Genomic DNA, 72,089 nt, shown 5'->3' with positions numbered 1-72,089 from the left:
AGTGTTTTCTCCACAGTGTTCCCTGTTCTTCATCCTGCTGTATCAGACTAGCAGTGTTTTCTCCACAGTGTTCACTGTCTTTCATCCTGCTGTAGCAAACTAGCAGTGAAGCATGTGTTCATCATCATCAACTCTCCTTCACACCTTTATAGGCCTGACAGGTAACATACAAGTGACCTCTCTTCCACTGTAAAGATTTCATTGCATAATCTGGGAGCTCACATAAACAGGGTTGTGTTGGAATGATACCATAGTAAAACCGGTAGGATGACCTTTGAGAGAAAATGAACGTCTTTTTTATCAGAGCCGAGATTGGGTCCCAAATGGAAACCTATTTCTTATATTGTGCACTTTTTTTGACCAGAGCATGATCAATAGTAGTGCACTACATAGGGAATAAGGTGCCTTTTTGGGATGCATTACATTTCTCTGAGTTGAGCCTGGTAGTGGTGGTGGCGACAGGTGTGCGGGGAGCAGAGAGGATAGCTTTGTAATTTAGAGTAACAACAGTTGATGCTTTGCTTCTGAGCCCCTAACTACCTCTATCATTTTCTCTTTACTCTCTGGGCCTGACCCCATATTTCTCATTGTAGTGCTCCTGACGGTGGATTTCACACTCCAACAAAGCTATAACCTCTAACTCTAACTTGTCGATCTTTTTGGCCTTCCTGTGACATCGGGTGGTGTAGGTGTCCTGGAGGGCAGGTAGTTTGCCCCCTGTGATGCGTTGTGCAGACCTCACTACCCTCTGTCGAGCCTTACGGTTGTGGGCGGAGCAGTTGCCATCCTAGGCGGTGATACAGACCGACAGGATGCTCTCGATTGTGCATCTATAAATGTTTGAGTGTTTTTGGTGACAAGCCAAATTTCTTCAGCCTCCTGAGGTTGAAGAGGCGCTGTTGCGTAAATCATTCACTGTAGTGCTTTTGTGGACTTTACTGTATTATACTGTTGTATTTACTGTAGTGTTTTATGGACTTTACTGTAGTATTCTGAAGTATTTATTGTAGTGTTTTGTGGGCTTTACTTAAGTATACTGTAGTATTTACTGTAGTGTTTTTGTGGACTTTACTGTAGTATACTGTAGTATTTACAGTAGTGTTTTTATGGACTTTACTTTTAAACTTCTTATGGTATAGGGAACGCGTGCGTCCCACTTGGCCAAAAACCAGGGAAAATGCAGCACGGAAAATTCAAATAAATTGATATAAAAATCAAACTTTCATTAAATCACACATGTAAGATATTCAATTAAAGCTACACTCTTTGTGAATCCAGCCAACAAGGCTTTTCGGCGAAAGCACAAGATGCTATTATCTGATGATAGCACAGCAGTTAGCAAAGAGGGTAGCAGTAAACAAAGAGGGTAGCACATTTCAACCATATTTCAACCCTGCAGGCGCTACACAAAACACAGAAATAAAATATAAAACATGCCTTACTTTTGACAAGATTCTTTTGTTGGCACTCCAATATGTCCCATAAACATCACAATTGGTCCTTCTGTTCGATTAATTCCGTCCATATATATCCAAAATGTCAATTTATTTGGCATGTTTGATCCAGAAAAAAACAGCTTCCAAAATGCGCAACGTCACTACAAAATATTTCAAAAGTTGCCTATAAACTTTGCCAAAATATTTCAAACTACTTTTGTAATACAACTTCAGGTATTTTTAAACGTTAATAATCGATCAAATTGAAGAAGGGTCTATCTGTTTTCAATAGAGGACGAGAGGAAACTAACGCTACTTTTCAAGTCTTGGCCAACTCTCAACAGCGTTACCCTTTTCCAGGATGGCCCTACTTCTTCATTGCACAAATGAATAACCTCAACCAAATTCCAAAGACTTGTGACATCCAGTGGAAGGGGTAGGAACTGAAAACAAGTTCTTAAGCAATATCGTTTGCCAATGAGAACTCAGTGAACAGAAAGAGACCTAAAAAAAAGAAAAATCTGAACGGTTAGTCCTCGGTGTTTTGCCTGCTACATAAGTTCTGTTATACTCACAGACATGATTCAAACAGTTTTAGAAACTTCAGAGTGTTTTCTATCCAATAATATGCATATATTATATTCTTGGCATGAGTAGCAGGAAGTTGAAATTGGGCACGCTATTTATCGAAAAGTGAAAATGCTGCCCCCTATACCTTAAGAAGTTTTAAGCGTTAGACTAGAAACCGAAAGGAGAGCTGACAAGGTCAAATCTGTCATTCTGCCACTGAACAAGGCAGTTAACCCACTAGGCCGTTATTGAAACTAAGAATTTGTTCTTAACTGACTTCCCTAGTTAAATAAAGGTAAAAAATAAATAATGAACTTGCAGTACAGTGAGTTTATTAAGCTCTGAGCTCCAACAGTGCATGTTAAAAAGAGTGAACATAATAATAACTATGGTATACTACAAAGTTCTATGGTAAGCACTACACGATCAAGTGATGCTACAGTGTATAATATACTACAGTTGACTAAATATTTACATAGTAAACTGTAGTCTTTTTTCATGTGGGTTCATTCATTCATTCCCTCCCCCCACCCCTCCTTCTATCCCTCCAATCAGTCTGTGTGTCAAGGTGTGGGGCCCCTGGGTTTCCAGGTGTCTCTGGAGGAGCAGGCCTTCCTGCTGCTGACAGACCCAGAGAGACAGACCATGGGCTACTACCTGCGGGAGTACCAGGAGGGACACATCGGCCTGGAGCCCCTGACCATGGCCCTGTTTGAGCTCTTCAATACTCGTGCCAAGGTAACGCACCCTATTCTATATATAGTGTACTATTGGGCTCTGGTAGAAAGTAGTGCATTATATAGGGAATAGGGTGCCATTCAGGATACACCTGGGTGCCTGGTTCATCTTATGGTCAATCTTTTACTCTCTTGATGATGGTACCTCCACAACTGTTGAGAACATTTGAATTTCATGTACACACAGTCACTCATCCAACATGCCCATACATGTTCTCTATGAGGTTCCTGGTCTCAGTTGTTAATCCATTCTTCCTTCTGGCCTCCCTCTAGTTTTCTTTGTCAAAGGAGACCTGATCAAAACATGGTGCTCAAAACATTGTCTTATAAATTCCCATGGGAGTGTGCCGATTCCCCTTCTCACCTTTTATTTGGCAACTCAAAATGGCCACCAATCCACTCAATATGGCCAACATATCATTATGGGATCATTTAATTGAATGAGGATGCCCATTCTACTCATTCTAATCCTATGCTCCTGTCCTCCCTCCAGTTGTCCCTGCTATCTGAGGTGCGTAGTCAGGTAGCTCCCCAGGAACTGGAGCTGTATGATGGCCTGGTGCTGCACCGCGAGAGGGAGGCTCTGAAGGCCTGGCACGGAGGAATAGGATCCCTACACCCTGTGCACCCATACAGCCGCTGTCTACACGCTGAGCCCTCAGCCAGCCACATCCACTCCAACCCAGCCACTCTCTGCTCTGCCAAGGTAGGAGGAACCGTGTAGGATGGATGGACTTACAGGTGTGTTCCTATTGGATGGTTCTGGACTATTCAAAGTGTGTGTGTGTTCATTCGTGTGTGTATGGGTGCATGCTTGCGTGCCTATTGAAGTCTATGGTGCCTGTGGCTGTATACTGTATGTGGGTGTTTCTTCCTGGCATCTTCTCTCATCTTTCATCCATTGGAAGTTGCACTCTGACTGTTGCCACTGTCAAATGAAACGGAGCAGTGACTTCAGATGAGATTGCTGAGCAGCAGTGTTCTATAGCGTCAATATTCCACTGATGTGGCCCGGACCAGCTGAATGGGACCTCACTCTGCCAAGTCACTCTACAAAACGCTATGACACACTGTAACCATCCAACTGAGTCTGAGACCCAGCCACGCTTTAATAGAAACTGATAAAACAGTGTTTGTATCCACAATGGCACCCTATTCCCTATTTACTGCACTTAATACAGAATAGGGTGCCATTTTCTCCAACAAAGCAGAGATTATTCAGTGGTGAACCAGCAGGATTTTAAACCATTGTGAGAAGAGATTATCTTTAAGATGACTGAGCTGAACCCAAGGATGTTTTTTGTGCTCAGCAGTTGTTCATGTTAGCGTGCGTGAACGTGGGTGTGTGCATGTGTTTGACAGTTTCCCCATGGTCCAAGGTGACAGTGTTACTGTCTGTTTGATATGGCTGGCTGGTTGCCATGGCTGGCTGGTTGCCATGCCTGGCTGGTTCTGCTGAGCTTGTCCACTCTGTGCTTGTATAATTGATCATGTTGACATCATCATTACTATAGCTGTAAAATCCCACCCTTAGTTAACAAGTCATTGAAGTTCATTCATATTGTATCAACTAAATTAACTTCCTGTGTTAATTGTTGATTGAGGTCTTTAGTCACAGTTCATGGTTAATGTTTCAGCACATGATTGTCTCACAACATTGTACTGGGAGGCAGGTCAGTGAGTCTATGGCTGGGCCTGTTTATTTTGGATGATACGGTCAAATCAAATTTTATTGGTCACATACAAATATTTAGCAGATGTTATTGCGGGTGTAGCAACATGCTTATTTTCTTAGCTCCAACAGTGCAGTAGTATCTAACAATTCAGTAGTATCTAACAATTCAGTAATATCTAACAATTCAGGTGGAATACCAGGTGAAGTCATACTATTGTAACACACCAACCTTGTGTCTCTGTCTCTCTTTCAGAAGGAGTGCTCACATGGTGACATTGTACAGCAAGATCCAGGGGCAACCACTAATGTCATACCTGACGTTACATTGGTGAGTCTGTATGTGAGTTTGAGTTTGTTTCAGACTGATTGAAATCATAGTCAGGTTTATGATGTGCAGGATTATAACTAAATGCTAATGTTTTTGAACAATGCATTTTAAAGGTTAGGCGTGAAACTCTCTCCATGAAAAAACAACATTTGGTGACCTTCATCAGACAGACTTGAGTTTGTACAGAGTTTGTTTGTAAAACAATTCTGTACAATGTCCCTTTTTGTTTCTAGAATGAAGTGCAGTCGACAGCTGAGTCTCCTCCGTTCTTCAAGCCGCCTCCTCCCCCCGGACCCGGACAGACCCAGCCCAGACATCCGAGGGACAGGGAGAGGGAGCAGTCCAAGCGCTTCTTATCCAGACACTCCCAATCTGGCCTGGTCTTTACTGCCCCCACCAGGCTGCACCAGGAATGTCACCACAAACACCTTAAAGCCTTCCAAAGCTTCTCCAACCACCAAACGTCCAACTCCCCTAGCTCTGACCTCCATCACACCTGTCCCAACCCTGGCCATCATAATAGCTCCAACCCTGGCCATCATAATAGCTCCAACCCTGGCCATCATAACAGCTCCAACCCTGGCCATCATAACAGCTCCAACCCTGGCCATCATAACAGCTCCAACCCTGGCCATCATACTACCCCCAACCCTGGCCATCATACCACCCCCAACACTGGCCATCATACCACCCCCAACACTGGCACTGGCCATAGCGTCTATCCAAGCTCTGGCAATGACACATCCATGAACTCTCTTCACCACACCTGCCAAAGCTCCCTCCACATCTCCACAACTACCTCCTCCGACCACCACACCCCCCAAACACACCACGGATGCTCCAGCTCCGGCCACCATTCCTGCCCTGGCTCCCCTCATCCCAAGCACTCTGGTCCTCAGAACAAGGACAAATTCATCAAGCTTCCCATCTTCAGATCCTGCTCCCATGAGAAGCCTGTTACCTCCCCTGGTCCCTCCCCTGGTCCCTCCCCATGTCTCTCTCCCTGTCTCTCTCCCTGTCCCTCCCCTGGTCCCTCCCCATGTCTGTCCCCCTTTCTCTCTCCCTGTCCTTCACCCTGTCCCTCTCTCTCTATGCTGGGACCTCCCCCATGTAGTCCAGACAGGCCCTGCTCCCCCTGCTCTCCCTCCCTCAGCCAGGGAGGTTTGTGTGTCATGGCCGACACACACAGACTGACTGCTGAGGCCAAGCCCGAGCCCCAGCAGAGAGGTAAAGATTAATGTGTGTGTGTATCTGTGTACCTGTGCCTGTGTTTGTCTTTGTGCTTGCCTGTGAGTATGGCTTAACATGCATGTATATATATATATATATAATCAAATCTACTTTCCTTTATGTATCCAGGCACCACATTGTCCCAGCTGTCAGACAGTGGTCAGACTCTGAGTGAGGACAGTGGGGTGGACATTGCTGAGGCACGAGGGCTCAGTAAAGACAGCAATCCTTGGCCAACTAAGAACCAGGCCAGCCAGGCCACACAAGGGCCCCATGGGGCCCAGGGGTCTGCAGTACTGGCATCCAAACAGGTGAGGCCCACCAAGGGCCCATATCACAACAGAAACAACATGGATGAGTCTCAAATGGAATCCTATTCCCTTTATACTGTAGTCCACTACTTATAGGGCCCTGGTCAAAAGTAGTGCACTATACAGGGAATAGGGTACAATTTGGGACGCATACCATGACATTCATAAATCTCAGAGTTTTAGGACACTCTGTTTTGCCTTTTAACAAATTCATGGTTTGCCCCACTTGGTAACACTGAAAAAAATACTAAAGGCATATTTTATTACAGAAGTCAATGCCGTCGATTAGGCTTGGTGTTTAGCTTGCTTCTATGTATTTTAGTCCTCATTCTATGCTATTATTCCAACTCTTCTATTCCATGTCCTTATTCTATGTCTTTTTTCTATGTCTTTATTCTATGTCCTTATTCTGTCCTTATCCTGTCCTTATTCTATGTCTTTATTCCAACTCTTCTATTCTATGTCCTTATTCTATGTCCTTATTCTATGTCTTTATTCGAATGTCCTTATTCTGTCTTTATTCTATGTTCTTATTCTGTCTTTATTCTATGTTTTTAGTCCATGTCCTTATTCTATGTCCTTATTCTATATCTTTATGATATTTCCTTATTCTATGTCCTTATTCTATATCTTTATGATATGTCCATATTCTATGTTCTAATTCTGTCTTTATTATATGTCCTTATTCTATGTTTTTAGGCCATGTCCTTATTCTGTGTCCTTCTTCTGTGTCCTTATTCTATGTCCTTATTCTATGTTTTTAGTCCATGTCCTTATTCTGTGTCCTTATTCTGTGTCCTTATTCTGTGTCCTTACTCTATGTCCTTACTCTATGTCCTTATTCTATGTCCTTATTCTATGTCCTTATTCTATGTCCTTATTCTATGTCCTTATTCTATGTCTTTATTCTATGTCTTTATTCTATGTCTTTATTCTGTGTCCTTATTCTGTGTCCTTTTTCTAGTTCTGTTTTCTGGGTCCTTATTCTAGGTCACTATTCCATGTCCTTATTCCTATTCTTTATTCAAGGTCCTTATTCTATGTCCTTATTCCATGATGTCTTCTTGTGTGCCCTGCAGCAGCCCAGCTCTCCAGTGCCCATACTTACTCTGGTACGTGTGGTAAAGAATGCCAACACTCTGGGCATTGCTATAGAGGGAGGTGCAAACACACGGCAGCCACTGCCACGCATCGTCACCGTACAGGTGAGAGAGAGGCTGATTCCCAAATGGTACCCTATTCCCTATGTAGTACACTGCTTTTGACAAGGAGGTTCATTTAAAAGAAGTGCACTTGTATAGGGAATATCCAGATGATTCTGCATCAGTTTATCATACTGTAATATTTAGGATAACTTTGAACATGAATGTAGTATGAAGACTACACAAGGCTTTTTTACTGTGAAGTCTGTAAATAGTAAGAACCACAGCCTCCTATGTGGATGTAGAACCCCCATGTTGTGCCTAAAGGTCTGTGCGTATTGATACGTATTGTAGTGTTAATGAGTGCAATATGGATTACAGCAAGCATCAAACATGACAGAGAAGCCTCCCGAGTAGTGCAGTGGTCTAAGGCACTGCATCGCAGTGCTAGCTGTGACACTAGAGATTCTGGGTTTGAGTCCAGGCTCTGTCGCAGCGAGCTGCGACCTGGAGACCCATGGGGCGGTGCACGATTGGCCCAGCAGGTTAGGGGAGGGTTTGGCTGGCAGGAATGTCCTTATCCCATTGCACACTAGTGACTCCTCTGGCGGGCTGGGTGCAGTGCACGCTGACGCGGTTGCTAGGTGTACGGTGTTTCTTCTGACACATTGGTGCGGCTGGCTTCCGGGTTAAGTGTGCGCAAGAAGCAATGCGGCTTGGTTGGGTTGTGTTTTGGAGGACGCACGGCTCTCGACCTTCGCCTCTCCCAAGTCCATATGGGAGTTGAAGTGATGAGACAAGACTGTAACTACTAATTGGATACCACAAAATTGGGGGAAAAAAACAGAGACATTACCATTTTCTCTTTCATCTTAAATGTGAGCTTCCCAGAACATCTGTTTATGTGCGTGATAACAACCTATATTTGCATTGATAATAATTTCAAAGCAGGTCAAGGAATCTCTCCTGGGGATGTTTAACTTTGTTGAAGAAAGTTTTCTACCACCTGGTTAGTGTTAGGGGTCTTGGGTAATCTATTCAGGTCTACAGGATGTTGTGGACAGGCGTGGACAGACTGAAGTTGACCTAAATTCCAACATTATTCATCTTTTGTTTTCATTTAACAATAATGTATCTACAAGTACAGCATGCGTTTTCATATTATACACTGAGGTTGCTTCCCAAAGGACACAATATCGCATAGAAAGTCCACAACTTCTGAGCTGAGGCCTCTGGTCAAAAGACATGCACTACAGTACATAGTGTGTTTCTGCAGTCTTTCATGTGCGGAACATCCTCGTACCTAATTCAGACTCACAAGATATGGAGAGTCTGATTGAGGGGTTTGTATGACAGCCGTGCAGAGATTTCCATAAGAATGACTCCTCACGAGCAGCCCCCATAAATCTCTATAGTCCAATAGAGTCCTGATGGTTCCCCAGGCATTTACAGGCCCAACAGCTGACATGGCAAAGCTACTACTGCCTCATTACATCAATTATGTTTCACCACCATTAGTATGATTAAATAACAGTCCATTTATGTGTCCCAAATGGCATCTTATTCCCTGTATACAGTCCCTATGGGCCATGGGCAAAAGAAGTGCACTGTAGAGGGAATACGATGCCATTTGAGATGGAGACTTTTGGTTGGCCCTGAATCATCATACAAGCAATTGTATGTGACATTGTTGAAAAGGTTATGTCAGGATAGGACAGCCAGAGAATAGAAATGAGATTTGACTGTTTGACTGCCTGAATGATATGGGGCATTTTTACATTTGGTAAGTTGGTGCCATTAGAATATTATCAAGAGAACTTTAAGGAGAAGAAGTTGTCACGCAATGGTTTGCCATAACACGCAATGGGTTGCCATAACACGCAATGGGTTGCCATAACACGCAATGGGTTGCCATAACACGCAATGGTTTGCCATAACACACAATGGGTTGCCATAACACGCAATGGGTTGTCATAACACGCAATGGTTTGCCATAATGCACAATGGGTTGCCATAACACGCAATGGGTTTCCATAACACAGAATGGGATGCCATAACATGCACACCCAAGTCTATGCAGCAGCAGCTAGAGTGCCATCTTGTTAGATGGTTGGAATGCCTTCCCCCTCTGTCGTAATGAGGGTAGACAGCGTAATGCTTCAACTTAAGTGGGAACTACTTCTGCAGTCCAAAAGTATTGTTTAGCCTCTTTATTGCACTCACATCCCAGACTTGATTTTAATCTTCCTGGCACTAATTCTGCTGATAGCGGATAACTATTTCGAAGAAGGGTCTACTTGTAATAACTGTGATATGTGGTTGTGTTTTTCACTAAACTTAGTTGAATGTGCTGTAGGAAGCAGTAAAGTAGAATGCAGTAAAGGAACAGTGAGAGCACTAAGGGGTACAGGCTCTGGCGCTAAGTGCCCAGGGCTGAGCCTGCCTGCCCTGCTGCCTGGTTATCAGCCCCTTCCTGCCATGGCCTCCTCTGTTCTCAGCTAGACTTATATCTCTGTCCTGCTGTCTCTGTCCTGATGTCTCTGTCCTGATGTCTCTGTCCTCATGTCTCTGTCCTCATGTCTCTGTCCTGATGTCTCCGTTCTGATGTCACTGTCCTTGTTTTTCCTGACAGTCCACAAGGCACAAAGCTCTACATCATTCCTCCCTTCACTCTCTACCTCTACCTTTACCTCTACCTTTACCTTTTACGTCTATCTCTATCTCTACCTCTACCTTTACCTTTTACCTTTTACGTCTATCTCTACCTCTACCTCTACCTTTACCTCTACCTCTACCTTTTACCTCTATCTCTACCTCTACCCCAACCTTTACCTTTTACCTCTATCTCTACCTCTACCCCTACCTTTACCTTTTACCTCTACCTCTACTTTTACCTCTACCTTACCTCTACCCCTACCTTTACCTTTTACCTCGATCTCTACCTCTACCTCTACCTCTACCTTTACCTTTTACCTCGATCTCTACCTCTACCCCTACCTTTACCTTTTACCTCGATCTCTACCTCTACCTCTACCTTTACCTTTTACCTCGATCTCTACCTCTACCTCTACCTTTACCTCTACCTTTACCTTTTACCTCGATCTCTACCTTTACCTCTGCCTTTACCTTTTACCTCAATCTTTCTTTACCTTTACCTCTACCTTTACCTTTTACCTCTATCTCTACCTCTACCACTACCTTATCTTTATCTTTACCACTACCTCTACCACTACCTTTTACCTCGACCTCTACCACTACCTTTTACATCTACCTCTACCACTAACACTACCTTTACCACTACCTTTTACAGTACATCTACCTCTACCACTAACACTACCTCTACCTCTACCTTTTTCTCTACCTCTACCACTAACACTACCTCTACCTTTACCTCTACCTCTACCACTACCTTTTACAGTACATCTACCTCTACCACTAACACTACCTCTACCTCTACCTTTACCTCTACCTCTACCTCTAACCTTCCTTGAATCCAAAACAATGCTCTCGTATCTACATTCGTATCTTTTGTTTATACTCTCTTCTCTCTAGCATGAACACATCCTGTCTACACATCCTATCTACACATCCTGTCTACAGAAAGGGATTATTTATTTGATGTTTAATTCTCTCTCTCTCTCTCTGTTCTCTCTCTCTCTCTCTCTCTCTCTCTCTCTGTTCTCTCTCTCTCTCGCTCTCGCTCTCGCTCTCTCTCTCTCAGAAGGGGGGCTCGGCACACAGTTGTGGGCAGCTGAAGGTGGGACAGGTGATTCTGGAGGTGAACGGGGTCTCCCTGAGGGGTAGAGAGCACCGGGACGCTGCTCGCATCATCGCTGAGGCCTTCAAGACCAAAGAGAAGGACCACATTGACTTCCTGGTTACCGAGTTTAACACAGCCCTACTGCAAGGCCTTTAGCGGGGTCGTATTTAGGCTCCACACAGAAGAAAAGAGACTGAAGGGACCACCTGAACAAGAAGGGACCTCCTGAACTAATGCTTGTTCCCATTTTCCTGCAGGGGCTTCAGCAGGACTTTGCACTTTAGAGAGCTGGAACGGATGGAGGAAGGAGGAGAAAGAGAGAACGGAAGGAGGGAGAAGTTTGATGGAGTGTTGCACCTGGGGACAAAATAAAGACAATCCGTTATTCTCCTGTAAGCCCCTTCTCCCTTCCCACATTGTTGTCCCTATATACCAACTTACCAGGCTGGCCATGTAGTGTTAAAAAGCTAAGACATCCTGCCTTAAGAAGAACCCACCGATAGAACACACAGTTGAAGTCGGAAGTTTACATACACTTAGGTTTGTGTCATTAAAACTGATTTTTCAACCACTCCACACATTTCTTGTTAACAAACTATAGTTTTGACAAGTCGGTTAGGACATCTACTTTGTGCATGACACAAGTCATTTTTCCAATAATTGTTTACAGACAGATTATTTCACTTAAGCACTGTATCACAATTCCAGTGGGTCGAAGGTTTACATAAAACTAAGTTGACTGTGCCTATAAACAGCTTGGAAAAGTCCAAAAAATGATATCATGTCTTTAGGAGCTTCTGATAGGCTAAGTGACATAATTTGAGCCATTTGGAGGTGTACCTGTGGATGTATTTCAAGGCCTACCTTCAATCTCAGTACCTCTTTGCTTGACATGTGAAAATCAAAAGAAATCAGCCAAGACCTCTGAAAAACAATTGTAGACCTCCACAAGTCTGTTTCATCCTTGGGAGTAATTTCCAAATGCCTGAAGGTACCACATTCATCTGTACAAACAATTGTACGCAAGTATAAACCCCATGGGATCACGCAGCCGTCATACCGCTCAGGGTGGAGACGCGTTATGTCTCCTAGAGATGAACTTACTTTGGTGCGAAAAGTGCAAATCAATCCCAGAACAACAGCAAAGGACCTTGTAAAGATGATGGAGGAAACAGGTACAAAAGCATCTATATCCACAGTAAAACGAGTCCTATATCGACATAACCGGAAAGGCTGCTCAGCAAGGAAGAAGCCACTTCTCCAAAATAAAAAAGCCAGTTTGCAACTGCACTAAGATCATACTTTTTGGAGAAATGTCCTCTGGTCTGATGAAACAAAAATAGAACTGTTTGGCCATAATGACCATTGTTATGTTCAGAGGAAAAAGGGGGAGGCTTGCAAGCTGAAGAATACCATCACAACTGTGAAGCACGGGGCTGGCAGCATCATATTTTGGGGGTGCCTTGCTGCAGGAAGGACCGGTGCACTTCACAAAATAGATGGCATCATGAGGTTTAAGGACAACAAAGTCAAGGTATTGGAGTATCCATCACAAAGCCCTGACCTCAATCCTATAGAAAATGTGTGGCCAGAACTGAAAAAGCGTGTGCGAGCAAGGATCCTATCAACCTGACTCAGTTACACCAGCTCTGTCAGGAGGAATGGGCCAAAATTCACCCAATTAATTGTGGGAAGCTTGTGGAAGGCTACCCAAAACGTTTGACCCAAGTGAAACAATTTAAAGGCAATGCTACCAGATACTAATTGAGTGTATGTAAACTTCTGACCCACTTGGAATGTGATGAAAGAAATAAAAGCTGAAATAAATAATTCTCTCTAACATTTCACATTCTTAAAATAAAGTGGTGATCCTAACTGACCTAAGACAGGGAATTACTACTAAGTTTAAATGTTAGGAATTGTGAAAAACTGAGTTTAAATGTTTTTGGCTAAGGTGTATGTAAACGTCCTACTTCAACTGTAATAGCATTAAAAATAACCATAGAAGAACCCACTAAAAAAGCGTAATAGAAACTAAGGATCCACCAATAGAACATAAATGCATTGAGAAGAACCCACCAATAGAATCTAAAATAGTCCAAGAACAACCCACCAATAGAACCTAAAAGCATTGAGAAGAACCCACCAATAGAATAAAAAATAACCCACCAATAGAACCTAAAAGCATTGAGAAGAACCCACCAATAGAATAAAAAAGAACCCACCAATAGAACCTAAAAGCATTGAGAAGAACCCACCAATAGAATCAAAAATAGTCCAAGAACAACCCACCAATAGAACATACTCGAATTGAGTAAAACCCACCGATATAATCTAATACAGTGCATTTGGAAAGTATTCAGACCCCTTGACCTTTTCCATATTTTGTTACGTTACAGACTTATTCTAAATAAAAAATGTTCCTCATCAATCTACACACAATACCCCATAATGACAAAGCAAAAACACGTTTTTAGAAATTGTGGCAAATGTATTAAAATCAAAAATCCCTTATTTACATAAGTATTTACTATGAAACTCGAAATTGAGCTCAGGTGCATCCTGATTCCAATTATTATCCTTGATATTTCAACAACTTGATTCTAGACCACCTGTGGTAAATTCAATTGATTGGACATGATTTGGAAAGGCAAACATCTGTCTATATAAGGTCCCACAGTTGACAGTGCATGTCAGAGCAAAAACCAAGCCATGAGGTTGAAATAATTGTTTGGAGAGTTCCGAGACAGGATTGTGTTGAGGCACAGATCTGGGGAAGGGTACAAATAAATGTCTGCAGCATTGACGGTCCCCAAGAACACAGTGGCCTCCATCATTCTTCAATGGAACAAGTTTGGAACCACCAAGGCTCTTCCTAGTGCTGACCGCCAGGCCAAACTGAGCAATCAGGGAGAAGGGCATTGGTCAGGGAGGTGACCAAGAACCCGATGATCACTCTGACAGAGCTTCAGAACCTTCCAGAAGGACAACCATCAGCACTCCACCAATCAGGCATTTATAGTAGAGAGGCTAGACAGAAGCCACTCTTCAGTAAAAGGCACATTGGAGTTTGCCAAAAGGCACCTAAAGACTCTCAGACCATGAGAAACAAGATTCTCTGGTCTTATGAAACCAAGATTGATTTTTTTGGCCTCAATCAATCAAATGTATTTATAAAGCCCTTCTTACATCAGCTGATGTCACAAAGTGCTGTACAGAAACCCAGCCTAAAACCCCAAACAGCAAGCAATGCAGGTGGCTAGGAAAAACTCCCTAGAAAGGCCAGAACCTAGGAAGAAACATAGAGAGGAACCAGGCTATGAGGTGTGGCCAGTCCTCTTCTGGCAGTGCCGGATGGAGATTATAACAGAACATGGCCAAGATGTTCAAATTTTCAAAGATGACCAGCAGGGTCAAATAATAATAATAATCACAGTGGTTTTCAGCACCTCAGGAGTAAATGTCAGTTGGCTTTTCATAGCCGATCATTCAGAGTATCTCTACCGCTCCTGCTGTCTCTAGAGAGTTGAAAACAGCAGGTCTGGGACAGGTAGCACGTCCGGTGAACAGGTCAGGGTTCCATAGCCGCAGGCAGAACAGTTGAAACTGGAGCAGCAGCACAACCAGGTGGACTGAGGACAGCAAGGAGTCATCAGGCCAGGTAGTACTGAGGCATGGTCCTAGGGCTCAGGTCCTCCAAGAGAGAGAGAGAAAGAAAGAAAGAAAGAATTCAAGAGAGCATACTTAAATTCACACAGGACACCGGATAAGACAGATATAACACACTGGCCCTAGCTCCCGAGACATAAACTACTGCAGCATCAATACTGGAGGCTGAGACAGGAGGGGTCAGGAGACACTGTTTGGCCTGAATTCGAAGCGTCACGTCTGGAGGAAACCTGGTAGCATCCCTATGGTGATGCATGGGGTTGGCATCATCATGCTGTGGGGATGTTTTTCAGTGGCAGGGACTGGGAGACTAGTCAGGATTGGGGGAAAGATGAACAGAGCAACGTACAGAGAGATCAATGATGGAAACCTGCTCAGGACCTCAGACTGGGGCGAAGGTTCACCTTCCAATAGGACAACGACCTTAAGCACATAGCCAAGACAATGCAGGAGTGGCTTCGGGACAAGTCTCTGAATGTCCTTGAGTGGCCCAGCCAGAGCCCAGACTTGAACCCGATCAAACATCTCTGGAGAGACCTGATAATAACTGTGCAGTGATGCTCCCCATCCAATCTGACAGAGCTTGAGAGGATCTGAAGATAAAAATGGTAGAAACTCCCCAAATACAGGCAGTGGTGGATAAAGTACCCAACTGTCATACTTGAGGAAAAGTAAAGATACCTTAATAGAAAATGACTCAAGTAAAATTCACCCAGTAAATTCCTACTTGAGTAAAAGTATAAAAGTATTTGGTTTAAAATACACTTAAGTATCAAAATTAAAAGTATAAATCATTTCAAATTCCTTATATTAAGCAAACCAGCACCATTTTCTTGTTTTTTAAATTAATGGATAGCCAGGGGCACACTGCACACTCCAACACTCAGACATCATTTACAAACAAAGCATGTGTGTTTAGTGAGTCCGTTTAGTGCGTGAATTGGAATATTTTCCTGTCCTGCTAACTATTGAAAATGTAACGAATACTTTTGGGTGTCAAGAAAAATGTGTGGAGTAAAAAGTACAATATTATTCAAAAATATGAATAGAAAAGTAAAGTACAGATACTTAAGTAGTATTTTTACTTAAGTACTTTACACCTCTGAATACAGGTGTACCAAACGTGCTTCAAAAACCTACTGCGTAAAGGTTCTGAATATTTCTGTAAATGTGATATTTCAGTATATACAGTATGTATTTTTATAAACATTTGTAAAACATTTAAATATATATATATATATATATATATATATATATATATATTTTGCTTTGTCATTATGAGGTATTGTGTGTAGATTGATGGAAAATAAATAATTTAATCAATTTTAGAATAAAGCTGTAACGTAACAAAATTTTGAAAAAGTCAAGGGGTCTGAATACTTTCAGAATGCACTGTATAACCTACGAATAGAACCTAGTTTAACCTAAGAAGAACCCACCAATATACTTTAATATAACCTAAGAGCTCACCAATAGAACCTAATGTAGTTGAACTGGTGTAATGTCATCAATGTTGTCATTACATTTAGCCGCTTGCTTTTCATTCTCCCTGCTTTCACCTCTCCAATTGGTCTGCCTTTAGGAGCAGCTCTCCCCTCAGTGGTTATACCAAGATGGTGCTTTGAAAATGGATATAAATTGTATCTAATCTTTGTTGAACTATACCTTCATGCCATCTCTAAAATACTTGTTGTATGATGTCTGTAATGTTTAATGAACTCCTGCACCCATACTTCTGTACATGCATATAATATTTAGTGAATATGGCACTGAGACACCTTCAAGATTTAAGAGGATTGGAGCTATTTATAATGTAATGTTAGATAGTCTGTGTATGTAAAAGGATCACATTTTAAAATGGATTGTATTAATTGACTTGCATCCATTTATGTGTTATTTATAACAATAGTTCCTTTTCTATACTTTGTGTTCATGAGATGCAATTCTGACAACTTAGCAAAGGCACTTCATGGGAGCTGTAAGCTAAGTCAGAGATGGTAATCCTGATAGAGGTGAAATTAGTCAACAGACTGCTAATTCATCGTTACAACGAGATAACTTTTCAATTATAGGTAACTGACTCACGACAAGCGGATCAGGGGTGGAGGCAGTTGTATTCAGCCATAATCCACACTGTGTGTGTGAGAGAGAGAGGTTGCAACCTAAATGCCACCTATATAATGCACTACTTTTGACCATATAGGGAATAGGGTGTAATTTAAGACTCTACCTATATATCAGTATAGTGTAGGATTCTAAGGCTTCCTGTTGTATTTGGGGAAGCTCCAGGAAGGAGCAGGCCTGTGGATTCAGTATCAATTAACTCTAGTAATAGTTAGTAAGAGTAAAAGAGAGGATATGATTATGTAAAATGTATAACAGAGTATAAGATTGAACAAGAGAGTAGAGTATTGTAGGTTGTATAAAACAACTGATCATAGATGTTTGAATAAGCTTGTAATAAATTATGACAGAAGGTTTATATTGGTATTTTTTAATATTGTAAAAATGACAACGTTTTTGTGAATGCAAACAGTCCAGACATGATACATACTTTATATCTTGTCCACATATAAAGTATAAACTGTAAATACATTTATAGACATAATTATATATATATATATATATACATATATTAGAGAGAGAGAGAGAGAGAGACATTAAATTACTGTTTGACAGAATCACACAACTACAAACAATATCACAGTATTATTCCTTTCTGCTGTCACATTCTAGAATGTACTTTCTCGGGTTCTAATTGGGTAACAATCACATAAGAAGCACATTGACTAATCGTGACTTCGTCCCAAATGGCACCCTATTCCCTTTACAGTGCACTACTCCATTAGGGCTCTACTTAACAGTAGCACACTATATAGGGAATAGAGGACCATTTGGGACAAGTGTATTGTATTAACTATAGCAGGGGAAGTTGAGCCAATGCCACATCACTTAAGGATTTTTCTTTGCACCAAAACAACGCCAAGAATGGATACATACAATAATTAAGATGAAAAACCCTATGCAGATCTAATGTAGACTATATACAAGTCTGCTGCATCTTGTTTCTATACCTTATGTTGCCCAGGAGTAGGCTCAAGCTGTATGGGAAAGACCCCGGACAATGTTTTAGACCTAGCCTGAGTGCTAATCTGTTTGTGCTAGCATGCCAACTCTTTGTCATGCCAATGTTTGGCTTGACAATGACAGCAATGGAGAATGGAGTTAGCGAGACCAAGCACAGATCTGGGACCAGGCTAATGTTTTAGAGCTTTAGATGTAGCAGCCTATCATACACAGCTGACAGTCTTAGAGGTGTACAATCATAACCTAATGCTTACTGCACTAAAAGATCAGACATATTCCTCAACGCTGAATTGAATTGAATAAAGATTTACCAACTCATGTTTTGAATCTTGTTTGCCTGGTTAGGTTGAATATAGCTAGAACATTTCAAAATACACATTTTATTCAGACATTTTCCATTTCATGATACATTGAAACATCCTCAATTAAATGTTCAATTCAATACAACTTTATTTATCCCTTCAGGGACTATGAAGAATATATTGTCACCATAAAAGGGAGGATGACAGTGTCTATTCAATTGGCTCAGTAGCCACTGCCTATAGGCAGGTGCATTTCCTGTGTTCTGCTGCAGTCTCTATGGCCTTGAGCTTCCCTCACAGTGCTCCACAGAGAGACTAGTATTATAGAGCTAGCAAACAGGACAGCACATATGACTCTGGGTGTACTGTACTGGTATATTAAGTCAGGTAGGAGTTATATTTTGTCTATGCATTCACTCATTGACTATGTACGGAGATAATCAGCGAGAAATGTAAATATAGCTGCAACTAGAAGTTGCTTCACTGCTTGAAATCCGGTTGTAAAATGAATAATTGTACTAATGTAGGTCTCTTACCATTCACACAAATATATCGTTGCCCCCATAATATTCAAAAGCTGGAGAAGTACACAACATGACCAAAAGTATGTGGACACCTGCTTGTCGAATATCTCATTCCGACATCATGGGCATTAATATGGAGTTGGTCCCCCTTTATCTGCTATGACAGCCTCCAATCTTCTGGGAAGGCTTTCCACTAGATGTTGAACATTGCTGTGGGGACTAGCTTCCATTCATTGGGCGATTGGGCCTGGCTCGCAGTCGGCTTTCCCGTTCTGTGAGCTTGTGTGGCCTACCACTTTACGGCTGAGCCGTTGTTGCTCCTAGATGTTTCCACTTCACAATAACAGCACTTACAGTTGACCGGGGCAGCTCTAACAGGGCAGAAATTTAACGAACGGACTTGTTGGAAAGGTGGCATCCTATGACGGTGCCATGTTGAAAGTCACTGAGCTCTTCAGTAAGGCCATTCTATTGCCAATGTTTGTCAATGGAGTGCTCAATTTTATTTACCTGTCAGCAGCGGGTGTGGCTGAAAAAGCCAAATCCACTATTTGAAGGGGTGTCCACATACACTATATATATATGTATGTTGGCTCGTCCGGGCTGTCAAAGCAAAGTTCTGCGGGCTGCTATTATGTTTATCAAGCAATATGCCAATGCTTCTCTCCAGTGGTTGTAAATGGTACTGCAATGTTATTATTATAATTGACATACATTACAATGTTACAGTATTACTATCAAAGTCTTCCAGTTTAGTTTATGGGACATTGTACTAAATTATGCACTAGCCTCTCAGACATTTTTCTTGAACCACCCAGATAGTTTGTAACATCAATAGAGGATCAGCAGCAGTCCAATCCATCCATCCCTCAATTACTAAAGTGTTTACTGATATGCATTTCAATCATTTCATGTAATAATGTAACAGACTAAAACATCAGCATTTTCTTTGAAGCAAGTTTATTAGAGCTTTAGTACGTGAACGTGCATTGTTTGGGATAAATTACTTCCAAGCATAGAATTCTGATCAAATACACTGGTAATATATCTTGAGAAATAATAGATAACCCTACTATAGAGTAACAAAATCAACAACAAGTGTAACAACAACAATGCCAACAAATGAGTTTGCATCATGACAGTGTCAACGCTGCACTAGAAAGTGGGACAAAAACGAGACTATAGCTTCAACAGGAAGAGGAAATAGCAAATCAAATCAATTACATACTATTCCTGAACAGAGACTAAATGAAGAGGAATAACTTTCCAATGGTTGATCATCACAGCCCAACTACTGTAACTGTACTGCTAACTACAGCCCAACTACTGTAACTGTACTGCTAGCTACAGCCCAACTACTGTAACTGAACTGCTAGCTACAGCCCAACTACTGTAACTGTACTGCTAGGTACAGCCCAACTACTATAACTGCACTGCTAGCTACAGCCCAACTACTGTAACTGTACTGTTAGCTACAGCCCAATTACTGTAACTGTCCTGCTAGCTACAGCCCAACTACTGTAACTGTACTGCTAGCTACAGCCCAACTACTGTAACTGTACTGCTAGCTACAGCCCAACTACTGTAACTGTACTGCTAGCTACAGCCCAACTACTGAAACTGTACTGCTAGCTACAGCCCAACTATTGTAACTGTACTGCTAGCTACAGCCCAACTACTGTAACTGTACTGCTAGCTACAGCTACATGAGCACTAGTACAGAGTGGCTTCACATTGGCATTTTCAAAGTCAGAATATTCACCAGGAATAGAAACATTGATACAGTATGGCATATATTCTACAAACTACTGATTGCATTACGAGGAAGATGGTGATGATGTTGGTGATGAAGATGATGTCCAAATTATACAATTGTGAGTTTAAAAAATATTGGTATTTTTGCTCATTGTTCCTGAAACGTTTACAAGCAATGAGATAAAAGCTACATGCTAAACCACTAAAAACAGACCTGGCTTTTCAAGTACCTTGGTTAAACGCTTGGGAGTGTATTTGAGTCAGGTATTTCAGTGTTCAAATACATTCCAAGTGTATTTCCAAGTTCATTCCAATATTCAGCTAGTTGTTTTTTTCAAATAAATGTTATATGAATACTTTTATGAAATGTAATGAAATGTCTGTTGGAAAGACAGGAATATTACACTATGATTGGCTTCCTTTTTAAGAAAGTGCAACAATGGCATCCTGAGACGGCAGTTTACATCCACTGCTCATATAGTATCAACAGTCATCCATCACAGACTCAATCTCTACTCTTCCCTTCAATCTGACAAACAAATTGAAATGATATTATTACTATACAGTCATCAGGGTTTATGTACAGTAGGTAAAACATGGTGTTTTTTGGTAGTATGGCTTTAAATGATCTTATTTCATGCTATTAAGAAATTCTATCTGAATACATGACTTTGATATATTTGAAATGGCTCTATGTGTAGAGTAGAAGGGGTTTGGTATGGACGGTCCTGAGTAGAATATGCCGGTTGAGGGAGTTTGGAGGTTAGGGGAGTTAGTTAAGAGAAGGACAGCTAGTTAAGAGAAGGACAGCTAGTTAAGAGAGGGACAGCTAGTTAAGAGAAGGACAGCTAGTTAAGAGAAGAACAGCTAGTTAAGAGAGGGACAGCTAGTTAAGAGGAAGACAGCTAGTTAAGAGAAAGACAGCTAGTTAAGAGAGGGACAGCTAGTTAAGAGAAGGACAGCTAGTTAAGAGAAAGACAGCTAGTTAAGAGAGAGACATAGTTAAGAGAGAGACAGCTAGTTAAGAGAGAGACAGCTAGTTAAGAGAGAGAGAGCTAGTTAAGAGAAGGACAGCTAGTTAAGAGAAGGACAGCTAGTTAAGAGAGGGACAGCTAGTTAAGAGACGGATAGCTAGTTAAGAGACAGATAGCTAGTAAAGAGAGGGACAGCTAGTTAAGAGAGGGACTGCTAGTTAAGAGAGGGACAGATAGTTAAGAGAGAGACAGATAGTTAAGAGAGAGACAGATAGTTAAGAGACAGATAGCTAGTTAAGAGAGGGACAGCTAGTTAAGAGACAGATAGCTAGTTAAGAGAGGGACCGCTAGTTAAGAGAGGGACAGATAGTTAAGAGACAGATAGCTAGTTAAGAGAGGGACTGCTACAGCCAGGGGGTTCTGCTTAAACCTCTGCGTGTTTATCCACGTCTTTGAGAGTTTGAAGAAGGCTTGTAGGGGTGAAGATATTGGTTGATCCTGCTGAGAGAGACGGGGAGAGACAGAGAGAGAGAATTAGAGTAGTTGAATAACTTGGAACATGTCAAATCATTAACATATCATTGAAGACTTGATTCATCTGCTAAATTAAAGTAGAGTAGGCCTTCAGTTCCAAATGGGAATGATAGACAGAAATACACAGACAGCAGAAATCCCATATAAAGACATGGGTTGAGCTTTTAGTCCAGGAAAGAGTACCATATTCACGGAAATATAAAATCTCTGCATCAGTCACCATGATATGCACAGCAGAAATCGACCATCGGTGCTGCTTCTCTAAACAGTGTGAAACGGCAGACATAAAACGATCGAGGTGCAAAAAGGCCCAGTAAAAATAACATCTGTGAAGAAATGTTTCATTGGCATATAGTGTCTGAGGAAAAATACATATTTATCCATCCATTCAATATCAACCCCTCTGTCAAACTGTTGTTTTGACAAACAATCATACAAGAAGTGCTTCAACAGAGAGTTTGATATTGAATGGATGGACAGAGATATTGTTTTCTCAAAGACTAATTTCTCCACAGAAAAGGGGAGATTTTGACAACTGTCTACATCACAGGAGGTTGGTGGTACCTTCATTGGGGAGAACTGGCTTGTGGTAATGACTGGAGCGGCATCAGTAGAATGGTATCAAATACATCAAACACATGGTTTCCATGGTTTCCATGTGTTTGATGGCATTCTATTAGCTCCATTCCAGCCATCATTATGAGCCGTCCTCCCCTCAGCAGCTTCCTGTGGTCTACATGTAGCATACCAAGGACAGATACAGAGAGTGCACACAAGATAAACAGAATAGATGACAGCACCACAGACCAAGTATACAATGACATGGAAGGAATAGAGGTGGGAACATGAAACAACCGACAACCATGAAACAACAGGATGGAGGAGGGATCCCTATGGGTCCTGGTCAAAAGTAGTTCACTGTAGAAGGAATATGGTTCCATTTGGGACACAGGGGACTAAGAGTCCTGGGCCAGTGGAGGGTACGTGGTGAGAGGAGGCTGAGAGAGGGGCTTCACATCACAACGACCATCTTTACTTTTCAGTGTGTGTTCTCATTCTGCGGGGGCAGGCTCTGGTTCCTCAGGGGCAGCGTTGGGGTCCAGGAAGTCAGGGTGCTGCAGCTCCTTCAGGTATTTGGTGGGAGTGAGCATGTGGGTGGAGCCTATGGAGGGAGTGGGACAAATGCTGCATGCTCATTTCACATTGTATCTCAATAAGTGAAAAATGGCAGTACAATAACGAGCAAAAATAACATGGCTATATACAGGGAGTACCAACACAGAGTCGACTGTGTCCTGTGTCTAACCCTGCATGGTATCCATTCCCTGTTGTCACAACAGCACATATATCCTGTCTCTGATGTTTTCTCAGAAACACCATCTGATCTGAGCACACAAAGCAGATTCCATCCAGCAGCAGCTAAGTCAGTCACAGTGGAATAGAACTATAGGATATCAACAGTATATTCTAATCATTTCCTAAGTATCGCCATGCCAGGATGATTCAGGGTATTTAGATGGAGAAGATATCTCCCTTTTCCCTGCAATATAGTTCTGATTGTACACCCTATGCCTGCTCCCTACTAGGTGTACAATGTATATCCAGGTAGAATGTACATAAAAGGGCTACGTGGTGCAACGAGTGCATTCTACGTCAGACGTACAGTTATGACCATGACATTTCACCCCACCCATGCTGCCAACTCACCAATGATGGCCTCCCATTTGCCATTGGCCTGTGTGACTTCGTAGACGCAGCGCATCTCGCTAAAGGTCATGCCTCCAATGATGAAGACGATGACCCGAGGACCAGTCTTCATCTCTGTGGGGCCCTTGTTCTTGTGCCAGTTTCCGTACCGGGCACTGTAATGACAGGGCAGGACATTCAAGTAACACTTTAGATGGTGTTGGGTTCTGTAAATATGAAATATACTTATGTCGCTGAGGGAGAGAGGGGAATGTATACCATTTACATTCTGTTCAGATATGTTAATGTTAGCCATCAGGGATCCTATGGGAGGAAAAAGGACAAAGTCTGGTGCGAGTCAACATGACAGCTGTGAGTTGGGGAGGAGTGAGCACTTTGGGGCAGAGGTCAGGTCAGATGAAGTAAGGAAGAGCAACAGAGATGCATTGGCTGCTCAGATGTGTAGGAGGAGACTCTGCTTAAGAGAAAGGGTTAAATATCAGTGCTCGTGTGAATATGTCTTTTGTCTTATGCAGATGTATTGACCCAATGGGTGAATGAACTTGGATGGAGCTTTCATAGTGTACGTCAATTTCTTGACTACAGCCACTTTCTTGTTGAAAGTCAACAGACATGCAGTTGACATGCTATTGATAGTCTGTTGATAGTTTGTAGTGTAGAACAGATGAACTGTCCAATTAAATATTGAGGCCGTTCCTTCCTCCACTAGAAGCTAAAGTGAATAATTCCAGTAAGTCATTGGAAACTCAGAAGTGACAGACTACAGAGGGGATGTATAATTCCTGTAGTTTATTTGCATACCTTGATGGAGCGCTGGAGTGGGTGGAGGCAGTTCGTTGGGAGATGTAGGGGTACTGCTTTGGATCCAGTTTGTCCTCAATGGCATCCTGAGGAGAAACAAAACTGGGTCAGTGAACTAACCCTAACCCCATGTCCACACCCTAGCTTAATGTCCACACCCTAGCATAATGTCCACACCCTGGCTCAACCCCAACCCCATGTCCACACCCTAGCTTAATGTCCACACCCTAGCATAATGTCCACACCCTGGCTCAACCCTAACCCTAGCTTAATGTCCACACCCTAGCTCAACCCTAACCCCATGTCCACACCCTAGCATAATGTCCACACCCTGGCTCAACCCTAACCCCATGTCCACACCCTAGCATAATGTCCACACCCTGGCTCAACCCTAACCCCATGTCCACACCCTAGCATAATGTCCACACCCTAGCTCAACCCTAACCCTAGCTTCATGTCCACACCCTAGCTTCATGTCCACATCCTGGCTCAACCCTAACCCTAGCTTCATGTCCACACCCTGGCTCAACCCTAACCCCATGTCCACACCCTAGCATAATGTCCACACCCTAGCTCAACCCTAACCCTAGCTTCATGTCCACACCCTAGCTTCATGTCCACATCCTGGCTCAACCCTAACCCTAGCTTCATGTCCACATCCCAGTTTAACCCTAACCCTAAAAGCTAGAGACCACTCTTTTCCTATCAGTCTTAACTTAGTATCCACCCACACTAAACTACTGTAGGATAGACCCTACTTTCTAATCAAATCCAATATATAACAGTTTAGGATAGCAGACTGGACATGCCTCCATGATGTCCTTGATAAGAGGGGTCCATCGGGACAGCTGGTAGGTCTGCTCACTCACTCTCTCCTTCCGGTCAGTCTTCTTCACCTTGCGGGTCGGATTCCCCTAGAAAATTAATCATTATTATTATTTTATTAGGAATGCTGTTCATTACATAAGGACTCTCAAAGTACTTAGAGTAGATGACTGATGCACTCAAATACTCTTCAGTTGGACACAGACAGCATATAACCACAGAGGATATCTTATTTATGCCACTATTCAAAGATGGATCCCCAATCCACATGTTAAAGTATTTCTACTCAATTGTGTGAGAGAGTTGTGTGATGGTTCAACAATGGTTCATATTCATTAGAGCACAATGTAGCAAAACGTTTTGCAACAGAAAATAAAAACAAGTGTTTCTTATTGGAAAAATTAGTTTGTAGTACCTCCCTGTTCAGTCAGTTTTCTTCTGCTCGGTACCTAATGAATACAGGTCCTGGTGTTACTATGTTCCTATAGGAGCTAACCAATTGCTCTTAAATACAAGTAAAACTAAATGCATGCTCTTCAACCGATCGCTACCTGCACCTACCCGCCTGTCCAACATCACTACTCTGGACGGCTCTGACTTAGAATACGTGGACAACTACAAATACTTAGGTGTCTGGTTAGACTGTAAACTCTCCTTCCAGACCCATATCAAACATCTCCAATCCAAAGTTAAATCTAGAATTGGCTTCCTATTTCGCAACAAAGCATCCTTCACCTCTGCTGCCAAACATACCCTTGTAAAACTGACCATCCTACCAATCCTCGACTTTGGCGATGTCATTTACAAAATAGCCTCCAATACCCTACTCAACAAATTGGATGCAGTCTATCACAGTGCAATCCGTTTTGTCACCAAAGCCCCATATACTACCCACCATTGCGACCTGTACGCTCTCGTTGGCTGGCCCTCGCTTCATACTCGTCGCCAAACCCACTGGCTCCATGTCATCTACAAGACCCTGCTAGGTAAAGTCCCCCCTTATCTCAGCTCGCTGGTCACCATAGCATCTCCCACCTGTAGCACACGCTCCAGCAGGTATATCTCTCTAGTCACCCCCAAAACCAATTCTTTCTTTGGCCGCCTCTCCTTCCAGTTCTCTGCTGCCAATGACTGGAACGAACTACAAAAATCTCTGAAACTGGAAACACTTATCTCCCTCACTAGCTTTAAGCACCAACTGTCAGAGCAGCTCACAGATTACTGCACCTGTACATAGCCCACCTACAATTTAGCCCAAACAACTACCTCTTTCCCAACTGTATTTAATTCATTTATTTATTTTGCTCCTTTGCACCCCATTATTTTTATTTCTACTTTGCACATTCTTCCATTGCAAAACTACCCTTCCAGTGTTTTACTTGCTATATTGTATTTACTTTGCCACCATGACCTTTTTTGCCTTTACCTCCCTTCATTTGCTCACATTGTATATAGACTTGTTTATACTGTATTATTGACTGTATGTTTGTTTTACTCCATGTGTAACTCTGTGTCGTTGTATCTGTCGAACTGCGTTGCTTTATCTTGGCCAGGTCGCAATTGTAAATGAGAACTTGTTCTCAACTTGCCTACCTGGTTAAATAAAGGTAAAATAAATAACAAATAAAAAAAAACCTCTGAGATGATGGGCATGCCCATATGGGCCATGTTGGAGATGATATCACTGTCCTCAGGAGGGATGTTAGCATGCTGGAGGAGCTTACACAGGTTCTCCTCCGAAACACCTGACACATGCACAAACACAGACACATGCACCGAAAACACACACACGCAGAAACATGCACACACCCAGATCAAAGCTTGATGATTAGCTGATGACTTGAATCAGCTGTGTAGTGCTAGGAAACCCTGCATTAGTACATAGTATTGTACATAGTAAACTACAGACACACAGAAAAGGGATTGATTTCTCACCGTTCTTCATGAAGATATAGAGGAGGATGATGCGAATCTTGTCGAAGACAGTGACGTCTTTGTCCAGCAGGACGGGCACGATAGCCCTCATGGGGTCCTTGATCTTCTCCCCCTCTGCGTCCGTACCCATCGCTAGGTCCTGGGGTAGGGCAAGGGGCAAAGACAGACGGAGGGGCACAGGGTTTTTTTTTATTTTACATTTTTATTTAACCTTTATTTAACTAGGTAAGTCAGTTAAGAGCAAATTGTTGTTTACTATGACGGCCTACACCGGCCAAACCCTAACCCGGACGATGCTGGGCCAATTGTGCGCCGCCCTTTCAGACTCCCAATCACGGGAGCCCCGAGTAGCGCAGATGGTTAGATATGGTAGTGATGGTTAGATATGGTAGTGATGGTTAGATATGGATTAGATGGTTAGATATGGTAGTGATGGTTAGATATGGATTAGATGGTTAGATATGGATTAGATGGTTAGATATGGTAGTGATGGTTAGATATGGATTAGATGGTTAGATATGGTAGTGATGGTTAGATATGGATTAGATGGTTAGATATGGTAGTGATGGTTAGATATGGTAGTGATGGTTAGATATGGATTAGATGGTTAGATATGGTAGTGATGGTTAGATATGGTAGTGATGGTTAGATATGGATTAGATGGTTAGATATGGTAGTGATGGTTAGATATGGTAGTGATGGTTAGATATGGATTAGATGGTTAGATATGGATTAGATGGTTAGATATGGTAGTGATGGTTAGATATGGTAGTGAAGGTTAGATATGGATTAGATGGTTAGATATGGTAGTGATGGTTAGATATGGTAGTGATGGTTAGATATGGATTAGATGGTTAGATATGGTAGTGATGGTTAGATATGGTAGTGATGGTTAGATATGGTAGTGATGGTTAGATATGGATTAGATGGTTAGATATGGTAGTGATGGTTAGATATGGTAGTGATGGTTAGATATGGATTAGATGGTTAGATATGGTAGTGATGGTTAGATATGGTAGTGATGGTTAGATATGGATTAGATGGTTAGATATGGTAGTGATGGTTAGATATGGATTAGATGGTAAAATATGGTAGTGATGGTTAGATATGGTAGTGATGGTTAATTATGGTAGTGATGGTTAGATATGGATTAGATGGTTAGATATGGTAGTGATGGTTAGATATGGTAGTGATGGTTAGATATGGATTAGATGGTTAGATATGGTAGTGATGGTTAGATATGGATTAGATGGTTAGATATGGTAGTGATGGTTAGATATGGATTAGATGGTTAGATATGGTAGTGATGGTTAGATATGGTAGTGATGGTTAGATATGGTAGTGATGGTTAGATATGGTAGTGATGGTTAGATATGGTAGTGATGGTTAGATATGGATTAGATGGTTAGATATGGTAGGGATGGTTAGATATGGTAGTGATGGTTAGATATGGATTAGATGGTTAGATATGGATTAGATGGTTAGATATGGATTAGATGGTTAGATATGGTAGTGATGGTTAGATATGGATTAGATGGTTAGATATGGTAGTGATGGTTAGATATGGTAGTGATGGTTAGATATGGATTAGATGGTTAGATATGGTAGTGATGGTTAGATATGGATTAGATGGTTAGATATGGTAGTGATGGTTAGATATGGATTAGATGGTTAGATATGGTAGTGATGGTTAGATATGGTAGTGATGGTTAGATATGGTAGTGATGGTTAGATATGGATTAGATGGTTAGATATGGTAGTGATGGTTAGATATGGATTAGATGGTTAGATATGGTAGTGATGGTTAGATATGGTAGTGATGGTTAGATATGGTAGTGATGGTTAGATATGGTAGTGATGGTTAGATATGGTAGTGATGGTTAGATATGGATTAGATGGTTAGATATGGTAGTGATGTTTAGATATGGTAGTGATGGTTAGATATGGCAGTGATGGTTAGATATGGATTAGATGGTTAGATATGGTAGTGATGGTTAGATATGGTAGTGATGGTTAGATATGGATTAGATGGTTAGATATGGTAGTGATGGTTAGATATGGATTAGATGGTTAGATATGGTAGTGATGGTTAGATATGGATTAGATGGTTAGATATGGTAGTGATGGTTAGATATGGTAGTGATGGTTAGATATGGTAGTGATTGTTAGATATGGATTAGATGGTTAGATATGGTAGTGATGGTTAGATATGGATTAGATGGTTAGATATGGTAGTGATGGTTAGATATGGATTAGATGGTTAGATATGGTAGTGATGGTTATATATGGTAGTGATGGTTAGATATGGTAGTGATGGTTAGATATGGTAGTGATGGTTAGATATGGTAGTGATGGTTAGATATGGATTAGATGGTTAGATATGGTAGTGATGGTTAGAAATGGATTAGATGGTTCGATATGGTAGTGATGGTTAGATATGGTAGTGATGGTTAGATATGGATTAGATGGTTAGATATGGTAGTGATGGTTAGATATGGTAGTGATGGTTAGATATGGATTAGATGGTTAGATATGGTAGTGATGGTTAGCTATGGATTAGATGGTTAGATATGGTAGTGATGGTTAGATATGGATTAGATGGTTAGATATGGTAGTGATGGTTAGATATGGTAGTGATGGTTAGATATGGTAGTGATGGTTAGATATGGTAGTGATGGTTAGATATGGATTAGATGGTTAGATATGGTAGTGATATGGATTAGATGGTTAGATATGGTAGTGATGGTTAGATATGGTAGTGATGGTTAGATATGGTAGTGATGGTTAGATATGGTAGTGATGGTTAGATATGGATTAGATGGTTAGATATGGATTAGATGGTTAGATATGGTAGTGATGGTTAGATATGGATTAGATGGTTAGATATGGTAGTGATGGTTAGATATGGATTAGATGGTTAGATATGGATTAGATGGTTAGATATGGATTCGATGGTTAGATCTGGTAGTGATGGTTAGATATGGTAGTGATGGTTAGATATGGTAGTGATGGTTAGATATGGATTAGATGGTTAGATATGGTAGTGATGTTTAGATATTGTAGTGATGGTTAGATATGGCAGTGATGGTTAGATATGGATTAGATGGTTAGATATGGTAGTGATGGTTAGATATGGTAGTGATGGTTAGATATGGATTAGATGGTTAGATATGGTAGTGATGGTTAGATATGGATTAGATGGTTAGATATGGTAGTGATGGTTAGATATGGATTAGATGGTTAGATATGGTAGTGATGGTTAGATATGGTAGTGATGGTTAGATATGGATTAGATGGTTAGATATGGTAGTGATGGTTAGATATGGTAGTGATGGTTAGATATGGATTAGATGGTTAGATATGGTAGTGATGGTTAGATATGGATTAGATGGTTAGATATGGTAGTGATGGTTAGATATGGATTAGATGGTTAGATATGGTAGTGATGGTTATATATGGTAGTGATGGTTAGATATGGTAGTGATGGTTAGATATGGTAGTGATGGTTAGATATGGATTAGATGGTTAGATATGGTAGTGATGGTTAGATATGGATTAGATGGTTCGATATGGTAGTGATGGTTAGATATGGTAGTGATGGTTAGATATGGATTAGATGGTTAGATATGGTAGTGATGGTTAGATATGGTAGTGATGGTTAGATATGGATTAGATGGTTAGATATGGTAGTGATGGTTAGATATGGATTAGATGGTTAGATATGGTAGTGATGGTTAGATATGGATTAGTAGGTTAGATATGGTAGTGATGGTTAGCTATGGTAGTGATGGTTAGATATGGTAGTGATGGTTAGATATGGTAGTGATGGTTAGATATGGTAGTGATGGTTAGATATGGATTAGATGGTTAGATATGGTAGTGATGGTTAGATATGGATTAGATGGTTAGATATTGATTAGATGGTTAGATATGGATTAGATGGTTAGATATGGTAGTGATGGTTAGATATGGATTAGATGGTTAGATATGGATTAGATGGTTAGATATGAATTAGATGGTTAGATATGGTAGTGATGGTTAGATATGGATTAGATGGTTAGATATGGTAGTGATGGTTAGATATGGATTAGATGGTTAGATATGGTAGTGATGGTTAGATATGGATTAGATGGTTAGATATGGATTAGATGGTTAGATATAGATTAGATGGTTAGATATGGTAGTGATGGTTAGATATGGTAGTGATGGTTAGATATGGTAGTGATGGTTAGATATGGTAGTGATGGTTAGATATGGATTAGATGGTTAGATATGGTAGTGATGGTTAGATATGGTAGTGATGGTTAGATATGGATTAGATGGTTAGATATGGTAGTGATGGTTAGATATGGTAGTGATGGTTAGATATGGATTAGATGGTTAGATATGGTAGTGATGGTTCGATATGGATTAGATGGTTAGATATGGTAGTGATGGTTAGATATGGATTAGATGGTTAGATATGGTAGTGATGGTTAGATATGGTAGTGATGGTTAGATATGGTAGTGATGGTTAGATATGGATTAGATGGTTAGATATGGATTAGATGGTTAGATATGGATTAGATGGTTAGATATGGTAGTGATGGTTATATATGGTAGTGATGGTTAGATATGGTAGTGATGGTTAGATATGGTAGTGATGGTTAGATATGGATTAGATGGTTAGATATGGTAGTGATGGTTAGATATGGATTAGATGGTTCGATATGGTAGTGATGGTTAGATATGGTAGTGATGGTTAGATATGGATTAGATGGTTAGATATGGTAGTGATGGTTAGATATGGTAGTGATGGTTAGATATGGATTAGATGGTTAGATATGGTAGTGATGGTTAGATATGGATTAGATGGTTAGATATGGTAGTGATGGTTAGATATGGATTAGTAGGTTAGATATGGTAGTGATGGTTAGATATGGTAGTGATGGTTAGATATGGTAGTGATGGTTAGATATGGTAGTGATGGTTAGATATGGTAGTGATGGTTAGATATGGATTAGATGGTTAGATATGGTAGTGATGGTTAGATATGGATTAGATGGTTAGATATTGATTAGATGGTTAGATATGGATTAGATGGTTAGATATGGTAGTGATGGTTAGATATGGATTAGATGGTTAGATATGGATTAGATGGTTAGATATGAATTAGATGGTTAGATATGGTAGTGATGGTTAGATATGGATTAGATGGTTAGATATGGTAGTGATGGTTAGATATGGATTAGATGGTTAGATATGGTAGTGATGGTTAGATATGGATTAGATGGTTAGATATGGATTAGATGGTTAGATATAGATTAGATGGTTAGATATGGTAGTGATGGTTAGATATGGTAGTGATGGTTAGATATGGTAGTGATGGTTAGATATGGTAGTGATGGTTAGATATGGATTAGATGGTTAGATATGGTAGTGATGGTTAGATATGGTAGTGATGGTTAGATATGGATTAGATGGTTAGATATGGTAGTGATGGTTAGATATGGTAGTGATGGTTAGATATGGATTAGATGGTTAGATATGGTAGTGATGGTTCGATATGGATTAGATGGTTAGATCTGGTAGTGATGGTTAGATATGGATTAGATGGTTAGATATGGTAGTGATGGTTAGATATGGTAGTGATGGTTAGATATGGTAGTGATGGTTAGATATGGATTAGATGGTTAGATATGGTAGTGATGGTTAGATATGGATTAGATGGTTAGATATGGTAGTGATGGTTAGATATGGATTAGATGGTTAGATATGGTAGTGATGGTTAGATATGGTAGTGATGGTTAGATATGGTAGTGATGGTTAGATATGGTAGTGATGGTTAGATATGGTAGTGATGGTTAGATATGGATTAGATGGTTAGATATGGTAGTGATGGTTAGATATGGTAGTGATGGTTAGATATGGATTAGATGGTTAGATATGGTAGTGATGGTTAGATATGGATTAGATGGTTAGATATGGTAGTGATGGTTAGATATGGATTAGATGGTTAGATATGGTCGTGATGGTTAGATATGGTAGTGATGGTTAGATATGGATTAGATGGTTAGATATGGTAGTGATGGTTAGATATGGATCAGATGTTTAGATATGGTAGTGATGGTTAGATATGGTAGTGATGGTTAGATATGGTAGTGATGGTTAGCTATGGATTAGATGGTTAGATATGGTAGTGATGGTTAGCTATGGATTAGATGGTTAGATATGGTAGTGATGGTTAGATATGGATTAGATGGTTAGATATGGTAGTGATGGTTAGATATGGTAGTGATGGTTAGATATGGTAGTGATGGTTAGATATGGTAGTGATGGTTAGATATGGTAGTGATGGTTAGATATGGATTAGATGGTTAGATATGGTAGTGATGTTTAGATATGGTAGTGATGGTTAGATATGGCAGTGATGGTTAGATATGGATTAGATGGTTAGATATGGTAGTGATGGTTAGATATGGTAGTGATGGTTAGATATGGATTAGATGGTTAGATATGGTAGTGATGGTTAGATATGGATTAGATGGTTAGATATGGTAGTGATGGTTAGATATGGATTAGATGGTTAGATATGGTAGTGATGGTTAGATATGGATTAGATGGTTAGATATGGTAGTGATGGTTAGATATGGTAGTGATGGTTAGATATGGATTAGATGGTTAGATATGGTAGTGATGGTTAGATATGGATTAGATGGTTAGATATGGTAAGGATGGTTAGATATGGATTAGATGGTTAGATATGGTAGTGATGGTTAGATATGGTAGTGATGGTTAGATATGGTAGTGATGGTTAGATATGGTAGTGATGGTTAGATATGGTAGTGATGGTTAGATATGGATTAGATGGTTAGATATGGTAGTGATGGTTAGATATGGATTAGATGGTTAGATATGGATTAGATGGTTAGATAAGGATTAGATGGTTAGATATGGTAGTGATGGTTAGATATGGATTAGATGGTTAGATATGGATTAGATGGTTAGATATGAATTAGATGGTTAGATATGGTAGTGATGGTTAGATATGGATTAGATGGTTAGATATGGTAGTGATGGTTAGATATGGATTAGATGGTTAGATATGGATTAGATGGTTAGATATGGATTAGATGGTTAGATATGGATTAGATGGTTAGATATAGATTAGATGGTTAGATATGGTAGTGATGGTTAGATATGGTAGTGATGGTTAGATATGGTAGTGATGGTTAGATATGGTAGTGATGGTTAGATATGGATTAGATGGTTAGATATGGTAGTGATGGTTAGATATGGTAGTGATGGTTAGATATGGATTAGATGGTTAGATATGGTAGTGATGGTTAGATATGGTAGTGATGGTTAGATATGGTAGTGATGGTTAGATATGGTAGGATGGTTAGATATGGTAGTGATGGTTAGATATGGATTAGATGGTTAGATATGGTAGTGATGTTTGATATGGTAGTGATGGTTAGATATGGCAGTGATGGTTAGATATGGTTATGTAATTTAGTGATGGTAGATGGTTAGATATGGATTAGATGGTTAGATATGGTAGTGATGGTAGATATGGATTAGATGGTTAGATATGGTAGTGATGGTGAGATATGGGAGGGTGGGTTAGAGGGGTGTGTGGGGTAGATATGGTAGAGATGGGTAGATAGGGTAGGGATGGGTAGATGGGTAGTGGGGTAGTGATGGTAGAGAGGGAGAGTTGGGGTAGTGGGGGAGTGGGGTGAGATGGGAGAGTGGGGATGGTGAGATAGGGTAGTGTTGGGAGTGTGGAGGGTGGGGTGAGTGGGGTGAGGGTGGGAGGTGGGTGGTGTGGGGGAGTGAGGGGTGGGAGGGGGAGTGTGGGTGGTGGGGGTGTGGGGGTGGGCTCTATGAGCGAGCGGGGACGCGAGACGAGGGGGGGGGGGGTGTGTGTGGGGGGATAGATCTCGAGTTAATGAGTTGCATGTGAGTTACTGATAGTATGTGCGTTAATGAGTTGACTGTGAGTTAATGATAGTAATGTGAGTTACTGATAGTACTGTGCGTTCATGATAGTTGCGTGAAGTGAGTTCATGAAGGTAATGTGAGTTAATGAGTTGACTGTGAGTTAATGATAGTAATGTGGTAATGAGTTACGTGAGTACTGATGAATGTGAGTTAATGATAGTACTGTGCGTTAATGAGTTGACTGTGAGTTAATGATAGTAATGTGAGTTAATGCGTTGCATGTGAGTTAATGATGTAATGTGCGTTACTGCGATGACATGTGAGTTAATGATAGTAATGTGAGTTAATGCGTAGAATGTGAGTTCTGAATGTGAGTAATGATAGTAATGTGAGTTACTGAGTTGCATGTGAGTTAATGATAGTACTGTGAGTTAACTGGAATGTGGTAAGTAACTGTGAGTTATGCGTGCTGTGAGTTAATGATAGTATGTGCGTTACTGATAGTAATGTGCGTTAATGATAGTACTGTGAGTTCATGATAGTACTGAGTTAATGTAATGTGCGTTAATGAGTTGACTGTGAGTTAATGATAGTAATGTGAGTTAATGATAGTAATGTGAGTTAATGAGTTGACTGTGAGTTACTGATAGTAATGTGAGTTAATGATAGTCATGTGAGTTAATGATAGTCATGTGAGTTCATGATAGTAATGTGAGTTAATGCGTTGAATGTGAGTTACTGATATGGTAATGGTGAGTTAATGAGTTGAATGTGAGTTAATGAGTTGACTGTGAGTTAAAGTTAATGAGTAGATGTGAGTCATGAGTTGACTGTGCGTTAATGAGTTGAATGTGAGTTAATGAGTAGAATGTGAGTTAATGAGTTGAATGTGCGTTAATGATAGTAATGTGAGTTAATGAGTTGCATGTGAGTTAATGATAGTCAATGTGAGTTAATGAGTAGAATGTGCGTACTGCTAGTACTGTGAGTTAATGCTAGTAATGTGAGTTACATGATAGTCATGTGAGTTCATGACGTAATGTGAGTTACTGATCGTAATGTGAGTTACTGCGTTGAATGTGAGTTACATGACGTAATGTGAGTTATGCGGTTTTGAGTCATGATAGTAATGTGCGTTACATGATAGTAATGTGAGTTACTGAGTTGCATGTGAGTTAATGCTAGTCATGTGAGTTAATGAGTTGAATGTGAGTTAATGATAGTATGTGAGTTAATGAGTTGACTGTGCGTTACTGATAGTACTGTGAGTTCATGAGTTGAATGTGGTTCCTGCTAGTAATGTGAGTTAATGCTGTAATGTGAGTTACATGAGTTGACTGTGCGTTAATGTGAGTTAATGATAGTCCTGTGAGTATGCTGTAATGTGGTATGCGTACTGTGAGTTACTGATAGTCCTGTGCGTTAATGATAGTACATGTGAGTTACTGAGTTGAATGTGAGTTACCTGATAGTAATGTGAGTTAATGATTGACTGTGCGTTCATGCTCGTAATGTGAGTTCATGAGTACTGTGGTGATTGGGTGCGTTAATGATCGTACTGTGAGTTACTGAGTTGAATGTGAGTTAATGATAGTAATGTGAGTTCATGAGTTGAATGTGAGTTAATGATAGTAATGTGAGTTAATGAGTGAATGTGAGTTAATGAGTATGTGAGTTCATGGTTGAATGTGCGTTAATGATAGTACTGTGAGTTAATGATAGTAATGTGCGTTAATGTAATGTGAGTTACTGCTGTAATGTGAGTTAATGATCGTAATGTGAGTTAATGCGTATGTGAGTTAAGATCGTAATGTGAGTTAATGAGTTGAATGTGCGTTCATGCTAGTACTGTGAGTTAATGAGTGAATGTGAGTTAATGATAGTACTGTGAGTTACTGCGTAGTAAGTGAGTTAATGATCGTAATGTGAGTTAATGAGTTGAATGTGAGTTAATGATAGTACATGTGACGTTACTGAGTTGAATGTGAGTTAATGATAGTAATGTGAGTTAATGAGTTGAATGTGAGTTAACTGATAGTAATGTGAGTTACTGATCGTACTGTGAGTTAATGCTAGTTGACTGTGAGTTACATGATCGTCCATGTGCGTTCATGATAGTAATGTGAGTTAATGAGTTGAATGTGAGTTACATGATAGTAATGTGCGTTCATGATAGTAAGTAAATGTGAGTTAATGATTGAATGTGCGTTAATGCAGACTAGTGGAGTTAAAATTGTTAGATATGGTAGTGATGGTTAGATATGGATTAGATGGTTAGATATGGATTAGATGGTTAGATATGAATTAGATGGTTAGATATGGTAGTGGTGGTTAGATATGGATTAGATGGTTAGATATGGTAGTGATGGTTAGATATGGATTAGATGGTTAGATATGGTAGTGATGGTTAGATATGGATTAGATGGTTAGATATGGATTAGATGGTTAGATATAGATTAGATGGTTAGATATGGTAGTGATGGTTAGATATGGTAGTGATGGTTAGATATGGTAGTGATGGTTAGATATGGTAGTGATGGTTAGATATGGATTAGATGGTTAGATATGGTAGTGATGGTTAGATATGGTAGTGATGGTTAGATATGGATTAGATGGTTAGATATGGTAGTGATGGTTAGATATGGTAGTGATGGTTAGATATGGATTAGATGGTTAGATATGGTAGTGATGGTTAGATATGGTAGTGATGGTTAGATATGGTAGTGATGGTTAGATATGGATTAGATGGTTAGATATGGTAGTGATGGTTAGATATGGTAGTGATGGTTAGATATGGTAGTGATGGTTAGATATGGATTAGATGGTTAGATATGGATTAGATGGTTAGATATGGATTAGATGGTTAGATATGGTAGTGATGGTTAGATATGGTAGTGATGGTTAGATATGGTAGTGATGGTTAGATATGGATTAGATGGTTAGATATGGATTAGATGGTTAGATATGGTAGTGATGGTTAGATATGGTAGTGATGGTTAGATATGGTAGTGATGGTTAGATATGGTAGTGATGGTTAGATATGGATTAGATGGTTAGATATGGATTAGATGGTTAGATATGGTAGTGATGGTTAGATATGGATTAGATGGTTAGATATGGATTAGATGGTTAGATATGGATTAGATGGTTAGATATGGTAGTGATGGTTAGATATGGTAGTGATGGTTAGATATGGTAGTGATGGTTAGATATGGATTAGATGGTTAGATATGGTAGTGATGTTTAGATATGGTAGTGATGGTTAGATATGGCAGTGATGGTTAGATATGGATTAGATGGTTAGATATGGTAGTGATGTTTAGATATGGTAGTGATGGTTAGATATGGATTAGATGGTTAGATATGGTAGTGATGGTTAGATATGGTAGTGATGGTTAGATATGGATTAGATGGTTAGATATGGTAGTGATGGTTAGATATGGATTAGATGGTTAGATATGGTAGTGATGGTTAGATATGGATTAGATGGTTAGATATGGTAGTGATGGTTATATATGGTAGTGATGGTTAGATATGGTAGTGATGGTTAGATATGGTAGTGATGGTTAGATATGGATTAGATGGTTAGATATGGTAGTGATGGTTAGATATGGATTAGATGGTTCGATATGGTAGTGATGGTTAGATATGGTAGTGATGGTTAGATATGGATTAGATTGTTAGATATGGTAGTGATGGTTAGATATGGTAGTGATGGTTAGATATGGATTAGATGGTTAGATATGGTAGTGATGGTTAGATATGGATTAGATGGTTAGATATGGTAGTGATGGTTAGATATGGATTAGATGGTTAGATATGGTAGTGATGGTTAGATATGGTAGTGATGGTTAGATATGGTAGTGATGGTTAGATATGGTAGTGATGGTTAGATATGGTAGTGATGGTTAGATATGGATTAGATGGTTAGATATGGTAGTGATGGTTAGATATGGATTAGATGGTTAGATATGGATTAGATGGTTAGATATGGATTAGATGGTTAGATATGGTAGTGATGGTTAGATATGGATTAAATGGTTAGATATGGATTAGATGGTTAGATATGAATTAGATGGTTAGATATGGTAGCTATGGTTAGATATGGATTAGATGGTTAGATATGGATTAGATGGTTAGATATGGTAGTGATGGTTAGATATGGATTAGATGGTTAGATATGGATTAGATGGTTAGATATAGATTAGATGGTTAGATATGGTAGTGATGGTTAGATATGGTAGTGATGGTTAGATATGGTAGTGATGGTTAGATATGGTAGTGATGGTTAGATATGGATTAGATGGTTAGATATGGTAGTGATGGTTAGATATGGTAGTGATGGTAAGATATGGATTAGATGGTTAGATATGGTAGTGATGGTTAGATATGGTAGTGATGGTTAGATATGGATTAGATGGTTAGATATGGTAGTGATGGTTATATATGGTAGTGATGGTTAGATATGGATTAGATGGTTAGATATGGTAGTGATGGTTAGATATGGTAGTGATGGTTAGATATGGTAGTGATGGTTAGATATGGATTAGATGGTTAGATATGGATTAGATGGTTAGATATGGATTAGATGGTTAGATATGGTAGTGATGGTTAGATATGGTAGTGATGGTTAGATATGGTAGTGATGGTTAGATATGGTAGTGATGGTTAGATATGGATTAGATGGTTAGATATGGATTAGATGGTTAGATATGGTAGTGATGGTTAGATATGGTAGTGATGGTTAGATATGGTAGTGATGGTTAGATATGGTAGTGATGGTTAGATATGGATTAGATGGTTAGATATGGATTAGATGGTTAGATATGGTAGTGATGGTTAGATATGGATTAGATGGTTAGATATGGTAGTGATGGTTAGATATGGATTAGATGGTTAGATATGGATTAGATGGTTAGATATGGATTAGATGGTTAGATATGGTAGTGATGGTTAGATATGGTAGTGATGGTTAGATATGGTAGTGATGGTTAGATATGGATTGGATGGTTAGATATGGTAGTGATGTTTAGATATGGTAGTGATGGTTAGATATGGCAGTGATGGTTAGATATGGATTAGATGGTTAGATATGGTAGTGATGGTTAGATATGGTAGTGATGGTTAGATATGGATTAGATGGTTAGATATGGTAGTGATGGTTAGATATGGATTAGATGGTTAGATATGGTAGTGATGGTTAGATATGGATTAGATGGTTAGATATGGTAGTGATGGTTAGATATGGTAGTGATGGTTAGATATGGATTAGATGGTTAGATATGGTAGTGATGGTTAGATATGGTAGTGATGGTTAGATATGGATTAGATGGTTAGATATGGTAGTGATGGTTAGATATGGTAGTGATGGTTAGATATGGATTAGATGGTTAGATATGGTAGTGATGGTTAGATATGGATTAGATGGTTAGATATGGTAGTGATGGTTAGATATGGATTAGATGGTTAGATATGGTAGTGATGGTTATATATGGTAGTGATGGTTAGATATGGTAGTGATGGTTAGATATGGTAGTGATGGTTAGATATGGTAGTGATGGTTAGATATGGATTAGATGGTTAGATATGGTAGTGATGGTTAGATATGGATTAGATGGTTCGATATGGTAGTGATGGTTAGATATGGTAGTGATGGTTAGATATGGATTAGATGGTTAGATATGGTAGTGATGGTTAGATATGGTAGTGATGGTTAGATATGGATTAGATGGTTAGATATGGTAGTGATGGTTAGATATGGATTAGATGGTTAGATATGGTAGTGATGGTTAGATATGGTAGTGATGGTTAGATATGGTAGTGATGGTTAGATATGGTAGTGATGGTTAGATATGGTAGTGATGGTTAGATATGGATTAGATGGTTAGATATGGTAGTGATGGTTAGATATGGATTAGATGGTTAGATATGGATTAGATGGTTAGATATGGATTAGATGGTTAGATATGGTAGTGATGGTTAGATATGGATTAGATGGTTAGATATGGATTAGATGGTTAGATATGAATTAGATGGTTAGATATGGTAGTGATGGTTAGATATGGATTAGATGGTTAGATATGGTAGTGATGGTTAGATATGGATTAGATGGTTAGATATGGTAGTGATGGTTAGATATGGATTAGATGGTTAGATATGGATTAGATGGTTAGATATAGATTAGATGGTTAGATATGGTAGTGATGGTTAGATATGGTAGTGATGGTTAGATATGGTAGTGATGGTTAGATATGGTAGTGATGGTTAGATATGGATTAGATGGTTAGATATGGTAGTGATGGTTAGATATGGTAGTGATGGTTAGATATGGATTAGATGGTTAGATATGGTAGCGATGGTTAGATATGGTAGTGATGGTTAGATATGGATTAGATGGTTAGATATGGTAGTGATGGTTAGATATGGTAGTGATGGTTAGATATGGATTAGATGGTTAGATATGGTAGTGATGGTTAGATATGGTAGTGATGGTTAGATATGGTAGTGATGGTTAGATATGGATTAGATGGTTAGATATGGATTAGATGGTTAGATATGGTAGTGATGGTTAGATATGGTAGTGATGGTTAGATATGGTAGTGATGGTTAGATATGGTAGTGATGGTTAGATATGGATTAGATGGTTAGATATGGATTAGATGGTTAGATATGGTAGTGATGGTTAGATATGGTAGTGATGGTTAGATATGGTAGTGATGGTTAGATATGGTAGTGATGGTTAGATATGGATTAGATGGTTAGATATGGATTAGATGGTTAGATATGGTAGTGATGGTTAGATATGGATTAGATGGTTAGATATGGTAGTGATGGTTAGATATGGATTAGATGGTTAGATATGGATTAGATGGTTAGATATGGATTAGATGGTTAGATATGGTAGTGATGGTTAGATATGGTAGTGATGGTTAGATATGGTAGTGATGGTTAGATATGGATTAGATGGTTAGATATGGTAGTGATGGTTAGATATGGATTAGATGGTTCGATATGGTAGTGATGGTTAGATATGGTAGTGATGGTTAGATATGGATTAGATGGTTAGATATGGTAGTGATGGTTAGATATGGTAGTGATGGTTAGATATGGATTAGATGGTTAGATATGGTAGTGATGGTTAGATATGGATTAGATGGTTAGATATGGTAGTGATGGTTAGATATGGATTAGATGGTTAGATATGGTAGTGATGGTTAGATATGGTAGTGATGGTTAGATATGGTAGTGATGGTTAGATATGGTAGTGATGGTTAGATATGGTAGTGATGGTTAGATATGGATTAGATGGTTAGATATGGTAGTGATGGTTAGATATGGATTAGATGGTTAGATATGGATTAGATGGTTAGATATGGTAGTGATGGTTAGATATGGATTAGATGGTTAGATATGGATTAGATGGTTAGATATGAATTAGATGGTTAGATATGGTAGTGATGGTTAGATATGGATTAGATGCTTAGATATGGTAGTGATGGTTAGATATGGATTAGATGGTTAGATATGGTAGTGATGGTTAGATATGGATTAGATGGTTAGATATGGATTAGATGGTTAGATATAGATTAGATGGTTAGATATGGTAGTGATGGTTAGATATGGTAGTGATGGTTAGATATGGTAGTGATGGTTAGATATGGTAGTGATGGTTAGATATGGATTAGATGGTTAGATATGGTAGTGATGGTTAGATATGGTAGTGATGGTTAGATATGGTAGTGATGGTTAGATATGGTAGTGATGGTTAGATATGGATTAGATGGTTAGATATGGTAGTGATGGTTAGATATGGTAGTGATGGTTAGATATGGTAGTGATGGTTAGATATGGATTAGATGGTTAGATATGGTAGTGATGGTTAGATATGGTAGTGATGGTTAGATATGGATTAGATGGTTAGATATGGTAGTGATGGTTAGATATGGTAGTGATGGTTAGATATGGATTAGATGGTTAGATATGGTAGTGATGGTTAGATATGGTAGTGATGGTTAGATATGGTAGTGATGGTTAGATATGGATTAGATGGTTAGATATGGATTAGATGGTTAGATATGGATTAGATGGTTAGATATGGTAGTGATGGTTAGATATGGTAGTGATGGTTAGATATGGTAGTGATGGTTAGATATGGTAGTGATGGTTAGATATGGATTAGATGGTTAGATATGGATTAGATGGTTAGATATGGTAGTGATGGTTAGATATGGTAGTGATGGTTAGATATGGTAGTGATGGTTAGATATGGTAGTGATGGTTAGATATGGATTAGATGGTTAGATATGGATTAGATGGTTAGATATGGTAGTGATGGTTAGATATGGATTAGATGGTTAGATATGGTAGTGATGGTTAGATATGGATTAGATGGTTAGATATGGATTAGATGGTTAGATATGGATTAGATGGTTAGATATGGTAGTGATGGTTAGATATGGTAGTGATGGTTAGATATGGTAGTGATGGTTAGATATGGTAGTGATGGTTAGATATGGATTAGATGGTTAGATATGGTAGTGATGGTTAGATATGGTAGTGATGGTTAGATATACACTGAGTGGACAAAACATTAAGAACAACTTCCTAATATTGAGTTGCACCCCCTTTAACCCTCAGAACTTCCTAATATTGAGTTGCACCCCCTTTAACCCTCAGAACTTCCTAATATTGAGTTGCACCCCCACATTGGCCATTAGAACATCCTCAATTTGTCGGGGCATGGACTCTACAAGGTGTCGAAAGCGTTCCACAGGGATTGTGTATAGTATAGTATCAGTGTGTATAGTATCACTGTGTATAGTATCAGTGTGTATAGTATCATTGTGTATAGTATCAGAGTGTACAGTATCAGTGTGTATAGTATAGTATCATTGTGTATAGTATATAGTAGGCCCATGTTGACGCCAATGCTTCCCACAGTTGTGTCAAGTTGTCTGGATGTCCTTTGGGTGGTGGACCATTCTTGATACACACAGGAAACTGTTGAGTGTGCAAAACCCAGCACAGTTGCAGTTCTTGACACAAACCGGTTTGCACCTACTACCATAAGCCGTTCACAAACACACAAATCTTTTGTCTTGCCCATTCACTCTCTGAATGGCACACATACACAACCCATGTCTCAAGGATTAATAATCCTTCTTTAACCTGTCTCCTCCCCTTCATCTACACTGATTGAAGTGGATTTGATGAGTGACATCAACAAGGGATCATAGCTTTCACCTGGATTCACCTGTTCAGTGTATGTCATGGAAAGAGCAGGCATTCTTAATATTTTGCTCACTCAGTGTATACCCGGAGTACCCATTTAATACAAGTGTACTCCAATTCACTGGAGCTCCTACAAAGATCATCAAGTTGTACAAGTCCACTCTGTGCCGATTGGTCTCAGCAATCAGCACCTGTAAATTCTCTGGCCTTCATTTTCAAGCGTCTCATAGTCTTTGGTCTTTGAACCGAGGAGGAGGGTACTGAACATAGAACACAGGTACATTGTGTTACCTGCTCCACACGACACAGCTTGTCCACAGTGCCCTGATAGCGGTTCATACAGTCCTCAGCCAGGTGGAGGTGGGTGGAGTACTGAAACACAGGGAGAAGTGTACACACGCAGGTGGTCAGTGGTAAAGTCACAAGACTGTAGTCGGTTAAGTGTGCATACTATGTCAACATCCCAAATGGCACCCTATTCCTTATATAGTGCGCTACACTTGACCAGGGCCAAAAATGTGTACTATTATAGAGAATAAATAGATAGCCATTTGGGATGCAGACTATAAACATGTATAGTATCAGTGCGTATAATATCAGTGTGTATAGTATCATTGTGTATAGTATAGTATCAGTGTGTATATTTTCATTGTGTAAAGTATCATTGTGTATAGTATAGTATCAGTGTGTATAGTATCAGTGTGTATCGTATCAGTGTGTATATTTTCATTGTGTAAAGTATCATTGTGTATAGTATAGTATCATTTTGTATAGTATCATTGTGTATAGTATCATTGTGCATAGTATCAGTGTGTAAAGTATCATTGTGTATAGTGTCATTGTGTATAGTATCATTGTGTATAGTATAGTATAATGTTGTATAGTATCATTGTGTATAGTATAGTATCATTGTGTATAGTATCATTGTGTATAGTATCAGTGTGTATAGTATCAGTGTGTAAAGTATCATTGTGTGTAGTGTATTGTATCAGTGTATATAGTGCCATTGTGTATAGTATCATTGTGTACAGTATAGTATCAGTGTGTGTAGTATCCTTGTGTATAGGATCAGTGCGTAAAGTAGCAGTCAGTATAGTATCAGTGTGTATAGTATCAGTGTGTATAGTATCAGTGCGTATAGTATATTATTAGTGCGAATAGTAGCAGTGCGTATAGGAGCAGGGTGTATAGTATAGTACCAGTGTGTATAATATCATTGTGTATAGTATAGTATCAGTGTGTATAGTATAGTATTAGTGTGTATATTATCATTGTGTATAGTATAGTATCATTGTGTATAATACAGTATCAGCACGTGTAGTATCATTGTGTATAGTATCATTGTGTATAGTATTGTATCATTGTGTATAGTATAGTATCAGTATGTGTAGTATCATTGTGTATAGCATAGTAGCAGTGCGTATAGTATCAGTGTGTATAGTATCATTGTGTATAGTATCATTGTGTATAGTATCAGTGCGTATAGTATCATTGTGTATAGTATAGTATCAGTGCGAATAGTAGCAGTGCGTATAGTATCAGTGTGTATAGTATCAGTGCGTATAGTATCAGTTCGTATAGTAGCAGGGTGTATAGTATAGTATCAGTGTGTATAGTATCAGTGTGTATAGTATAGTACCAGTGTGTATAGTGTCATTGTGTATAGTATAGTATCAGTGTGTATAGTATCATTGTGTATAGTGTAGAATCATTGTGTATAGCATCATTGTGTATAGTATTGTATCATTGTGTATAGTATAGTATCAGTATGTGTAGTATCATTGTGTATAGCATAGTAGCAGTGCGTATAGTATCAGTGTGTATAGTATCATTGTGTATAGTATCATTGTGTATAGTATCAGTGCGTATAGTATCATTGTGTATAGTATAGTATCAGTGCGAATAGTAGCAGTGCGTATAGTATCAGTGTGTATAGTATCAGTGCGTATAGTATCAGTTCGTATAGTAGCAGGGTGTATAGTATAGTATCAGTGTGTATAGTATCAGTGTGTATAGTATAGTACCAGTGTGTATAGTGTCATTGTGTATAGTATAGTATCAGTGTGTATAGTATCATTGTGTATAGTGTAGAATCATTGTGTATAGCATCATTGTGTATAGTATTGTATCATTGTGTATAGTATTGTATCCGTATGTGTAGTATCATTGTGTATAGTATAGTATCAGTGTGTATAGTATCAGTGTGTATAGTATCATTGTGTATAGTATCATTGTGTATAGTATAGTATCATTGTGTATAGTAGCAGTGCGTATAGTATCATTGTATATAGTATAGTATCAGTGTGTATAGTATAGTATTAGTATTAGTGTGTATAGTATCAGTGCTTATAGTATCAGTGTGTATAGTATCAGAGCTTAAAGTAGCCATGCGTATAGTATAGTATCATTGTGTATAGTATCATCATTGTGTATAGTATCATTGTGTATAGTATCATTGTGTATAGTATCATTGTGTATAGTATCAGTGCGTATAGTATCATTGTGTATAGTAGCCGTGCGTATAGTATCATTGTGTATAGTAGCCGTGCGTATAGCATCATTGTGTATAGTAGCAGTGCGTATAGTATCATTGTGTATGGTAGCCGTGCGTATAGTAGCAATGCATATAGTAGCAGTGCGTATAGTATCATTGTGTATAGTATCATTGTGTATAGTATCAGTGCGTATAGTATCATTGCGTATAGTAGCCGTGCGTATAGCATCATTGTGTATAGTAGCCGTGCGTATAGCATCATTGTGTATAGTATCAGTGTGTATAGTATCAGTGAGTATAGTATCAGTGTGTATAGTATCATTGTGTATAGTATCAGTGTGTATAGTATCAGTGAGTATAGTATCAGTGTATATAGTATCAGTGTATATAGTATTAGTGCGTATAGTATAGTATCAATGCGTATAGTATAGTATCAGTGCGTATAGTATCAGTGCGTATAGTATCAGTTCGTATAGTAGCAGGGTGTATAGTATAGTATTAGTGTGTATATTATCATTGTCTATAGTATAGTATCATTGTGTATAGTACAGTATCAGCATGTGTAGTATCATTGTGTATAGTATTGTATCATTGTGTATAGTATAGTATCAGAGTGTATAGTATCAGTGTGTATAGTATCATTGTGTATAGTATCATTGTGTATAGTATCAGTGTGTATAGTATAGTATCATTGTGTATAGTAGCAGTGCGTATAGTATCATTGTGTATAGTATAGTATCAGTGTGTATAGTATAGTATTAGTATTAGTGTGTATAGTATCAGTGCTTATAGTATCAGTGTGTATAGTATCAGAGCTTAAAGCAGCCATGCGTATAGTATAGTATCATTGTGTATAGTATCATTGTGTATAGTATCAGTGTGTATAGTACCATTGTGTATAGTATCATTGTGTATAGTATCAGTGCGTATAGTATCATTGCGTATAGTAGCCGTGCGTATAGTATCATTGTGTATAGTAGCCGTGCGTATAGCATCATTGTGTATAGTAGCCGTGCGTATAGTATCATTGTGTATAGTAGCCGTGCGTATAGTATCATTGTGTATAGTAGCCGTGCGTATAGTAGCAATGCATATAGTAGCAGTGCGTATAGTATCATTGTGTATAGTAGCCGTGCGTGATATACACCACAGCTGCCTGACGGAACAGTTGATATACATCACAGCTGCCTGAGGGAACAGTGGATATACGTCACAGCTGCCTGGGGGAACAGTTGATATACATCACAGCTGCCTGGGGGAACAGTTGATATACATCACAGCTGCCTAGGGGAACAGTTGATATACATCACAGCTGCCTGGGGGAACAGTTGATATACATCACAGCTGCCTGGGGGAACAGTTGATATACATCACAGCTGCCTGGGGGAACAGTTGATATACGTCACAGCTGCCTGAGGGAACAGTTGATATACATCACAGCTGCCTGGGGGAACAGTTGATATACGTCACAGCTGCCTGAGGGAACAGTTGATATACATCACAGCTGCCTGGGGGAACAGTTGATATACGTGACAGCTGCCTGGGGGAACAGTTGATATATCTGTCCTCATGCTCCTAGACCTTAGTGCTGCTTTTGATACCATCGATTACCACATTCTTTTGGAGAGATTGAAACCCAAATTGGTCTACACGGACAAGTTCTGGCCTGGTTTAGATCTTATCTGTCGGAAAGATATCAGTTTGTCTCTGTGAATGGCTTGTCCTCTGACAAATCAACTGTAAATTTCGGTGTTCCTCAAGGTGCCGTTTTAGGACCACTATTGTTTTCACTATATATTTTACCTCTTGGGTGATGTCATTCGAAAACATAATGTTAACTTTCACTGCGTCTTTTCTTTCTTTTTTAGTTGTCTACAATGTATTCTGTGACAGGACATGCATCAACACACTCTTAAGACACACTTACCTTGCTCAGCTCTTTCTGATACTGGGGCATCTTCTTCAGCATCTGAGCCAAGTCTTTCATTGTGGTCTGAAACAAACCCAGAACAGCACATCACTGTTAGATACACACAGCAGCCAATACAATACAGGGGGTAAAGGACTCATCTCAAGTCAATAATGCAGTACTGTAGGACTAATACAGACTGAAATTAGAGTACAGTACCTTCTCTCCTGTGTTCATCTTTTTGGTGGATGAGAATTCTTTCAGAGAACGGGTCACAGCCCTGTTTGAATGTATGTGCGAAAGAGAGGGAGGGAGGGGTGGGGGGAGAGGGCGAGAAAGAGATTGTGAGAGCGATAGATTAATTAAAGAATGATGCACGCTTGTGTCTGTGTGCTTTCTCGTTATCTTTGTATATATGTATATATATATGTATGTATATATATATATATATATATATATATATATATGACACACACACACAGAAAGGTGAGGGAAAGAGAGATATATATGTGTGTGTGTCTGTGTGTGTGTACCAAGGGAGCATCCTATTTGTATTTGTTAGAGACTCACGTGGTGACTTCTGCAATGTGCTTGTGTCTGAGACTCATCCACAGATCATCGTCCTCATCCAGCAACACCGCCTTCTCCTTGACCTCCCCCATCCCGCTGGTGTCATACCTGACACACACACACACACACACACACACACACACACACACACACACACACACACACACACAGAAAGGTGAGGGAAAAAGAAATGAGAGAGAGATATCAGAGAGAGATGTTTTGAGAGAGAGACATGAGAGAAAGCGAGAGAGAGGTGAGAGAGAGAGAGAGTGGTGAGAGAGAGCGATGAGAAAGAGAGAGAGAGAGTGGTGAGAGAGAGCAGTCCATAACAGCAAACAGATATGCTCAAATGTTGATTTAGAATTCAAACCAAACAAAAAACTACAGGATAGGATGACTTCCTAACAAAATAAGAGATGGACCTAAAGATATGCTGCCAGGCATAGATATAATTTATTTCACTTAGGGATCGATATCCTTTAAATCACCTAATGTATGGATAGTTCACATTGTTCACTATTGTTCACATATATATCCTAGTGTTCACATTTAGATCCTCTTGTTCACATAGAGATCCTATTGTTCACATAGAGACAGATATCTTATTGTTCACATATGGATAAAGATCCTATTGTTCCATATATATCCTATTGTTCACATGTAGATAGAGATCCTATTGTTCACATAGAGATAGAGATCCTATTGTTCACATAGAGATATAGATCATATTGTTCACAGAGGTCCTATTGTCCATATAGATCCTATTGTTCACATAGAGAAAGAGATCCTATTGTTCACATAGAGATATAGACCCTATTGTTCACATAGATATAGATCATATTGTTAACAGAGATCCTATTGTCCATATAGATCCTATTGTTCACATAGATATCGATCCTATTGTTAACAGAGATCCTATTGTCCATATAGATCATATTGTTCACATAGAGATATAGATCCTATTATTCCATACATGTCCTATTGTTCACATAGAGATAGAGATCATATTGTTCACATAGAGATAGAGATCCTATTGTTCACATAGAGATGGAGATTCTATTGTCCATATAGATCCATAGATCCTATTGTTCACATAGAGATCCTATTATTCCATATATGTCCTATTGTTCACATAGAGATAGAGATCCTATTGTTCACATATGGATATAGATCCTATTGTCAATATAGATCCATAGATCCTATTGTTCACATATGGATATAGATCCTATTGTCCATATAGATCCATAGATCATATTGTTCACATAGAGATCATATTATTCCATATATATCATATTGTTCACATAGAGATATAGATCCTATTGTTCACATAGAGATATAGACCATATTGTTCACATAGGGATAGAGATCCTATTGTTCACATAGAGATATAGATCCTATTGTTCACATAGAGATATAGACCCTATTGTTCACATAGATATAGATCATATTGTTAACAGAGATCCTATTGTCCATATAGATCCTATTGTTCACATAGATATAGATCCTATTGTTAACAGAGATCCTATTGTCCATATATATCATATTGTTTACATAGAGATATAGATCCTATTATTCCATACATGTCATATTGTTCACATAGAGATAGAGATCATATTGTTCACATATGGATATATATCCTATTATTCCATATATGTCCACATAGAGATAGAGATCCTATTGTTCACATAGAGATAGAGATCCTATTGTTCACATAGAGATGGAGATCCTATTGTCTATATAGATCCATAGATCCTATTGTTCACATAGAGATCCTATTATTCCATATATGTCCTATTGTTCACATAGAGATAGAGATCCTATTGTTCACATAGAGATAGAGATTATATTGTTCACATAGAGATAGAGATCCTATTGTTCACATATGGATATAGATCCTATTGTCCATATAGATCCATAGATCCTATTGTTCGCATATGGATATAGATCCTATTGTCCATATAGATCCATAGATCCTATTGTTCACATATGGATATAGATCATATTGTCCATATAGATCCATAGATCCTATTGTTCACATATGGATATAGATCCTATTGTCCATATAGATCCATAGATCCTATTGTTCACATAGAGATCCTATTGTTCCATATAGATCCTATTGTTCACATAGAGATCCTATTGTTCACATAGAAATAGAGATCCTATTGTTCACATATGGATATAGATCCTATTGTTCACATAGAGATCCTATTGTTCACAGAGATCCTATTGTTCACATAGAGATAGAGATGCTATTGTTCACATAGAGATAGAGATGCTATTGTTCACATAGAGATCCTATCGTTCACATAGAGATAGAGATGCTATTGTTCACATAGAGATAGAGATGCTATTGTTCACATAGAGATCCTATTATTTACACAGAGATCCTATTGTTCCATATAGATCCTATTGTTCACATAGAGATCATATTGTTCCATATAGATCCTATTGTTCACATGGAGAAAGAGATCCTATATGTTCTATTTCATTTTGTGGTGCCATGAACCCCTTGCTAGGCTGTGCCTGTGTGCCTGTGTGTGTGTGTTTACTTGTAGACGTCGTTCTCGATGCCCAGCAGGTCATAGCCCATGGCTTGGAGGGTGAGTTCATGGAGGATGGGAGAGACCGGGTCAAAGCCTCGGTCCAGAATCAAGAGCTGGGAGCGAGACTTGTCCGGACCCTAAGCAGGGAGGAGAGAAAGAGGGGAAATATAAACTGACAAAGACAAAAGGCTGGACAATGAGGTTTATAATAATATGTTTCTATAATATAATATATGCCATTGAGCAGATGCTTTGATCCAAAGCGACTTACAGTCATGCGTGTACCCATCTTACGTATGTGGGGCCCGCAGGAATCGAACCCACAACCCTGGCGTTGCAAACGCCATGCTCTACCAACTGAACCGTTCCACTGTTCCATGTGCCAGTGGTACAGTATGTGTTTACATTATGATTCAACTACACTATTACAGTTTCATACATAACCTCCAAAATGTTCCAACAACTGTAGATTCTACTATTCCATTATTTTGCCTGTGCGTGCTACATTGGTTTTACGTAATGACGTGTTTCAATGTAACCTAAAGGACAAAACACACCATGCTGGCGAAAGGCTAAAACCAGCTGGTGGCTATCCTATCGCCTCGAACCTGAACATCGGACATCATTTCTATATGTTGAATGGCCACCGTTAGTTGACACCCAGCAGGGGATCGCTAACACGACCTGCTGTTTTTACCATTCACTGGCTCAGTGTGTTTTGTAAGGCCCTGTCCCAGTGAAATCATTATGGTTGGTTGGCTTTAGGGTTGAGGTCAATTCCATTTCAATTCCAGTCAATTCAGGGAGCACACTGAAATTACAAGACTAATTCTCTCCAATGTTTTTCAATGAGGAAAATGTGGAACTGTGTTTACTATCTGAATTGACTGGAATTTAAATTGAATTTACTCCTAACCTGGTTGTCTGCTCTCCTGCCTCACCTCTCCCATGGTGGGGTTGTCTGCCTTGTAGCCGTCCAGCTTGTCCTGCAGGAGCTGAGCCAGAGTGGTACAGTCTTTATAGTCCCTGAGTCAAGTAGACAACAGACAGGCTCTTAGCTTTCCAACAGACAACAGTCTATACAGGTGTTAGACACGATAGGAGTTATCCCTCTAGTGGTGTGGGGGCTGTGCTTTGGCAAAGTGGGTGGGGTTATATCCTTCCTGTTTGGCCCTGTCCGGGGGTGTCCTCGGATGGGGCCACAGTGTCTCCTGACCCCTCCTGTTTCAGCCTCCAGTATTTGTGCTGCAGTAGTTTATGTGTCGGGGGGCTAGGGTCAGTTTGTTATATCTGGAGTACTTCTCCTGTCCTATTCGGTGTCCTGTGTGAATCTAAGTGTGCGTTCTCTAATTCTCTCCTTCTCTCTTTCTTTCTCTCTCTCGGAGGACCTGAGCCCTAGGACCATGCCCCAGGACTACCTGACATGATGACTCCTTGCTGTCCCCAGTCCACCTGGCCGTGCTGCTGCTCCAGTTTCAACTGACCTGAGCCTTAGGACCATGCCCTAGGACTACCTGACATGATGACTCCTTGCTGTCCCCAGTCCACCTGACCGTGCTGCTGCTCCAGTTTCAACTGTTCTGCCTTATTATTATTTGACCATGCTGGTCATTTATGAACATTTGAACATCTTGGCCATGTTCTGTTATAATCTCCACCCGGCACAGCCAGAAGAGGACTGGCCACCCCACATAGCCTGGTTCCTCTCTAGGTTTCTTCCTAGGTTTTGGCCTTTCTAGGGAGTTTTTCCTAGCCACCGTGCTTCTACACCTGCATTGCTTGCTGTTTGGGGTTTTAGGCTGGGTTTCTGTACAGCACTTTGAGATATCAGCTGATGTACGAAGGGCTATATAAATAAATTTGATTTGATTTAGGAGTTAAACGCTGTGTATCAGTGCAATAGAAAGCCTAGTGACTGACAGTGCTTCATCTCTCCCTCTCTCTCTCTCACCCTCTGTATCTGACGCCAGGGTATTCCTTCAGGGTATTGCAGAGAGTGGCGATCTGCTCAGCACAGCGCTCCAACATGTTGTGCTTAATGTCAGCCTTGTAGGGGCTGTAGAAGTCCTGGAAGGCATCTGTCTTGTCCAGGGAAAACACCTAGACACACAGACATAAGACAGATAAGAGGGAATAGACATACATACCACAGGAGGTTGGTGGCACCTTAAATGGAAAGAACGGGCTCGGGGTAATGACTGGAGCGGAATCAGTGGAATGGTATCAAATACATCAAACACATGGTTTTCATGTGTTTGATGCCATTCCATTAGCTCTGTTCCGGCCATTATTATGAGCCGTTCGCCCCTCAGCAGCCTCCACTGCTACATACACACAGAGAAATAATTAATGAAATGTATTTTATTAGGCTCTTTTTACATCAATATTTGTCACAAAGTCCTTTACAGTTGCCCGGCCTAGACTCCAAATATTACGGTCACTTTCCGAAAATATTTGGAATATTCCTGTAATCAGGATGGAATGAGCAAGATATCCATGAATCCTACAACCGGGAATTTGGTGGAAATTAACAGAATTTTGCAACCCTATCCAGTGGGCATGCAGGGTCGGTCGTGCAGGTGGCACAGTAGCAGTGTGAGGGGGGGGGGGGGGGGGGGGGGGGGTAATATAATCCTCTTTCATTACGCTGAGTGCTGCCCTAATGACTGACAACACAGTACAGTGCTGTAGGAGCAGATGCGACATCTTTCATTATTTTCGTAGGAGGGATTTCCCAAATGCACCATTATGACATAAATGACAGTTTATTTTCAATCTGACACTGCCTATTTCGCTTCCTAATTCTGCTCCTCCATCCTTTCCCATTTCCTCTACTTGCCCCATAATGTCAGGCAGGCTCTCTCTTTCCCCACGCACCACCACTGTCACTGGCACCTCTACATGGTTGAGCCCATCTGTTGATCGCCCATTTAGTGTGCAAACAACTTCCCCTTGTCACACAACCCTACTTCACCCCCCATTGGCTACTGGCCAGTATGTTGCTACATCAGCCAATGAGGTGAGGGATTAGAGCCTTTCCAGAAGGGAGGGAGGCCTCCCTTTTAGCCACTCCGCTCTGCTCTGGAACATTCCATCAGGAGAGAGAGGAGAGGAGACAACCCCAGCTCATTCAGCAATCCCTCCTCTACTCCTCCCCTTCTCTTCGATTATTCCTCCCCCTCTCCAATTGTGCTTCCTCCTCCTCTCCCTCTCCCTCTCCCTCTCCCTCGACAGACAGACAGACAGACAGACAGACAGACAGACAGAAGGGCAGAAGGGCAGACAGACAGTTCTGACCTGAGACTCATAGGACGGACGGACGGACAGACAGACAGACAGACAGACAGACAGACAGACAGAAGGGCAGACAGACAGACAGAAGGGCAGACAGACAGACAGTTCTGACCTGAGACTCATAGGGCAGACAGACAGACAGACAGACAGACAGACAGACGGGCAGACAGACAGTTCTGACCTGAGACTCATAGGACAGACAGACAGACAGACAGACAGACAGACAGACAGACAGAAGGGCAGACAGACAGACAGACAGTTCTGACCTGAGACTCATAGGACAGACAGACAGACAGACAGACAGACAGACAGACAGACAGACAGACAGACAGACAGACAGACAGAAGGGCAGAAGGGCAGACAGACAGACAGACAGTTCTGACCTGAGACTCATAGGACAGACAGACAGACAGACAGACAGACAGACAGACAGACAGACAGACAGACAGAAGGGCAGACAGACAGTTCTGACCTGAGACTCATAGGACAGACAGACAGACAGACAGGTTCTCACCTGAGACTCATAGGGCAGACAGACAGACAGACAGACAGACAGACAGACAGACAGACAGACAGACAGAGACAGACAGACAGGTTCTGACCTGAGACTCATAGGGCAGAAAGGCGATGTGGATCTCAGTCAAGGTCTTCATGGCTTTGGACGCGCGGGATTTCGTCAACAAATTAAACAATGAATCTGGGATTGCTGTGAGGGAGGGGGGACAAAAGTATTAATTAAAATATGAAAAAGGGAAATAGATAGAAATCAATATACTCTACTGTGGAAGGTTGAGTGTTGGTATGGTGTCAAAGAGGAGTTGACTGTCGTTTCATCTGCTAGTCCGTTCCCAGTACTCCAGCAGGCGGTCAGACTGCTCCATACTCTAATTGACATATACAGCATATGGTACGTCGTCGTCCCGGGTCTCTCTAATATTACTCACTGTCAGTGAAGAAGACGTGAGCTCCTCTGTATCTGGGCGACCGAGGGTCTCTGAAGTCATCTATGAGTGCCTCCACAGTCTGGGGAGAAGGAACGGTTGGCAACATCATTAGAATCTTACCATAGAAAGCAAAACGTCTGTGGTCCTGTGTTGTCACACCCTGACCATAGTTTACTTTGTATATTTCTATGTTGTGGTTGGTCAGGGTGTGATCTGAGTGGGCATTCTATGTTTCATGTCTAGTTTGTCTAGTTCTATGTTCGGCCTGATATGGTTCTCAATCAGAGGCAGGTGTTCGTCATTGTCTCTGATTGGGAACCATATTTAGGTAGCCTGGGTTTCACTGTGTGTTTGTGGGTGATTGTTCCTGTCTTTGTGTTTGCACCAGATAGGGCTGTTTTGAGTTCTCACGTTTCTTGTTTTCGTTAGTTTGTTCATGTATAGTGTCTTCATTAAATTACAATGAACAACCACCACGCTGCGTTTTGGTCCGCCTCTACTTCACAAGAAGAGAATCGTTACATGTGTGGCTTAGATGGTAGAGCATGGTGTTTCCAACTCCAGAGCTGTGGGTTTCATATCCCACTGGAGCCACCCATATGTTCATGTATAAATGTACCACAGTAAAATGCTTTGGATCAAAGCATCTACCAAATGGCTCCCATACCTCATCATTGGGAGTTATTAAGTAGATGGCCTCCATGCTGGGGAGAGGCTCCCGTTTCTTTCCGATGTCTTCAACAACTGGACAGGAGAAGACAGAAAAGCACAGTCATTCAGTTAGTCAATTGAAGGTGGTACACCTAAAATGTATCCCCTACATCCAATTTATCCGTAACGTAGCAGAGACTCGCACTTGAGCCATTTACTTTCTGTTTTGGTCCACCAGCCTCAAACAGTTGTAAAAAAAAAGTTTTGTTAGTTTCACAGCGATTTAGATGGTACAATGATTCCCTACACTATTCAGTGCTTGTTTTCTAACATAAACTGAAATTGAGCGAACAGTAAATACTTTTTGCAACCAGGACATTGGCCACTAGATAAGACAGCCACAAATTCAAATAAACTTTCTGGTGGGAGAAATCAATAAGAGAATATCACAGCCAATCTCTGGTGGGTAAGTTACACTGTGAAAAGATTCATTCCATTATTACTGCAGATATATTATTGAAATTTTCTGAAATAACAATGCAAATAAAAAACATGGTGTATCACCTTGAAGTGATGATGAACAGGAAGTGAGTATATGTGGGACATTGACAGAGTGGTACTCACTGGTGATGCCCTCTGACATGATATCTGTCATCTTACAGCAGGATGACATCATCCTCATGCTCAGCTTGTCTACGACCAGCACCTGGGACAGGGCAGGGCAGGGAGGACACAGGTCAGAGGTCACAGTGCGTCAAGGGCTCTAGTCAAAAGCAGTACGCTACGTAGGGAATAGGGTGCCATTTGGGCGCAGTCCAGCGCTATCATGTACTATCAGAGAGTCATTCATAACCAATACGCAGGCATTCATAGCTAAGACACAGTCATTCATAACCAAGACACAGTCATTCATAAACAAGACACAGTCATTCATAGCCAAGACACAGTCATTCATAACAAAGACGCAGCCATTCATAAACAACACACGGTCATTCATAACCAAGACAGTCATTCATAAACAAGACGCAGTCATTCATAACCAAGACACAGTCATTCATAACCAAGACAGTCATTCATAACAAAGACGCAGCCATTCATAAACAAGACACAGTCATTCATAACCAAGACAGTCATTCATAAACAAGACGCAGTCATTCATAACCAAGACGCAGTCATTCATAACCAAGACAGTCATTCATAAACAAGACACAGTCATTCATAACCAAGACACAGTCATTCATAAACAAGACACAGTCATTCATAACCAAGACACAGTCATTCATAACCAAGACACAGTCATTCATAAACAAGACACAGTCATTCATAAACAAGACGCAGTCATTCATAACCAAGACACAGTCATTCATAACCAAGACACAGTCATTCATAAACAAGATGCAGTCATTCATAACCAAGACACAGTCATTCATAACCAAGACACAGTCATTTATAATCATTGATATGCAGTGCCTTCAGAAAGTATTAATATATACTGAACAAAAATATAAAACGCAACATGTAGTGTTGGTCCCATGTTTCATGAGCTGAAATAAAAGATCCCAGAAATTATCCATACCCGCAAAAAGCTTATTTATTTAAAATGTTGAGCACAAATTTGTTTACATCCTTGTTAATAAGCATTTCTCCTTTACCAAAATAATCCATACACCTAACAGGTGTGGCATATCAAGAAGCTGATTAAACAGCATGATCATTACACAGGTGCACCTTGTGCTGGGGACAATAAAAAGACACTCTAAAATGTGCAGCTTTGTCAACGCAATACCACAGATGTCTCAAGTTGAGGGAGCGTGCAATTGGCATCCTGACTGCAGGAATGTCCACCAGAGCTGCTGCCAGAGAATGTAATGTTATTTTCTCTACAGTAAGCTGCCTCCAACGTCAATTTAGAGAATTTGGCAGTATTTGTATTTATTATGGATCCCCATAATACATACGTCCAACCGGCTCACAACCGTAGACCACATTTAACCATGCCAGCCCAGGACCTCCACATCTGGCTTCTTCACTGGCGGGATTATCTGAAGGGGTGCTGGGGTGTATTTCTGTCTGTAATAAATCCCTTTTGTTGGAAAACAACATTCTGATTGGCTGGGCCTGGCTTCCCAGTGGATCCATGGGTGGGCATAGGCCCACCTGATTGGGAGTCAGAGCCACCCATGGATCCACCCTTGCCCAGTCATGTAAAATTCATAGATTAGGGCCTAATTTATTTATTTCAATTGACTGATTTCCTTACATTAACTGTAACTCAGTAAACTCTTTGAAATTGTTGCATGTTGCGTTTATATTTTTGTTCAGTATACTTTCTGAAGGCACTGTAAAAGCTGCCCATACCTTCCATTCTCCCTTCTTGTGTACCTTCTTGATGACGTCATTCATAATCTCTGTAAAGGGAGAAATCATTGATTAGCACACTTCAGTTTGCACAGTAAACTTTTTTTTGTGATAAAAGCATCGTAGGCTATTTCCCCTTGTCATATACAGTAAGTCTCGCGAGGTTTCACTGACTCAACTATTGGAACAACATTAGCAAAGCCTGGGCATCTAAGCATAATGTTTCAGATTAAAAAATGGATGTCAGATATTTTTTTCTCGTGAATTCTGGTGACAGACGGTGTTAGCGGTGAGGACACAGTCATTGTTGGCATTTAATGGACTCCTCGGAGGGGTTTGAAGTAGGCATGTCATACAGTGTAACACTTGAATTCCATCTGTGTGGAGTTTTGGAATTGCACCCCTTGGAACACTCTGGAAGACTGTTGTTGCATCCCAAATGGAACCCTATTACCTTTAAACTGTGCTACTCTTGACCGGGACCTAGGGAATAGGGTGCCATTTGGGACACATATCCCAACTAACAGCAAACGTTCCCGCAACTTTAGAGAACGTTCCCTCCCCTCATCATCTAATGTTTGGACCATGTGGTCCACCATGGTTTGACCTCGAGAGAGGCTGGGCAGAGAGTGCAGCACAATCTGAGCCACTTCACCATAGCATCCATCATCCGGACATTCCAAAATGAGAATAGGTACGTACTGCAGACATTGGACCTCTATTACTTTTACTACTTGACAGTGGTACAACAAAAGCACAGTAAAGACCATAAATTAAAAATATATACTGTAAGGGGAAACAAAGCCAATGTTTCATGTATTACTGTATACAGTATATGGGAGCTATACTACTTTGTAACATGTTTATCTTGTGTACTGTATAACTGTAGTGTTTACTGTACTGTATGCTATTTGGTTTTTGTAGAACTGAAAGACGGCCACCACATGGAACATGTCTAGTTACAGACCAACAGGAGGCTTCCATTGTGCAAATGGTAGTTAAACATAATGCCATAAGACTGTAGGATATCTAACAACAGATGATTGAAAACCCTGCCATCTTCCATAACGTCAGAGTGAGCTTTTCAACCATAGCCTGCATTCTTAAGAAACACCATCTCCGGATGAAGCACATCTACAGTCCCATTTGAAAGGAATTCCCAGAGTGAAGGGTGAATGGTATGAATATGTGCAAGTAAAGTTATTATTATTACACTGTGGAAATATTAGAGACTCATTGATGTTGCCAGTGAACTTCACTACACAGCAATTACATTATTTGCTGTAATTTCAGAGAATCATCAAATCAAATCAAATTTTATTTGTCACATACACATGGTTAGCAGATGTTAATGCGAGTGTAGCGAAATGCTTGTAAGTTGGATGCAATTCCCATCCACCAAAAAATCCTATTCATAGATGAGGCTGGATTCAATTGAATTAAGTGGAGGAGGAGAGGAAGGAATATCATTGGTAAACGAGCCATCATTGAGATACCTGGCCAGCGCGGAGGAAATGTCATCATAAGCGCAGCTATGAGCCACAATGGGTTCCTCCACCGCCATGCCACCCTTGGACCATACAACACTGCCCATGTTCTTAATTTCCTGAACACCTTACATAACAATCTTTTCCAGACAGAGCTGAGAGGGCCAGATGATCCTGATGTATGTTCTAATCAAATTGTATTTGTCACATACACCGAATACAACAGGCGTTTCAGCTTACCGTGAAATGCTTACTTACAAGCCCTTAAACAACAATGCAGTTCAAGAAATAGAGTTAAGAAAATATTTACTAAATAAACTAAAGTCAAAAATAACATACAATCAATAAGTAACACAAGAAAATGCAATAACAATAATGAGGCTAAATACAGTGGGTACAGGTACTGAGTCAATTTACTAATGTAAATAGTCCTGGTAGCCATTAGATACATTTTTCAGCAGTCTTATGGCTCGGGGGTAGAAGCTGTTAAGGGTTTTTTGGTGTGGTAGCAGAGAGAACAGTCTATAACTTGGGGGACTGGTGTCACCCCCTGACCTTAGTATTCTTTGTTTTCTTTATTATTTTGGTTAGGTCAGGGTGTGACATGGGTGATATGTGTGTTTTTGTCTTATTCTAGGGTGTTTGTACTGTCTAGGGTTTTTTGTAGATTTATGGGGTTGCTTTCATCTAGGTGTTTATGTTGGTCTATAGTTGCCTAGATTGGTTCTCAATTAGAGGCAGGTGTTTATCGTTGTCTCTGATTGGAAACCATATTTAGGCAGCCATCTTCTTTGGGTATTTCGTGGGTTATTGTCTATGTTATGTTGCACGTATGCACATTGTTTGTATAGCGGTCACGGTCGTCTTATTTGTTTTGTTGCTTTTGTTTAAGTGTTCTTCGTGTTCTTCATTAAATAAAGAAGAATGTATTCTAACCACGCTGCGCTTTGGTCTACTCCATACGACGATCGTGACAGAATAACCCACCAACAATGGACCAAGCAGCGTGGTAACGGACAGCAGCAGCAATCAAAGGACTTCTGGACTTGGGAGGAGATTCTGGACGGCAAAGGACCCTGGGCACAGCCAGGGGAATATCGCCATCGCAAAGCAGAGCTGGAGGCAGCACAGCGGCGTGGCTGGAAGCCCGAGTGGCAGCCCCAAAGATTTATTGGGGGAGGGCACACAGGGAGCGTGGCGAAGTCAGGTAGGAGACCTGCGCCAGCTCCCCGTGCTTACCGTGGAGAGAGAGGGCGTTGTACCGGGCCGGCACCGTGTTATGCGGTGGAGCCACGGTGTCCCCGGTGCGTATGCATAGCCCGGTGCGGTACATTCCAGCTCCTCGTATCGGCTGGGCTAGAGTGGGCATCGAGCCAGGTGCCATGAAGCCGGCTCTACGCATCTGGTCTCCAGTGCGTCTCCTCAGGCCGGAATACATGGCACCAGCCTTACGCATGGTGTCCCCGGTTCGCCTGCACAGCCCAGTGCGGGCTATTCCACCTCACTGCACTGGCCTGGCTACGGGGAGCATTCAACCAGGTACGGTTGGGTATGTTCAGTGCTCCAGATCTCCAGTGTGCCTTCTCGGTCCGGTCTATCCGGTGCCATCTCCACGCACCAGCACTCCGGTGGCAGCCACCCGCACCGGGCTTCCTGTGCGTCGCCAGAGTCCAGTTCTCCCTGTTCCTCCTCCCTGCACTCGCCCTGAGGTGCGTGTCCTCGGCCCAGTAACACCAGTGCCGACACCATGCACCAGGCCTACAGTGAGCCTCGTCTGTCCTGAGCCGCCAGAGTCTCCCGTCTGTCCTGAGCCGCCAGAGTCTCCCGTCTGTCCTGAGCCGCCAGAGTCTCCCGTCTGTCCTGAGCCGCCAGAGTCTCCCGTCTGTCCTGAGCCGCTAGAGTCTCCCGTCCGAATAGACAGGAGGCTCCGGCAGCTCCGGAGTGAAGGGCGGCTCTGGCAGCTCCGGAGTGAAGGGCGGCTCTGGCAGCTCCGGAGTGAAGGGCGGCTCCGTCAGCTCCGGAGTGAAGTGCAGCTCCGGCAGCTCCTGACTGACGGGCGGCTCCGGCAGGCGTCTCTGGAAGTGCTGGACAGAACGGAGAACCTGGAGGGAGGAGACGGAGAGACAGCCTGCCACAGGACCCACCAGGCTGGGGAGACCTACAGGAGGCCTGGTGCGTGGAGGAGGCACCGGATGGACCGGGCTGTGGGGGAGCACTGGCACTCTGGTGCGCAGCCTTGGCACCACTCCTCCAGGCTGGATGACCACTTTAGCCCGGACCCTCCAGAGTGCAGGCACAGGTTGAACCGGGCTGTGGGGGAGCACTGGAGATCTGGTGCATACCACTCGCACCTCTCCCTTAGGCTCAATGCCCACATTCGCCCGCATGGGCGGAGCGCAGGCATAGGGCAAATTGCCCCCTCCCAGTGCCCCGGAGACACAGCACCCAGCGCCGGCGCAGGATACTCTGGGCCGAAACGGCGTACCGGAGACCAAACACGCTGAACTGGCACAATATGCGCTGGCTGGATGCCCACTCTCGCATGGCACTTGAGGGGGGCTGGCCTATAGCGCAAAGGGACTATGAGCTACAGCGTTCCTCACTGAGTTCCCTGAATTCCTATCGGACCTTGTAGTCATAGCGGATAATATTCTAATCTTTGGTGACTTTAATATTCACATGGAAAAGTCCACAGACCCACTCCAAAAGGCTTTCGGAGCCATCATCGACTCAGTGGGTTTTGTCCAACATGTCTCTGGACCCACTCACTGTCACAGTCATACGCTGGACCTAGTTTTGTCCCATGGAATAAATGTTGTGGATCTTAATGTTTTTCCTCATAATCCTGGACTATCGGACCACCATTTTATTACGTTTGCAATTGCAACAAATAATCTGCTCAGACCCCAACCAAGGATCATCAAAAGTCGTGCTATAAATTCACAGACAACACAAAGATTCCTTGATGTCCTTCCAGACTCCTTCTGCCTACCCAAGGACGCCAGAGGACAAAAATCAGTTAACCACCTAACTGAGGAACTCAACTTAACCTTGCGCAATACCCTAGATGCAGTTGCACCCCTAAAAACTAAAAACATTTCTCATAAGAAACTAGCTCCCTGGTACACAGAAAATACCCGAGCTCTGAAGCAAGCTTCCAGAAAATTGGAACGGAAATGGCGCCACACCAAACTGGAAGTCTTCCGACTAGCTTGGAAAGACAGTACTGTGCAGTACCGAAGAGCCCTTACTGCTGCTCGATCATCCTATTTTTCTAACTTAATTGAGGAAAATAAGAACAATCCGAAATTCCTTTTTGATACTGTCGCAAAGCTAACTAAAAAGCAGCATTCCCCAAGAGAGGATGACTTTCACTTTAGCAGTGATAAATTCATGAACTTCTTTGAGGAAAAGATTATGATTATTAGAAAGCAAATTACGGACTCTTCCTTAAATCTGCGTATTCCTTCAAAGCTCAGTTGTCCTGAGTCTGCACAACTCTGCCAGGACCTAGGATCAAGAGAGACACTCAAGTGTTTTAGTACTATATCTCTTGACACAATGATGAAAATAATCATGGCCTCTAAACCTTCAAGCTGCATACTGGACCCTATTCCAACTAAACTACTGAAAGAGCTGCTTCCTGTGCTTGGCCCTACTATGTTGAACATAATAAACGGCTCTCTATCCACCGGATGTGTACCAAACTCACTAAAAGTGGCAGTAATAAAGCCTCTCTTGAAAAAGCCAAACCTTGACCCAGAAAATATAAAAAACTATCGGCCTATATCGAATCTTCCATTCCTCTCAAAAATTTTAGAAAAGGCTGTTGCGCAACAACTCACTGCCTTCCTGAAGACAAACAATGTATACGAAATGCTTCAGTCTGGTTTTAGACCCCATCATAGCACTGAGACGGCACTTGTGAAGGTGGTAAATGACATTTTAATGGCATCGGACCGAGGCTCTGCATCTGTCCTCGTGCTCCTAGACCTTAGTGCTGCTTTTGATACCATCGATCACCACATTCTTTTGGAGAGATTGGAAACCCAAATTGGTCTACACGGACAAGTTCTGGCCTGGTTTAGATCTTATCTGTCGGAAAGATATCAGTTTGTCTCTGTGAATGGTCTGTCCTCTGACAAATCAACTGTAAATTTCGGTGTTCCTCAAGGTTCCGTTTTAGGACCACTATTGTTTTCACTATATATTTTACCTCTTGGGGATGTTATTCGAAAACATAATGTTAACTTTCACTGCTATGCAGATGACACACAGCTGTACATTTCAATTAAACATGGTGAAGCCCCAAAATTGCCCTTGCTAGAAGAATGTGTTTCAGACATAAGGAAGTGGATGGCTGCAAACTTTCTACTTTTAAACTCGGACAAAACAGAGATGCTTGTTCTAGGTCCCAAGAAACAAAGAGATCTTCTGTTGAATCTGACAATTAATCTTAATGGTTGTACAGTCGTCTCAAATAAAACTGTGAAGGACCTCGGCGTTACTCTGGACCCTGATCTCTCTTTTGAAGAACATATCAAGACCATTTCAAGGACAGCTTTTTTCCATCTACGTAACATTGCAAAAATCAGGAACTTTCTGTCCAAAAATGATGCAGAAAAATTAATCCATGCTTTTGTCACTTCCAGGTTAGACTACTGCAATGCTCTACTTTCCGGCTACCCGGATAAAGCACTAAATAAACTTCAGTTAGTGCTAAATACGGCTGCTAGAATCCTGACTAGAACCAAAAAATTTGATCATATTACTCCAGTGCTAGCCTCTCTACACTGGCTTCCTGTCAAAGCAAGGGCTGATTTCAAGGTTTTACTGCTAACCTACAAAGCATTACATGGGCTTGCTCCTATCTATCTCTCTGATTTGGTCCTGCCGTACATACCTACACGTACGCTACGGTCACAAGACGCAGGCCTCCTAATTGTCCCTAGAATTTTTAAGCAAACAGCTGGAGGCAGGGCTTTCTCCTATAGAGCTCCATTTTTATGGAACGGTCTGCCTACCCATGTCAGAGACGCAAACTCGGTCTCAACCTTTAAGTCTCTACTGAAGACTCATCTCTTCAGTGGGTCATATGATTGAGTGTAGTCTGGCCCAGGAGTGGGAGGGTGAACGGAAAGGCTCTGGAGCAACGAACCACCCTTGCTGTCTCTGCCTGGCCGGTTCCCCTCTTTCCACTGGGATTCTCTGCCTCTAACCCTATTACAGGGGCTGAGTCACTGGCTTTACTGGGGCTCTCTCATGCCGTCCCTGGAGGAGGTGCGTCACCTGAGTGGGTTGAGTCACTGATGTGGTCATCCTGTCTGGGTTGGCGCCCCCCCCCCCCCCCCCCCCTTAAGTTGTGCCGTGGCGGAGGTCTTTGTGGGCTATACTCAGCCTTGTCTCAGGATGGTAAGTTGGTGGTTGAAGATATCCCTCTAGTGGTGTGGGGGCTGTGCTTTGGCAAAGTGGGTGGGGTTATATCCTTCCTGTTTGGCCCTGTCCGGGGGTGTCCTCGGAGTGGGCCACAGTGTCTCCTGACCCCTCCTGTCTCAGCCTCCAGTATTTATGCTGCAGTAGTTTATGTGTCGGGGGGCTAGGGTCAGTTTGTTATATCTGGAGTACTTCTCCTGTCCTATTCGGTGTCCTGTGTGAATCTAAGTGTGCGTTCTCTAATTCTCTCCTTCTCTCTTTCTCTCTCTCGGAGGACCTGAGCCCTAGGACCATGCCCCAGGACTACCTGACATGATGACTCCTTGCTGTCCCCAGTCCACCTGGCTGTGCTGCTGCTCCAGTTTCAACTGTTCTGCCTTATTATTATTCGACCATGCTGATCATTTATGAACATTTGAACATCTTGGCCATGTTCTGTTATAATCTCCACCCGGCACAGCCAGAAGAGGACTGGCCATCCCACATATGCTCTCTCTAATTCTCTCTTTCTTTCTCTCTCTCGGAGGACCTGAGCCCTAGGACCATGCCCCAGGAATACCTGACATGATGACTCCTTGCTGTCCCCAGTCCACCTGACTGTGCTGCTGCTCCAGTTTCAACTATTCTGCCTTATTATTATTCGACCATGCTGGTCATTTATGAACATTTGAACATCTTGACCATGTTTTGTTATAATCTCCACCCGGCACAGCCAGAAGAGGACTGGCCACCCCACATAGCCTGGTTCCTCTCTAGGTTTCTTCCTAGGTTTTGGCCTTTCTAGGGAGTTTTTCCTAGCCACCGTGCTTCTTCACCTGCATTGCTTGCTGTTTGGGGTTTTAGGCTGGGTTTCTGTACAGCACTTTGAGATATCAGCTGATGTACGAAGGGCTATATAAAATAAATTTGATTGATGAGCGCGTACTGGCGACACCGTGTGCTTGACCACATAACACGGTGCCTGACCAGTACTGCGCTTCTTCTGGTAAGCACGGGGAGTTGGCTCAGGTCTGTCGCCTGACTCCGCCAATCTCCCCGTGCCTCTCGTGCTGCCTTGTTTGTGTCGCCAACTCCATTCTCCGGTATCCCTCCTCGCACTGTTCTAGGGAATCCCAGGCGGGCTCCGGCACTCTCTCTGGGTCGACCGACCACCTCTCTATCTCCTCCCAGGTTGTCTCATTCTCCAGCTAGCGCTGCTCACCTGTCCAGGATTCCCTTTCACCACGCTGCTTGGTCTTTCGTGGTGGGTAGTTCTGTAAAGATTGTCGTCGGGAGAAGGAGAAGAGGACCAAAGTGCAGCGTGGTACCTATTCATAATAATTTTAATAAAGATGAATACTAAACAAAAACAACAAACCGACAAACGAACAGTTCTGTAAGGTGCAACAAAAACACTAAACAGAAAATAACAACCGATAGTGGGAGAACAGGCTGCCTAAGTATGGTTCTCAATCAGAGACAACGATTTACAGCTGCCTCTGATTGTGAACCATACCTGGCCAAACACATAGAAATATAACACACAGAACAAAACATAGAATGCCCACCCCAAGTCACGCCCTGACCAAACTAAAATAGGGACATAAAAAAGGAACTACGGTCAGGACGTGACAAGCGCTATGATGAAACTAGCTCTCATGAGGACTGCCACAGGAAGACCCAGAGTTACCTCTGCTGCAGAGAGGATAAGTTCACTCGAGTTACCAGCCTCAGAAATACGCCATCCCATCTGGTTTGCGTTTAGTAGGACTATCATTTGTTTTTCAACAGGACAATGACCCAACACACCTCCAGGTTGTGTAAGGGCTATTTGACCAAGAAGGAGAGTGATGGAGAGCTGCATCAGATGACCTGGCCTCCACAATCACCCGACCTCAACCCGATTGAGATGGTTTTGCATGAGTTACTCCACAGAGTGAAGGAAAAGCAGCCAAGTGCTCAGCATATGTGGGAACTCCTTCAACATTGTTGGAAAGCATTCCAGTTGAAGCTGGTTGAGAGAATGTCAAGAGTGTGCAAAGCTGTTATCAAGGCAAAGGGTGGCTACTTTGAAGAATATAAAATATAAAATGTATTTTGATTTGTTTAACACTATTTTGGTTACTCCATGATTCCATATGTTATTTCATAGTTTTGACGTCTTCACTATTATTTTACAATGTAGAAAATAGTAAGAATAAAGAAAAAATCTTGAATGAAAAGGTTCTAAAACTTTTGACTGGTACTGTAGGTCCTGGATGGCAGGAAGCTTGGTCCCAGTGATGTACTGGGCCGTACGCACTACCCTGTGTAACACCTTGCGGTCAGATGCCAAGCAGTTGCCGTACCAAGCGGTGATGCAGCCAGTCAAGATGCTCTCAATTGTGCAGCTGTAGAACTTTTTGAGGACCTGAGGGCCCATGCCATATCTTTTCAGGCTCCTGAGTGGGAAGAGCCGGTGTTGTGCCTTCTTCACGACAGTGTTAGTGTGTGTGGACCATGTTAATTCCTCAGTGATGGGGACACTGTGGAACTTGAAGCTCTCTTGAACCCTCTCCACTACAGCCACCGATGTGGATGGGAACGTGCTCGGCCATCCGTTTCCTATAGTGCGCGATCAGTTTCTTTGTTTTGCTGACGTTGAGGGTAGTAGAGGGAGGGGGTATGAGCTTCAAATATATAATTAAAAAGCTGTCCTATCTATCTACTGGAGTGAGTCAGTGAGAGGGACACACAGCAATCACAAGGCTTAATCTCTTTCAATCCTCTTACGCCACAGAACTGGGCTGCTTTTTCTGGGCTCTTTCTGTCCCACAGGATGTGACGTAACAACGCCCATGACTATATATTCTACAAACCAAAAGCTTACCAAAAAACAGAAATAGGCCTATGTTTCATTGGAGCTAGGCATACAAACATTTCGCTACACCCCCAATAACATCTTTTAAATATGTGTATGCGACCAATAAAATTAGGTTTTGATATGATTTTCAAACAATGTTGTTTTGAACATGGGTTGAGGGTTATAGAGGCAACCTGTCCATCTATCATTTAATTAATTCACTATCCAATTAACCAACTGGTTTAGCTAGGGGGAATTGCCCCAATGCCCCATAAACTTGTCAGTCAGCAACAACACAAACTCACAAGAAGCTTGGGAATGTAAGATATTGTCTGCCTCTCAAATGGTTCCCTATTCCCTGTATAATGCACTACTTTTGACCAGGGACAATATGGGCACATAGGACTCTGGTCAAGTGCACTATATAGGGAATAGGGTGCCATTTGGGATGCATTATTACACTTCTCCTGTCTCTCTGAGCCAGACGACCACAATGATTGTGTCTCAGAAGGTTAACAGAAGAGCCAAGACCACCAACATGCCAGTCTGTAACCTACTGGCAGACAGGATAAAATAAGCTGTGGGTCAGTGTGGATCCTTGCAAAGATATAATGACTTTTGATACATTCTTTGCATTGGTGTTTCAATTGACTTTCAATTAGTGTGCTATCCAGTAGAGAAATATAATAAATGGGACCACCAGATGAACTAGGAAAGATAGGAGAACTGAGCGCCTTTACGCACGTTGTGCAATCGTATCGGATGCAGGACGCACTATATTTTACTTTCAATATGTCTACTTCTCAAGAAGTTTTTGGCAAAAGAATGTACTTAAATAATGTTTGATTTACAAATAGATATATAAATAAAATAGTAATTCAAATAAATTAGCCTAAAGTAGCCTAAATTACTTTTAGAATAGCCTACTGTCAAAAATAAAATAGTCTACACGCAGTACACAGTGCTAGCCTACATATCGGTGGTTGATCGTTAAATGCAAATAAATATTCTTACTTTCTCCCACAATGGCTTTTAGTCCGAGTGGTGCCATGGTGATGCCTCTGTCGTGAACACGTCTCTAAATGCCCCTCTCTAGCTCCCTTAATAACCCGACCCAACATCAGCTAATACAGCGATGTAGTATACTGGAGACCTAATCCTTTACGCCTCCGCCTTGCCTGTATGTTACTGTACAACCATGCCGATTTCGTCTGTCATACCTAATGATTACATAGCCTAACTTTTAAATAAACACAAATATGTTTGGCTTTCTGCAGAGTATCAATTATCAAGTTAATGTTACTGTATTTTACATTAGGGTTAGAATAAAGTAACGTTTTTAGGCAAATTACTTCAGATTTTAATTTGGTTGTGTCACGAGCGTAATAAAAATGAATGATTCAACATTTACATTTGATATTTTTAGCGCAAGTGCAATACATAGTCAATATATAAACATTGACTACATTATCAAACTACCTAGAGATGTCCACAGGGGGGCAGTAACGTCTAGGTAAACAAAGGTCTAATTTTGTGCGCGTGACATTCAAACAGGTATGGGCACAGATTATCCATTATATTGACCAGATACTCAAGTGGCCACTCTAACAATGAAAATAAATGTAATCAAAAATGGAAAGCAGTCGGGAGGAGGCAAGATCAGGTGGGACCATTCTAGCTAATGAGAGGGCAGATACTCGTGAAGAACAGGCACAACGTTGCCGGGCTGTCACGTGTCCGTCTTATAATATCAGTACACTCGTAACAAACTAAGGATTACGAAATGTATATTTGATCAAATAATCCTCACGTAGCAAATCAGCCATTACATATTTTTTTGACCAAATTCGACACTGATGACATCCATACCAAAACTCTTCACTTGGTGAGCGGGCTTTTTAAAAATGTTAAACGTGCTGGAGAAGACACCTGCTGGAGAAGACAGATTTTGGGTCCTGTTTCCCTTTCCCTTCGCCTCTTCCTCTCTTGTATGAGTAACCAAAGATGTTCTATTATATTGACAAGATAGTCAAATGACCACTCTAAAAAATGTAACTACGTCCTCAAAGATGGAAGGCATTGCTTGAACTGAGCGAATGGAATGGCTTCTATTCCATTCTATTATACCATTCCATTTATTCCGCTCCAGCCATTACCAGGAGCCCGTTCTCCCCGATTTAAGTGCCACCAACCTCCTGTGGTGGGACCATACTAGCAAATGAGAGGGCAGGTATTTGACACACAAATTCAAATTTGACACACAAATTCTTCAATTATTTTTGTGAACAGATTTTGGGCGGAGTAACACCTCTCCCTTCGTCTCTTCCTCTCTGGGTTAACTACATAGATGGAGTGTCTGAAAGTGGGCGTTGTAAAGTAACGGGTAGGATCAACACAAGTGTGTGTATAGAAACCAGTGGTGAAAAGTACTTCAGTAAAAATACTTTGAAGTACTACTTAAGTCGTTTTTTGGGGTATCTGTACTTTATTATTTATGTTTGAGAACTTTTACTTCACTACATTCCTATGGAAAATATGTACTTTATAATCCCATACACACCCTAAAAGTATTTGGAATACTCAGGAAGGACAGCAATATTGGCCAATTCACACCCATATCAATATAACACATTGTCATCCCTACTGCCTCCGATCTGGCGGACTCACTAAACACAAATACCATGTTTGAAAATTATGTCTTGAGTTTTGGAGTGATCCCTTTTTCTGTCGGTAAATTTAAAAGCAAGAACATTTTGCCATCTGGTTTGCTTAATATAAAGAAATTGATGTTTAGCATGTATTTTTACTGAAGTATGACAATTGAGTACTTTTTTTTCACCACTGTACTTAAGTACATTTAAAATCAGATACTTGTATACTCTTACTCAAGTAATGTTTCACTGGCTGACTTTTATTTGAGTCATTTTGTATTAAGGTAGGTATATTTACTTTTACTCAAGTATGACAATTGTGTACTTTTTCCACCACTGACGGAACAGCTAATTGGGCAGATTGGTTGCCACTCAAGACTGTTTTGCGTGGCTGCTTCCTTGTAGCATTTTAGCTAAGCAGGTTAGAAAGGTTATGATAATTAACATGGGAGGTTAGGAGAATTAATGAGGC

The 72,089-nt window shown here is 40.9% G+C and overlaps 2 protein-coding genes across 3 annotated transcripts in view; one reads left to right on the top strand and one right to left on the bottom strand.

Annotated features, from left to right (window-relative positions):
• Window positions 1–11,419, top strand: part of LOC110535109 (whirlin) — an 88,650-nt gene extending 77,231 nt beyond the window's left edge. The window contains exons 6-12 of the mRNA XM_090189072.1: window positions 2,562–2,744; window positions 3,237–3,449; window positions 4,672–4,746; window positions 4,980–5,973; window positions 6,106–6,287; window positions 7,367–7,492; window positions 11,151–11,419. Coding sequence (XP_090045198.1) covers window positions 2,562–2,744; window positions 3,237–3,449; window positions 4,672–4,746; window positions 4,980–5,973; window positions 6,106–6,287; window positions 7,367–7,492; window positions 11,151–11,345 — 1,968 coding nt within the window. The 3' untranslated portion in view covers window positions 11,346–11,419. The remainder of the gene's footprint in view (window positions 1–2,561; window positions 2,745–3,236; window positions 3,450–4,671; window positions 4,747–4,979; window positions 5,974–6,105; window positions 6,288–7,366; window positions 7,493–11,150) is intronic.
• An 8,295-nt stretch (window positions 11,420–19,714) lies between these two features.
• On the bottom strand, window positions 19,715–70,113 carry LOC110535108 (syntaxin-binding protein 1). Of its 2 annotated transcripts, none has more exons than XM_090191115.1 (20): window positions 69,981–70,113; window positions 59,226–59,275; window positions 57,492–57,573; window positions 56,884–56,960; window positions 56,217–56,295; window positions 55,875–55,978; window positions 53,930–54,078; window positions 52,920–53,004; window positions 51,985–52,115; window positions 49,433–49,540; window positions 49,082–49,142; window positions 48,881–48,946; window positions 44,751–44,831; window positions 27,303–27,441; window positions 27,003–27,112; window positions 25,352–25,456; window positions 24,543–24,628; window positions 23,742–23,896; window positions 23,071–23,196; window positions 19,715–22,001 (listed from the first exon to the last, which is right to left on the bottom strand). In XM_090191115.1, exons 1-19 carry the CDS (start codon window positions 70,015–70,017, stop codon window positions 23,087–23,089), a joined length of 1,815 nt encoding a protein of 604 aa, XP_090047241.1. In that variant the 5' UTR covers window positions 70,018–70,113; the 3' UTR covers window positions 19,715–22,001; window positions 23,071–23,086. The 2 variants fall into 2 exon arrangements, with proteins under 2 accessions (XP_090047241.1, XP_090047240.1); XM_090191114.1 differs by having other exon boundaries at window positions 19,715–21,998.
• Between the last annotated feature and the right edge of the window lie 1,976 nt (window positions 70,114–72,089).

Source organism: Oncorhynchus mykiss, chromosome 11, assembly GCF_057628025.1.
Source record: "Oncorhynchus mykiss isolate SJ-2025 chromosome 11, ASM5762802v1, whole genome shotgun sequence".
NCBI classification, from domain to species: domain Eukaryota; kingdom Metazoa; phylum Chordata; class Actinopteri; order Salmoniformes; family Salmonidae; genus Oncorhynchus; species Oncorhynchus mykiss.
The sequence above is the reverse complement of the archived record's forward strand: the minus strand, read 5'-3'. Positions and strand labels throughout refer to the sequence as shown.

What these genes read in the sequence shown, in the direction of transcription:
- LOC110535108 (XM_090191115.1), bottom strand. Translation starts at nt 70,017, where the DNA reads ATGGCACCACTCGGACTAAAAGCCATTGTGGGAGAAA. An exon ending in TCACGTCTTCTTCACTGACA is followed by an intron (nt 55,979 to 56,216) that starts GTGAGTAATATT and finishes CCTCCCTCACAG; the next exon opens with CAATCCCAGATTCATTGTTT. An exon ending in AGATGAACACAGGAGAGAAG is followed by an intron (nt 48,947 to 49,081) that starts GTACTGTACTCT and finishes GGTTTGTTTCAG; the next exon opens with ACCACAATGAAAGACTTGGC.